The sequence below is a fragment of the Corvus brachyrhynchos genome, unplaced genomic scaffold, assembly GCF_000691975.1.
Source record: "Corvus brachyrhynchos isolate BGI_N302 unplaced genomic scaffold, ASM69197v1 scaffold99, whole genome shotgun sequence".
Lineage (NCBI taxonomy): Eukaryota > Metazoa > Chordata > Aves > Passeriformes > Corvidae > Corvus > Corvus brachyrhynchos.
The window spans coordinates 2,271,011-2,342,831 of NW_008239778.1; the positions used below are offsets into that span (position 1 = coordinate 2,271,011).

A 71,821-nucleotide genomic window follows, 5' to 3' on the forward strand; every position below is an offset into this window, starting at 1 on the left:
TGTACCTTATCAGCTGTGGTTTGATTTTCAAAATGAACAATCATTTCCAAAAGCAGCTTTCTTCGACTTGCAGCAGTTAATCAGGACTTCTCAGCTCTGTCATCCAGATAGTATGGATATCTATGTTCAGTGTTAAACCTTTGTGTTTAAAAGCTTTCACCACCATCTCTAATATGGCAATAGAACTGTGGTTCTCAGTGTACAATCTTTGCTTGCAAAATTCAGGAATAAGAATGAGCAGGAGGTGAATCAAACCAAACCAAACCAAACCAAACCTTTGATTTTGATTGGAATTTTCTAGGTTTGGTGTTCTGAAACTTAAGCAGTGACAGAAAAAGTTTCTCGTTTTCATTAGAAAACTGGACTCAAGTGGGACTAGCACATGATTCATTGTATTTTCACTAATAGGTGAGAAATGAGGTATACAGGAATTTCTTAATTCAGTAAAGCTCTGCTTTCTAGTTCAGGCACTGACTCCCAGTGGTGAACGTACTTCTTTTGTTCTGGAGAAGTCATTTTTCACACCTGGCTATTTTGTGGTCTTCACTGTATTTCTGATGCAACACAGATTCCAGGAAGTCTGGGAGCTCCCACAGCAAAGTCTGCTCTGCAGAGTTTTGTAGCTCAGCAGCAACAGCAAGGAGTTGGAAGCTAACCTGTGCTGAGCTTGTTCATTGAATCTTTTGGGGTTCACTCAGAGCTTGTCAGGAAACAAACTCCAATCCTGAAATGCAAAGCACTAAGACTCTTCAAGGAACTTTTTTGATCATATGTATCAAGCAATTCACAAAGAACTGACCAAACTCTGGCTTTAGTGTGTTTGTGTGTCCCTGTGAGGAGTTTTCTGTGTACAGCTTCACAGAGCAGCAAAATTGTCCTTCCAGGTATGACACTGCTCTATTAATAGTCTGTGAAGTACTAGGAGCAAATGAAAGACACTTCAGATGACTCTTGAAAAATGAATCAGTAACTGCTCTGAAATTGGACCCCAAGTATGGAGTAAGATGTGTCTGTGAGAGATTATTTTGGGGCCATGTGGTTTCTTGCTCTGCTCCACCCTCGTTTTCAGGAAATAAACATGTCCCAGTGCCCTAGACTCATTGGGGAGGGATATGGGCATCTTTTGGGAGCAGGCTTTGTTGGGCTATTAGGAATTTTGTTCTTTCCTAACAGACTGCTAGTGCCTCCTGACCCATCTTTGTGGAAAACACTTAAGCAGGGAGAAGCCCTTATGCACCAATTCTTGTCTTCATCCTACAAATAAGTTGCTGGCTTTTCTCTTTACCACTTTGCTTTTATCTCCTGTCTGTCCTGTTTGACACATCTCTCCTGCTGACTGCTGGTGGGACAGGCCTGTGATTTGTTCCAAGCAAACACATGTGCACAGTTTCCACCATTGTGTGGTCTCATGTTCTGAACTTACCTGTGGGTGTTTACTTTGGTGGCACGACCTGGTATTTTGTAGCTCTGTATCTTTTTTCTCCTTCCTTGATATTTTGTTCCCCTCAGCCGCGGTAACTTTTCGTCAGAAGCTGCTGCATTTCTGCTTTGATCATATAGAACGTACTGTATAGCCTCAGGTAACACAGTGCTGCTTAATACAGATGAAACAGCTACAAACCCTCTTAGAAGTGGGGTTTGAAAAGGGATACCAGTGAAATCAGATCCCTCTAGCTGGACAGTAGTCTGATAGCAGAACAAGGGCTGTTGTGGTATTTGGCAGCCAGACAGTCTTTATTGTTATTAGATGAAACAAAGCTTGTGATCTTTAGTCCTTGACCTTCACTGCAGCAGCACACTCTTAATCAGACCTTAATTTAACACCTAACATGGGCACAGAAAGGCCCAGCCATGGGCTGCTGGTTTAATTACATATAGCTGATATCATCCAAACCAATTTAACCTCATTGCTGTGTGCTGGGCATGGGATGGGAATCGCCCTTCAGACACAGCACAACCCAGTTCCCAACAGAAACCAACAGCAATAGGCTGCTCAAAGTTTTGTGTGTTCACTTAAAAAAGAAATAACTACTCCTTTGGATACTTTGCAGGTGGCATTACAACCTTTTCAGGAAGAGCTGAAATCAGCATGATTTACTAAATCTGTTTGCCCTTTATGCTTTCACTCTGGTATTTTAGGTATTTCTAATATTCTCCCATGCACATTCCTGGGGTCTGTTGCTGTGTAGTAGCATCTGTGTAGCTGGGTAAGAAGTAATATTTATGTGTTTCATGATAAGATTTTCACATTTCGCTGCTGCTTTGTGTTCAGTTCTTCACAAACTGACACAATATTTATTTTTGACATTTAAATCTGAACAGTCATATTTTTACATGTTTTGACACAAAATTTGGTCTCTTTCTGAGTTAGTCTAAAAATCTGAAAACATCCAAAGTCTTCTTTCAGAAACAGGATTGTTTTGATTAATCAGGTTTCACTCAAATTTTTTTTCACCAAAACCACCATCAGCAAATCAAATGCACAACAAACACTGTAAACAGTCTGCAGTTTTTTAGTGAAATCCCAAATTTTCCATGAAATCCCAGTTAAATACACAGAGATTGTTGTGAGCATCACAGGGGTTGCTTGAAAGAGATTGCCTCGAGTTTGCAAGGAGTGGATGGCTACCTATGGCAGAGCACTCTAACAAAAATACTAACGAATAAAAATAATGTAAGATATGAATGAGCAGTGAGATCTGAGTCTCTGGGATGTAGAAGGCAGAGGTTCTACTGTCAGTGCTTGTCACTGGCTTGCTGAGACCTGGCTTGAATCATGTTGCTTCATTCTACAGCTGAACTCTGATGGCCCTTAATGAAGTTGGGCAAGAAATTAACATTCTGTGTGGTCTGTCCTACCTGTCTGCAAGAGGTCACCTGTCCCATGGCAGGGCTGGCAGAACAGGACAGGTGCCAGCACACTGGTCACTCGTGTCCCCATGGTGCCTGCATTGCTGCTGGAGGTGGATCTGCACTGGGCAGGATCAGGCAGGCACTGGGAGATGCACATTGTGACCATGGAAAAGTGAGCGTGGATTGCCTGACACTCTGTGTAGGAAGCTTCTTACTTCCACCCTGCACAGACATGAACGATTTGTCAAGATGTAAGAATCAAGCCCCAAGATTTCAGGCTGAAATGAATTTAAAATCAAAACAAACCCAAAACCTCTAAGGGAAGTTTTGAATAAAATTTCTTCTGAAAGCAGGACCGTGCCCATGGAAATGCTTTTGTGCTTTAAAGGCCAGATCACTGAACATCTCTGGTGTTTTCAGCACAGGGGCCATTTGGATGTGAAATCCAGCTGGCCTGGTGAGTACATGTTGATCCCCACCACCCCAGCTTTGGAAGGGGAGAAGGCTGTTGTGTGTTTAGTTCTCAGTTTGGTTTCTACATGGGGACTGCTGTGCAGTCGTGTTCTGGTTCACTTTGCACAAACTTTCCATTGTAGCCCCTCACACTGACTGAGCTTTGACTGAGACAAAAGAAGGACTCATAGTGTCAGAGCCATGGTGGGGCAAGATTTAATCTCCAGCTGATGCTGTACTTATACAAAATCAATATGAACAGCAGGTTGTCACTGGAACTGGAAAGAGAATCTCTATGACAGACTTAGCTTTTTAAAAAACGATTTCTGTTTATCTTGTGCAGTTCTTTTGTATAGGTAATTCTTTCTGTTGCAGGGTCTGCTGAAACGTTCCCAGGCCTGGCTGGAGGATCAGTGTTGCTTTAAAACCTGAATAAACAGTTATATGCCCTGGTAGCTTCAGACCCAGTAGCCAGAACAAATGACATTTTGCATGAATTCTTCCAAGTGAATTGCTCTGTGACCACTGTAGGCTTTTGAGTTTTTGACTCATGGTATAGAACACCGTTAAAGCTTTTCTTGAAGAGCTCTGAAATGCCTTTCTTTCACTAGCCTGATTATTTCCCCAGTCAGTGCAGTTAGCTGGGAGTCCAGCGTGGTTTCACTACTCCTGTGAGTTATGTTTTGACTTGGGGTTTGGACTTTTTTGTGATTAAATGTTTTTACAGGGCTCCCTGTGATCTCATGCGAGGGCAATCGCTGTGTTGATTTGCAGGAATGTAGATGGGTCTGCAGAAATGTCAGGGTCTCCCATTAAGATGTTTCTTTCACCTCGGCAGGGGGACTGGGTTACTGGAGTGTTGTTACTGAGATGCCCTGCAGTCAGTAACACAGCACGAGAGCACAATTGCCCTGATGTATTCCAGCAACACGGTGTTAATGTGCCACTGCTTCTCGGGATTTCAGCACCAAGGCATCACTTCTTTGGATTGCAATGACATGGGCAAGTGGGCTTCTGCTTTAAGAAAACAGCGTCAGTCCCTGCAGAGGTGCTGTGCACTGGGATAGTGGGATACCATCAGCACTTTTCCCATTGTGCCTGGATGCAGCACATGCTCTCAAAGTCCTGCAGAGCCCTTCTCACCTTTTCACTCCCAGGACTGGATCCCAGGACTGGATCCCAGGTCAGTGGAAGTCTGTGGCACACTTCCATTGCTCCGAGATACCTCTGGAGGAAGCTGGGTCAGTGCTGCATTTCCCTCTTTCACAGTGCCTAAACATAAGCATTTACATTGGCAGAGTGCAGTGAATGTTCTGTCAGTGCACTCATATATGTGCAGTGCAATGTGGGTGTACTCACAGAACATGTTTTGACTCCAGTTCTCCATTTGTTGGCATTTGTCTGTACCATCTGATGAGTATTTGCTCGACAAAGGCACCTAAAAGAGCGATTCTATTTTTCAGAAAGTCTTAGAAGTTCTCTTTATGGGCAGGTATTTGTTATGCTGGGGAATGAACTCTTGCAAAGAAAGCAGGTTTTCAGCTTTCTTGATAAAGAAAAGCAACAGACCTTGTTCATGTTTTTCCTGATATTTTTGTGATTCTTATCATGCTTAGTGTTCTTCTTAGGTGTGGAGTTCCCAAAGCTGGATGATTACAGAATCTTAGCTTGTGTGAAACTCAAAACAGGAATTTTTGAGCTTTCATTATTGTAGAGGAAACGCTTGGGAAAAAAAATGCATATGGAAAACAAATACCAGAATGCTAAAAAGAGGGACTCAAAGTCATGAGCCAAATTGATGCAAAATTGTGACATAGAGCCTAATTTAGTCCCGGGTTCTCACTGAAAACTGCTGCTTATTAAGCAAAATAAAAATATTTTTTATTTTATTGCCTTAAGTATACTTAATCCAACATCAAAATGTCTTTGCTTGTAAGATTTTTTCAATGTCACAAATATCACATTATATATGGAAACATAATAAATTTTCATCAGGAGTGAATTTGATACAAAATTAAATATTAGCCTTATTCAGAGGTACTTGTACATCCATGTGGGGGTGTGGGTGTCAGTTTGTGTCTATGTCTTCTAATTTTGAGTTAATACTGGTATTTTCATGCCTGTTTCATTATTTTTGAATGCTTGAGCTTGGCAGCACTGAACATCTGCCTTAATTGTGGGTACTAAGCTTCTTCGAAATTCTCACCTAAATTTAAAATTTCAGCCATTAAAAAAAAATAATCCTGGACCAGACAAGCCACCTGCCAAATGCTGGGCTATAAATTACAGCCATTTCTTTTTATTACAGAGTTATACAGTAGAAAAATAAACTCCAAACACCTAAACCCACAAATCTAATTACACCAAATGTGCTCCCCGTCCAAAGCTGAGCTCTGAGCTCAGCCTCAGCCCCAGATAGGCCGAATGGTTTAGCTGCAAACTAAACTTCTGTAAAAACAGAAGCTGAAATAGTAACACAACAGCTGTGCTGTATTAGCCCTTTAAGGAAATACCTAAATAAGCAGTAAAAGTAATGAAATAGCATTTATAGCCTTTGTGTCATAAATGTATTATTTGTAAATAAAAGCAAAACAGGTTTGCTGTGGTAAACTGGCACAGCTCTGCTCCCAGCTCTGCTCCCAGCTCTGCTCCCAGCTGTGCAGGGCAACCCCCGGGATCAATCCGGGCTGGGAATGAAGGGATCAAGAGCAGCCCTGAGTCCTGGGCTCATCCCCCGGCATGGGCAGCAGGTGAGGGGGGGATTCTGCCCCTCTCCTGTGCTCTGGTGGGATTCCCACCTGGGGCACTGCATCCAGCTCCAGGGTCCCAGCACAGGAAAGGACCTGCTGGAGGAGGCCGGCCACAACAATGCTCTGAGGGCTGAAAAACTTCAGCTATGAAGAAAGGTTGAGGGAGTTGGAGTTTTTCAACCTGGAGAAGGCTCCAAGGAGCCCTAATTGTGGCCTTTTGGTACTTAAAGGAGACTTAGAAGAATGTTGGGGTAAAACCCTTTAGTAGGTCCTGTTGTGACCATGTAACACAAGGACTGCTTTGCCTTCAGCAGTGCTTGAGGGCAGGGAGAAGGGATTTGACTTTCCTAGCACAGGAGGATGAAGCTGTGCACATTTGCATGTGTTTTGCATTTTCCTGTTAAATGTCCCTACATTTTGAAAAGTTTAGCCCAGGAAGTTACAAAAAAAAAAAAAATCAATTGTTATCGAATTTATACTCAGCATATGAATCCTGTTCCAGGAGGCCTTTTAGAGATGGTCATCTCCATGCATGTGCTTGTTTTGGTTCATAACATGAGGCGGGAGTTGTGTCTTGTTTACTGAGTATACCTGGCATAGCCACAGGCTTAGTTTGCAAGAGAGAGAAAAAAAAGGTGAAGCCTTTAATTGTTCATTACAAAGAGCAAAAAATTGTAACTAATCATGGCACAGCACTGCTGCTAATGCATTCGAAACCTCCCTCCACCCCCCCAAACCATATGGGGGTTTAAAATGTAAATACAATTTGTAATTGAGAGCAGCATTTTATTACTTGCTTTTAAGAGGCACAGGACGCCTGTAACCCTCAATATGAAATTTCCGCTGGCTAGAAATAAATTCAGCTCCGTGTTTTGTTTTTATTCCCGCTGCGGCGCCCGCCTGGGAAAGGTAAGGGCCGGTCTGCAAGTGCTCAGTCTCTCACTCAACACCGAGGGAGAAGTGGCTGGGAGCTGTGGTTTCCAGTCACACTGCTGCCTTCCTCACGCTGCACACTGGAGGCAAAAGCAAACACGCTGCAGAATAAATCCTCCGAGATGCTGAGAGCTGCCGAGCTACCACAGCCTGGGCTGGAGTCAATGGGAACTGCAGGCATGCAGCCCTTCCCTGGATTTGTTCCTTTCCAGGACTGTGCTGCCTAAGAGCAGCTTTTACTGCTGGTTGCAGTTATTTCTCTATCAGCCTGGCAATAGCACCCCAGAAATGAGGCTGTGGGCTTGGGGTCTGTTGTATTGGGTGCTGCACAACTGTGGAACAAGGACCAGCTCCTGACAGGGAAAGGCAGATGTGTGTGCAAGGCAAGTGACAAGGAAAACACACAGAAAAAGGATGTGGGGCATTTTTCCTCTGTGATATGGGAGACATCACAAGGATATATGATTTATAGTTAGATCCTTTAGGGAGCCAAACATGCAGGCTGTATTTGACTTAAATTAACCATAGCAGGATTCCACTTCAAACTTTCAGCATTTTAGCAGGTTTGGGAATGCAAAGTTCATATATGGACACGAAGGGGCAACCACCAAAGGGGTTACTCGTGTGTACCTCTGTCAGCCTGGAAATAATCCCCTCACACTTCCTGTCCACTTTCTCTTTTCTGACAGCTCTAGCTCTGGGAAGCGGAGTAAAAAGAGATCCTCATAAAGAGCATGATAATCCTGCTCTGCAGCTCTTGCAGGACATTGGCAGGAAAAGGAGAAAAGGAACTTACTCACATTTTGGCCGGAAGGAATGGTGACCTCCACCTGTGCAGAAGTCAGGAATGTCTACAAAATTAAAGCACAGTGAGGGTACAGGGATTTCAACAAAGATGAAGAAAAACCTCTGGATTTTAGGGTAAGCCATTACACCAGCTCATATGCTGGTTGCTCACTTGTAAAAAGGACAGCTCAGAGCAGATTGGACTTTTCCAGGAGAACTGGAAGGTTTAGAAACTGTCCAAGCATGGGTGTTCCTGGGCAGAAGAATTTACATCTCTGACAGGATTATTAGGGGTTATTTTTCAAGAAGATGAATCATGTCCCACAATTCTAGGAAAAATACAGAAAATAATCAAAATAAAACTGAAAGTGAAATATGTACTGCTGTGAATGGACTAGGCTGCCATACTGCAAGTTTTGAGACCTTGTGAGGTGCCTCGTGCCTCACAGGGTTTAACTCTCATATATTCTTCTCTGAGAAATCAGGGAAGTATTAATTGTAAGAGTAGAAAGGAAGGCAGCCATGCCAGTGCCTGCCACTTCAGTGAACACAAACTCATTCTGCTACTTCAAGACTTCTCGGCTGAATTAATGTGTAGGACATAATAACAGCCATGCTGGGAGTGAAATATTCCCTCTCTCATTAGAAACCACTTCTGTTCTTGTTGAGCTGTATCCTCCCACCTTCATCTCCTCTGGGTTCTATCCAACATTATTTACAATAATTGTATCCACCTTCACTGTTGGAATTCTCTAAGGAATTGTGGATAAGAGGAATAAAAGACGTCTACACACTCAGTGGCTTTTTCCTCAAACAAATCAGGAAGTCAAGCGTGGTTTACAATGAGAAAGAGCTACTTGAAGAGCTCTGGGGTGTATTTTTTCTAACCACTTAACGTTGCAGGACACCTCAACATCCTATCTTATACATGAGGAACTAAAATTGTACATTCTGTCAAGTAGATAAGTGAGTTGATTAAAAAATCCCTGAATATCCAAGAGCTCCTACTGAAATCTCAGGATACATAACACATTCTTTGACCTAAAGACCAGAGTAAGGAGTAATGCACCCAGAGTTTATCCTTTCTTCCATGATCTGTCACCTTGCTGGTAAGAAGCAGGCAACAAGTGTGGAGTGATGACTGGATTTGCTAAAGGTACTTCTTTGCATCTCTATTAGCCTTGAATATTTGACTGTTTCCTCACACAAACAAAACCCCCATAAATAGCAAAAGCAGGATGACTTGCCACTGATGCCTCCTTGCACAGAAACTCTTTGCATGTCACACTGACAAACACCAAAATGCAAATGACCTCTCTCTCATCACTAACCCACATTTTTCCACGTGGGTTCCTGCACAAGTGCACAGCTACAGTGGCTAAATGAGTGAAGAGGGCTTGGTCATGTATAAACACATGAAACGAGATAAAAATAGGGTCTAAACAGACTGTACATTTACCTGCCTCACTGAAGTGGGCACTCAGCAGGCAAAAGAGTGTCTGGCTTAATGAGGTTAATGAAAATTGGATTTCCTTCTGCCTGGCATATTTAAGAACCTTAAGTTAGGAGTTCACAGCAGACTTGCCTGTGGGACTTTGTTTTCTTCTCTGCTCTCAATAAGTGATGCATGCATGTGATCTGTGGGTTCTGAACCACGTCCTTATGTCTGGAAGTGAACACAGAGGATTTCCTGGGTTATTTTGCATTTGTCCTTTCAATACAGGATGAATTCAGTGCCTGTCATTGATGAGAGAGAACTACTCACTCACCATAAGAAAAGTAAAAACTAGAAAAAGGTGGCTATTCTTTAATTCTGTCTTCTGAGGAGCTTGTTAAGTTTTTGGCTCCCTGTGGGAAGTTGTGGTGGCCCTGCCTCTGCAGTCATTGCCATTACCTGTATTCCAGTTGGCGGAAGTTAGGCTGGGAGCCACAGTTATTCATGGTAAGCATCTTCCAGTTTAGATTCCAAATATTTTTGCTTTCCCAAAGAACATTTTCCTCAGTGCATTGCTCTGTACTTTTGCAGTGAGGAGGTGCACGATGTCCACCCACAGCTGTGCTGAGCAGTACCATGGAAGTGCCTTTCCCAAATTATTTTGAGGACAGAGTGTGTGCTCAGTGTCCCTCCTTTGCAGGGACCTGGCTCCAGCTGACCCTGCCTGGGCTCCAGTGAAAGAGAGGAGTCAACAGCACTTCCCTCCTGCACTTGTTCTCCTCAGCAAGGGGCAGCTTCCACCCCTGCAGAGGGGATGACAGATGGTTTGTGGAGCTCTTTCACCACAACCTGCAACCCACTAGTGAAGGATGTACCTTGAGCAGTTTGCTGCTCCTCTCTTCAGGGGAGATTTTGGCTTCTAGAAACCTTGGTCTTGACTTCTACTGAAAGGTAACAATGTGGGTCAAGTTTGTTTCTTAAAAAAGTTCAACCCTCTGTGCATCCAGATCATTTCAGTTTTGTCTGTTCTCATGTTTTGGGCTTTAGGCTTTGGGCTTTAGGGAGTCTCTGTATGGCCAAGATGCTGGATTCGTGGCTCAGATTGCTTTTAAACCAAAAAGCTCAAGTTAAAGGTATTTCCTTCATAGCCAAGGGAGGAAGACTAGTTCCTCAAGGAGTAATTTAGCCCACCTGAGAGGCATAATTACAATTTATTCTTATTTTTTAAACCTTATGTCTTCTAAAACATGACTTCTGAGGGGGTGGACTCCTGCTTTTGGGATACTTGTATGGATTAAATGGGAATATGCCAATGTGTCTGAGTGTGGCATTTGCATTTCCTCCTGTTTGAGTGACTGTAGTGTGTATTTTCAAACTACCAGGGGATTCTGTGTTGCATTTCTGAGTACATTGGGGTTGGCTTGCATGCATACATAACTAATGTCTGTGTTTTGAAGTGCCAGGAATGTAAAATGGGTTAGCAAGAGAACTGAGTCGAGCAGCAGGTCGAGACATGTCACAACAGGGTAATCCATCCAATAGAATGAAGATAGCTTGGGGGGTCCTAAGTTGAAAGAACCTGATTAGTCTCAGCTCAGAGTAAGGATTACCACAGGCTGCAAAGGCAGGAGCAAAGACACTCAGGCATGGCTTAGGGTGTCAGATCTGTAGGTTCTACCCGCAGTCACCAAAGTTCTCAGGCAGTAAGTCCCCAGTGAGTCAGTCTGAGGGCTGAAGTTGCTGGAGCATCATTGTGAATGTGTCTGTCTGTTTTCAGAAGACTTTTACAGGAGGTGCTCAGCTCGTCTCAGAGCTGGTCACTGGCTGGGTCCCACCTGGAGGTCCTTTACTGGTAGGATGTGCTGTCACCCACTGTGATGACTGAGCCTCCACTGCCAGGACAATCCTTCCTCCTGCACATTTCACCTACAGCTCCTGCACTGCTGAGGAACCTCAGCTTTCAGCACTATGGACAAGCTGATCTTCAAAGCTCCCTTCCAACCTAAACCATTCCATGACTCTGTGAATGCTGAGAAGCATCCAGATTCTGTCCTCATTCTCATGATGGTCAGTCCCAAATAATCCCACTTTTTCTAAGAGGTGACAATGGGTTCATGCTAATGTTTGTGAGGTCAGAATATGGCACCTTTCTTATGGGCTGTGCTCCTTTCCATAATTATAAGCCAAGCTTAGGAGTGTGGCTTGTTTCATTAGCACAAACAGCGGAGTTTGTTACTATGCCATGTGATGATTCCCCCATTACAGTTTTTTAGAAAAGTGCCAAAGGATTGAATTAGGAACTTGTGACATTTAAAAAGAGTTGTTAAATGCCTTTGTGGCTCCTGGATTTACAGCTACTGGGCTGGAGGGATATTACCATGTTCTACATTCAACCTCTGCAGAGCAATGCCAAGCTACTATACCCATAATTTCCAAAGTGACTATTTCAGCTGGCATTTTCTACTGCATTTAAATTCTTGAATTGTCCCTCATTTGGCAGCCCCTTTTCTAGTGCTCCTATGGATGGTGTAGCCTAAAATCTGTGCTGTATTCTGAGGTGGTACTGCTGCCTCTGTTCTCTTCCACTCTGTGTGTGTGTGTTGTAACCTGCAATGGAGCATCACTGGCTCCAAACCTCAGTGTGATGTGAACCAACACACTCCAAGACTCATCTGCAATTAAATCACAAACATCTGGCATGAATTTAGCTACTGGGTCAATATTCAGATATTATTTTCTGTAAACAAAGTTGGATTTTGCTATGCTGAATTTTTTTCAGAGGAGGTGGAACCTTACATTGTTAGATTTCAGGTGAAGAGTTCCAATTGCTCACCCCGAAATTTTAGGAAGCTCCATGCCCTATTCTAAACATTTTCAGAAATTAGGCGTATGTTTTTGGATCCAGACAGAAAGTACAAATGCAGCAGATTAACTTAGAAAATAAGATCTCATCCTAACAGAAAATGGCATAGTAAACCCCACCAAAATCGAAATAAAAGACAGAAACATTCAGGCAAAATTTCTGGCAGGGAGAACCATTTGACAAATGGTGGGCTTGCTCCTTCATTCTTTGAAAGTTTTAAGTGAATGTTCTGTGGGGATACCTGGCCAGAACGTTGGCAGATGTCTAAACCTCACCTGGCTTCCCAGAGCTCTTTAGCTTTCCTTTAACCTCCCTCCATTCCTGACTTCTGCTTTGCTAAACCCAAACTTCTCAGCAGAGTTCTTCTTGCCAGGAAGAGCAGGCTTTGCCAGCAGAAACTACATTCTCACCAAATCCTATCTTGCAGCAATAATGCTGTGATCTGTCCCACTGCTTCCAAAGTCTCCCAAATAGTTCATGTGGAGATGCCACCTCTGGAATGACCAGCAGCATGAGGTGGGAGTGGAGGACGTGCTGGAGTGTGGAACGTGAGGTTGAGTCCTCTGACCACCCTGGCTCAGAGTCACTGGGGGCTGAATTCTGTCACTGAGGAAGCCATGGCTTTAGGTGGCTTGGCCAAGCGCCATCAACATAAGATAATGTTAATAATAACCACAGCAGCAATGCTTAAAAATATGTTCTAGCTCAACCAGAAGACATGGGCTTGATACAGCAATTGATATGTAAAATGCTATGGCCTGTGTTAGAGGGGAGAAAAAGCTAGAGATGGTTTTTTTGATGGATTTGTCTGTAAAACTCTAGTGGAAAGTAAATTGTGTTCATTATAATCCACCAGCTCAATTATTTTGGCTACTGTTGGGTCTCCTGTTTTGGTTCTGCTGAATGGATTCATGACATGGCCAGAACAATCCATTTTCACCTATTGTTGCCCAAGGCTCTCACAAATAAGGCTCATGCCTGCTTTTTCCACTGAGGATCTGGGCAGGATAAAGTAGCCAGGGAATAAAAAATAAAGGATTAATGCAAAAGGCCAGGATTTTGCTGCCTTTTACTCTAGCCTTGTCTAGGACAGGCTTCCCATCAGGCCTATAGATGCAATTTTGTGCTTCTGCTCCCTGTCTGTGGAACGAGGAAGGAATCACAGTGTGTTTCAACCTTGTGGGTGCATTGGGAAGACAGATTCAGCCTTGGTTTTGAAATACACATCTACTGTGGTAATTAGAACAACACAATAGCAAATAAAAACAGGAAGAAGAAAAGTACCTAAGCCACAAAAGGATTTGTTTGATGCGCAGCAAATGAGATATGGGACCACAGACTACGTGAAAAAGTTAAGAGAAATATTGAACAGCTGCTTTGCTACACAGTTCTACAAAATGAAATGACATCCTGCAGGAAAAATAGTGCAGGCTCCTTTACTGCCCAGGAGGGCTGAGCTAAGGTTACAGGGCTGTAACACTATTGTCATTCCTTTACTCCCAGGAGCTGCATTTTCCAACTTGATGGCTTTCCTAATGTAATTGCTCTTTATGTGATGATTTTTTAGAGCTTGATTCTTGCTAGCGTAAATCAGAAGGAACCCCCAGCAAATCCAACCAAGTGATCTCAGTGCAAAAATTTGGGGAGCCACAGCAGAATTAGGCATGCTCAGTCCATAACCTTCTTCTCCAAATTCTGCAACAAATGCCCCACATGGGAATGGCAAGTAGGTATCAGATGAAAACACAAAACAATGACAACAGTGCATTTCTCAGTAGCCACATCATATTATGTCATTGATGTCAGGTTGAGTTATATCGGTCTGCTTTTCATTAGGTTGTGTTATGCCTTTTGACATAATGCAACACAGTGTAAGTAACATAAAGTGACCTCCAAGTATAAAATAGTACACAGTTTTTGTCAGATTAGATAGTGGCTATGAATTCTCTGAGAGGGAGGGGTAGCTCACAGAAGGGGGTTTGCATTCAGTGTCCTGAACAACAAATGCACAGAACTTAATTAACAGTTACAGCAGCCCTGGCTGTTTCCAAAACGGTGTTTGTGTCTCTGCTCAACAGAGAGAGGCGATTCGCAGTGGGATTTGCACTGTTTAATTTATTTAAAATTCTGCAGAGGTATCTGTAATAGCTCCTTTTCCATACCTGTACTGCAGGAGCTCTGTACACGGTGAACATAAGACTCACTTGCCTGAGATTCGCCTTGTTGCCAGGCTCCAAAATACGGCATTGAGACCAGACTTTGTGGGTAACCTGTCTTCTGTATGAAGAATTTAATCAGCTGCTGAGAGAACAACTGTACAGAGAAAAGAAAAAGGCATCATCATGGCTCTGAAAAGAACAGGAGCTCCTGATAAATTTAAGGTGATTAAGGGAAAGTGGGTGGTTCAAGGCAAGTTGCTAATTTTCTCTGGAGGGCTTGAAGTCCCCCTTATCTTGGTAGTTCTGTCTGGTGGCTTTGTGGGAATTAGCTGATGTTCTTCCTTTAGTGCCTTGGTTTATACTCCTGTCCCAGAGTTTGCTCAGCTCTGGGACTTGCACAGAAAGTGGAGTCCTTTAGTGAAAGGCTGAAATGCAGCTTTCCTAAAGATTAGGGGATCGTTCCCACCTCTGGGCAGGATGTTCCCAAACCTGATTAACTGCCACTTGTCTTCTTTTGAAGGCATTCACTCAAAGGCAGGTCAGAAAACTCTCTGTGGGCAGAGGCAGAGTCATGTTTTGGTATGGAGTTGGTCTCAAAACTTGGCCTGCAACAGCCCCAACACTTAGAGAGGTTCTTACTATACACTTCCTACGTAGCATATTCAGCATCACTGGATTTTTTTTCTGGCTGCAAGAAAAGGCCACATTTCATTTGGCACTGCATCTGGCATCCCATCTCCCCACAAGGATTGTCCCCGAGACCTGTCATCTGCCCTTTTAGGTTGTGAATATTGTACAGATCAGAAACATTTTCATGATCAGTCTCAAAGATGGAAATTGCAAAGGCACCTGAATACATTTGATGTGGGCTTCCTGAGCAGTAATAGATGTGGAATGTCACTTAAAAAGGTCTTTTAAGATTAAAATTTAACGTTACTAACAGGAATAAAGTGTAATATTTTGTGTGAAAACGGTGCACAGGTGAGCACTTAGCACAGGAAACCAGAATCCAACGTGTCATGTGCATTTTCTTTATAATTTCTCATCTATAAATGCAGCATAAATTATTATCTACCTAATTTCCAGGTACACTACATTCCTTTAAGGTGTGTATGGGATGCTGCCCTTGTTCATTAGGCCATTAAGTATTAGACAATGAGCAGTTACTCTCCTGAGCAGTGTGCAATAAACCAGCTCTGCTCTCCATCCTGCCAAGAGACCTGTGCAATCAGACCCCTGTGACACTGACACCCACAGTGCTCTGCAGGACTGCAGAGCTCTACCTTGAAGTATCATTTCGCAGCATCAGAGAGTCCAGAATTAAACATGAAACATTCTGCTAATCCTTGTTAAATTGACAAAGAAAGCTGTTACCTTGTACTTGATCAGCTCCTAAAGAAAACTGTTCCCCTTGGTAGGATATCAGACTGTGCTTGTGGCCAGACACAGAGACTCAACGCTGGAAAATCTCACTGAGATTTGCAGCCAGGCTGAATCTCAGGAGACTTCCTATTATTACTTTTTTTTTTACTAATAAATCATTATGTTGTCTCCTTCTCAGCACAGAGAGTTCAAATAAACCTGTCCCTGTGACAATCTGATTCTCTGAAGGAGTGTCCTGTTCTGTTGAGTCATGTGAGACGAAAATACAAAGAAGTAGAAAGACAGATCAAAAAGGGGTAGCAGAAAGGGCCCTGGAGGCAGACTTAAGTTTGGTATTTAATATTTCAGGTAAAATATTCACTTAGCATCAATTATCTTGTTGGGCTCTTTTTTTTTATTTTTTTCAAAATGAAATTGCTTTCTGAATCAGCCAGCTCTCTAATTACCAGATTGAATGATTGAAATTTTTAGGGCAATTAAATTCAAGCCTTTCTTTCTCAGTCCTTATGTTATTCCCCCCTTCTCTCCCTCCCCTCTCCAGTCTGGAGCCTTTCTATAATTTGGAGGCAGTTGCAGAAGCAAGCAGACCTTTAAAGCCAAGATGTATGTCTCCCTTAATTCCTCTGTGGATTTGTTTCACAGACTAAGCAGAGAAGGTTCTGGTCTCTCAGGACATGTGCATTACAAGCACACAGCATTGTGTGGGTTTTATCCTAACATGTCATGTCATTTAAAAACAGCTTGGAAGGATTCATTTAATCTAAAAATTCTGTGAAAAGATAAAGATCAATGCAGAAAATACAGGCACTATTGGAAAATGCCTGCAGATCAAGCTACAAGACTAAGGAGCAAATTGATAATAATAATGATGATTGATGGTATACTAGATAAGAGAAAACAAAATTCCCAACAAAACAATATAAAGGTCTGTTAACAGAGCTGCTGGGACAAAACCATGAAATGGCTGGGTGGAAGGATAAGGATTCTTCCAGGAAAGGACACAAAATTCACAGGATGGAATCCCAGGTCCAGTGGACTTGGTGACAAAGTGCTGCTCATTTGTCTGTATTGTTGGGATTAGGGCACTGATCCTGCAGAACGAGTGACATATTCTCACATGAAGGTTTGTGAGCTCTTCCATGGATTTCAGTGGGACTGTTCCTCCCTAAAAGTTAAGTGGGTGCTTAACAGGTTTGACGAATCAGGTTCTAACCCAGTGAACATGATACAACTTTATCACAATGAACCTTGGAAATTGCATAGGGTTTTCCTCAGAAACCTCACTCTGAGTTTTTCAGGTTTCCAGACCCAGCCTCGGACACAAACCTGGGGCTGCTCTCCAGCAGGCACTTGCAGGCAGAGGGACTGGGGGATTTTATCTTTATGCTCTGTTACACTGGGGATTGATATAATGTCAGTAAGTCAGAACGATGAACACCAGGCTAACTTCCAACGTGCATCCACAGCAATTCACTAAAGCCAGAGGAGCTTTAGTGAGCTGTTATGCCTATTTATTACTTAATTGTCCCTGTAGGTGTTTGAGGTGCCCACAACAGCTAAAGCCGTCCTTGCCCTGAAGAGAACGCAGTCAGATCTAAGATTAGAGATGACAGCACTGCAAGGGGCTGGACCTAGAGAAAGGACAAGGTCCTTGTTCAACCAGAAACTTAAATGCACATCTGTCTCAAAGTTCAGTTAATTGGTTAAGCACTACTGTGACTCAAGGTGGGGGTGACTGATGGAGAGAAGAATTTCAGATGCAGGTTCCTGAAAAACCTACTGTCTCTGCTGTATTTAATGCCCTGATGTTCCTGTGTAGATACTCTCAGAGACACAGACCAGACCTTTAGGAACCATGATTTCATGTCAGCGGAATTATGCAATCTTATACTGGTTAATGTTTTGGCCCATTGCAGTAATTCCAATCGGATGGAATGTGTATTAATGCCCGTGAGCATTCCCTGGGAGACACAGCCCTTGTGGCTCCTACGCTGCCTCTTGGTTCCTTCTGCTCCCACTACCACATTCATTACCACACAGCTCTTTTTTCATGCTTTGAAGTCCATCACTCTCCACCAGTTTGCTGTATCTTGGGATATGGCCCCGGACCTTGGGCTCGTTTATAGATTCAGGGAAAAGAGACCTGACCTGAGTCACTTGATTGCCATCTGCAGAGTGGTGCTTTTCCACCCCCCAGGTACAGATGCACCTCTGCAGAGCCTCAGACATTTTGCTGGAGCTCTGAATGCCTGCACCAGGCTCTGGAGCTACTGAAGTGGCCAGGATCTGTTGCTAGTTTCCCCAGCGTTTTCTCAAGGAGTGTGCTTCCCTTCCTGCTTTTTCAGGATGCCATGTCCACTTAAAATCTTCCAGTGCATGCCCTGTGTTCATTATTTAGCAGTACATGGGAAAACCCCTTCAGCTCGAGCTTGCTGTGAGTGCTGTACAGTTGTATCCCAACTGCCTCCTCTACTTATCTGCTGCATTATTTCTGTGAAAGCAAAAGCTGCGCATGGAACAGATGCTTGGAATGGTATTGGGATCCAATTACTGCACTTTTCCAACCTTACATCTATTGTCTAAACTTGGAGCAGGCATATTTTTATTCCTTGGTTACGCTATATAAAGAGACAATTGGCATTGTGTTTGCTGGCTGACTGGTTGGCAGAGAAGGGGTGGAAGGAGCAGCAGCACCATGGTAGGTTTTATCCTTCCCCATGTCTGTTTATCTCTGTATTTCTTTCTAATGATTCAAACAGATCAGGAATGATCACACTGCATCCCATGAAATCTCATCTTAGTATCACATCCAGAATGCAGATACACCCCACAGAGTTAGCTGGGAACTCCCAAGGATTCGTCTGCATGTGTCTAACAGAGGAGGAAGGCAGAAAACGTAGATGAATGTGCTGAAAGGAAGGGCTTGTGCAGCTCTGTCCCAGACCCACACACCAGGGCAGCAAAGGCTGGCATGGCTGGTGTGAGATAGAATTAAGGTCTGCTGTGCTGTGGTAGGGACTGAGGGAAAGGGATCGTTCTGGAACTGTGAATGTGTTGCTCTTGTGCCTGTGGGGAGAAGTAGGAAGCACTGCAGAAATTTCTGTGTCTTGTCTTTGCCCTGCTCACCTTTGGCTTTTAGCTCTGGGACTCCAACAGCCACCTCACTTGATGTGATTCTACGGAGCAAAGAGCTCCTGCCTAAGGAACTGTGGGCAGATTGGGCAGATCTCTTTCTCCTGCAAATTCAGAGGAATGACTACAACAATATCAGAAAAAAAAATTAGTAGGTGATTTTCTCTGTGTTCATTTTGCTCCTTTTTGCAGGTCCTTTTCAGGCGTTCTGAGAGCAGTGCTGCCCAGTGGCTCCCTGAGGCTATGGAATATTTGATTGCGGAGAACACCCGAGAGGGAGTTGTATACGAAAAGCTTTCTCAAAGCTTAGTTCAAACTTGATCCCATTTAAGCAGGTGATGAATGTGATCCACGTGCTGTTCTGAGCAGGGCAAAACCACATTCAATGCCTTTTCTTTTTTGTGCCATGCACAAAACAGGTTCCAGTTTCAGCCGGTGCAAGCCCAGTGTCAGTGGTTTCACACTAATCGTGTTCCTCAGCAGTGTTTCAGAAGGGAGCAGTGCCTTGTGCTGATTATGCCTCTTCAGTTGTGGATTTACAGGTTTCCCTTTAATCAGCCTCACTAAAGTCTAAGCCAGCCCTTTTGTGGGGTGGGGAGCAAGTGCTGGGTCTTAGCTTTTCTTTTTCCCCTCTTTTTATTTCTCCAAAATTTCATTTATCAATTTTTTTTCGTGCCTGTTTAGTTCAATGACACACCAACACTCATTGATGTTTGAAGATATTCCAGGACATTCTGTGATGAAATGCTTAAGTTAGGAGACGTGAAAATATAGTGAGAGACTCGTCTGTCTCCTCGCTCCCAGCTCAACTGACGATCCTCTGTGGTGGTTCTTTTCATTGTGCCTTTTGTTTTGGGAAAATTTCTTCTGAGGTACCTTACTGTACAGGGACACATGAAACAGATTTAAAATGGAAAGAAAAAAATAGCCTTAATGAAAGAAAGCTGAAGAATATCTTTACATAAGGAAGTGATCATTTTTTATTAATCAGAGGGAAATGTATATGTAATTATGCTAGATGAACTCTGTGGGGAGGTTTTTTTCTCTCTTTATGATGTCTTAAGGGATTTATAAATATTACAGAGGTTTTATAGCATCATAATATTTCAGATGTGCAGTAAAGCTACTTTCAAAGGATTAGTGCAGACAAAGCAGCATAGTAAAAAATAATTACAAGTCAGCCAGTGCTACTAGGCTCTGACATCCAGGGCTGATGAGAGTGAGAGAGGCAGGGTTCAGGGAGATAATTTTTCTAACAAGAGCAGACCACACAAGTGCTGTGGAATGGAGTTCTGAGAACTGTCTACAGCTCTCCGTTCATTCCAGGGAATTTCAGACAAGTTGGGTCTGCGATGTCTCCCCGCGTGCTCTGTGCTGATGGGGAGAAGGAAGGGCAGAGGCACAGGCAAGGAGAGGGAAGCCTTTTTCTTATTCCCCAAACACTCCCGTGTTTGTTCAGCTCGAGTGACACCTCGTAGCACATTCTGTATGCTGAGGGGAACTGCGTGCCCAAAAATAGCCTGCATTCTGATCCAATGTGCTCTGCAAGTTGGAATGTGCCACCTGGGCTGAGACAGGCACTGACCACAGAGCAGCCATGCTGACTGACCCCACCAGCTGAAATGGGGCTGCCTGTGGGACTGCTGATGTGTCTGTGTCCCTATGTGTGTCCATGTGTGTCCATGTGTGTCCCTGTGTGTGTCCCTGTGTATCCATGTGTGTCCCTGTGTGTGTCCCTGTGTGTCCCTGTGTGTGACAGCCCTGTGTCTGCAGACAGGGACTGCTCACCTGTTGACATGAAGGAGAAGAAAATTTGTCAGGTGGGAGAAGCTGCTGTTGAATTTTGGGTCATCGAGGTGGAGGAGTCTGCGGTTGGAGAAGCTGGAGAGGTTATCTGCTGCTCTGGGATAGGTTTGGGGAGATAATGCCTTCCCTCTGCATGTCTGCAGGAGAAAAAGGAGGCTGTGATTGGGAAGGGGGTTTCTGCGGGGCGGAGGAGAATGCTTTAGCATCCAGAAGTGTGAAGCAGGGAGGCTGCAGTCCAACAGATTTTTGTATCTAGCAGGGATCAAAGGTGTGTCTGTGTAGGTGTGTGCAGGCTGGGACTACACACAAAATGGAGTGAGGATGAGAAGGGAGGGATCTGTTTGTGACTTCGGAGCAGGTAATATAAAGATCTTCTGTTTCTCAGTTCTGATAACGTGGGGTTTATTTGAATGATCTGAGGCTGCTGCCTGTTTGAAATGCAAATTGTGCCCTTAGAGCAGTTCGTGTTGCTTACTCCTCTAGACTGTTCCCTCAAAGGCAGCACTTCGGTTGGCCTTGTGCTGCTCACCTGCCATGGAAAGGACCTAAACCACACTAAAAAACGGTGGCTGGTCCATAGCTGGCATGTTTGGTGCAGATGCAGTGTAAATAATCTCAGCAGAGCAAACTTGCGAGACAAAAATCAACAAATATCCTGTCCCATGCTGCAGCAATCCCTCGTCCAGGCCTGAGATGTAACTTCTCATTCAGAAGCTGTATTTGATGATAACAAAAATCTGAAGACAGGAAATGTCAGCACCGAGATCCCAGAGTGGATGAAAAACAAGGAGAGAGTGTGATGGATGAAAAAGTAATAGTAACTGAGAGTTACCATCATACAGTGGATCACAGCAGGGGACAGAGTCTGAGCAAAATGATGGATGATTCTGTCTTTTCTGTAGTTGTAGATGTAGTTGCAGAGGAAGGAAGTACAAAATGTGAAACAGTAAAAAACTGGTGGTATCTTATGTCTACTTTGTCCTGGACTGAATAAACACTAAAATAAATAAACAAGACAACAGAATCAGGGTCTTAACCGTGTCTGCTGTTGATTCTCTCTGCACGGCTCTCTCCCTGTTTGTCCACTGAGGTTGTCTCTGGTAGGAAAATTAGAAGAAGACACAATAAGCAGCTGAGTAGGGAGGTGCTTCTGCTTGTGTTCTTGACTCTGCTGTCAGGAACACCACACTGTGTCATCTTTAATTATTAAGAGTATTTTCTAAGGGACTTAGAGCATGGTGGACCAAACAAGGAAGTGACTTCCCCAAACCAAACCAAACCAAACCAAAGCTGTGGCTTGTGGCAGAGTGCTGCTCATCTCTCCTGACTGCCTGTGGAGATATCCCTATGCTGCAGGAAATGCCAAGTGGAGGTTGGTTACTTCCTACTTACTGAAGGGTACAAGTGTGCTCCTGAGCAGGCACTGAGGGACCTCGCTCCCCCTGCAGCAGCTTGCCTGGTTTTCCATATTTTTCTGGGTTTTCTGCAAAACACACTGAGGGGTGGAGATGATAAAGCTCTGCAATAATCCACTGTCATGGATCTGCTCTAGCACCAGCCTTTTATGAATTTATCAGGGCAAACAATGCCTCATGTTCTGAAGTAAGAACAAGGTATTTTCATTTCCTTCCTCCTTTGTATGTAGAGACAGAAACTGATTCCCCACCCCCGTTTCTTCTAGGTCACCCTGAAATCAGATTTCTTCCCTCTGATTCACTTGAACATCCCCCCTCTGCCCCCCTCATCTTTGCAGCATATGAAAAATGGATCCCTATTCTCACATCCAGAGAGGCAAAGGCCATGCACACTCTGTCTCTGCCTGCCTGTGTCCCTGCACACCCTTGTTCTTTTGGGCTCCCTGACACTGCCAGGGAGGAGAAATATAAAGAACCTCAGTGAGGGAAACTCAGCTCAAAGCAAATGCCTGGTACAACAGAGTTTTCTTGGGACCAGATTTTGGTATGGCTCCATTTCTTCATTTAAAGCTTCTAAAACAAACCAAAACCAACCAACCAAAACAACAGAAAGAAGACCCTTTAAAATCCAGGCTAATTGAAGAGTGCTAACACCGGTAAGACAAATGAGTGATATGCGACAAGCCTGTGGTTTCTCCTCTAAAGTGAAGTGTTGTTTTCTTCACAATGGGATGATTAATACACTCAGGCAGGAGTATTAATAGGCTTGTTCAGTTGTTGCAACATTCTTCCCACTGCTGTGTTATTGAGGCCTTGGAATCCGAGCCCAGGGGACCCTCAGCTCTTCAGTTTCTCATCTGGCACGTTTTGTATGTCAGCCTCACAGCACATGTTGCAATGAGAGCTGCTCTATCTTTGCAAAGTGCAGCCTGGCACACTTTGGTTTCAAGAGTGGGGAAATCAAGTCAGGCAGAAGTGATGTGTCAGTCACCCACTTTCTCCTCTGTGGGTCACCTACTAAATCCTTGATAGGTTAGAAGCCATATGTTAGCTCAGTTCTGTGATGTTCCTTTTAATATGCCACTCTTTCAGAGAGATACTCTGGAGTCAGAATCCTGATTGTGTTTGTTAAAAAATTCTGGAGTGTTTGGAATTGTCAGACAGCAGCACAGAATGATTCTATTCTCAGAATTATTCTTTTCTGTAACACAGACCTATTTCTGTTCTCTTAGAGCTGCCTTTTAATTCAAGTTACCCACCAGAAAGGCAATGTACTCTGTTCTGTTCCTGCTCCACCTACTTCTCTCTCAGCCTTCCTCCTCACAGCACCTGCCTGCCCACAACTTGTGCAAAGTGGGGGTGCAGTTCTTTCTGTGATTATGAATTTCCTGGCCTTTTAGGGCAGGTAAGCTGCATTCCCAGTACTGGGAACTGGTAATCCAAGATGCTCTGTATGTTGGATGCTAGAAGACATAGCCTGAACCTGGTGATGGAAGGCCAACCCCACCTGGCAGCTGTTCATGGGGCCCTGTGAAATGTGTTGGTGGTCTCAGCCTCCTCCAAAAGTGAGCAGGTCATAAATAGGATCCACACCCACACCTTTGGCACAAAAACTAAAGATTGATTGAGCAACATGGGCACTGATCTCTTCTGTCATCCCTGGAGACCACAAACCCCAGAGCATAACAGTGAGCAAATATGTTAGGATGAATTTTTCTAGTATTTCTTCTAGGCTGGAAGTAGATGATCTTTAAGGTCCCTTCCAACCCAACCCATTCTATGATTCTGTGATATTACAGTAATTGTTCCCTGTATAATCAATTTTCAATCTTCTCTGCATTCACTAATGTAAAGAAGCTTTTTGGGTGGGTTTTTGACTTGCTGGTTTGTTTCTAATAGATATTGAGCAGCAGCATTTGCATTTGTCTGATCCTTCCTTACAGCTACAGCCCTTGCTTGAAACCTAACAGCCCAGAGAACCCAACAAACAGAGGAATAATGGAGGAATTGCCAGTGTCTGGCATCTGAAGGAGCTGGACCCCACTGTCCATGGTTGTGGTGATAGCTTAAAAAATGCAGATGGTTTGCTAGCACAGGGAATATTTATCAGGCTGAACATGGATGCTGTGTTTGGCCACAGAAGAACAGACCATGAGGAGGGCAAAGCCTGCTTTGTCTCCAGAAGGAGCAGCTCCAGGAGCCCAGCAGGACCAGTCCTGCCGAGGCCTCAAACCCTGTGGTCAGTCCCCCCCCAGCTGGCAGTGCTCTCCCTGGGTAACATCTGCTTTCCCTTTACCTCAGGGAACAAATACATGTAAATACGTAGGATTGTTCTGAATATTTCCATTTGATCTGGATGTGTTGAAAGCCTCCACCAGGCACCTCACGTTATGTGGAAGATTGCCCATTACTGCTCAAAATAACACTTATTTCATGTGTAGGAGGAGGAGGGAATCTGTTTATTCCAAAATCAATATTTCTACATTCATTAAACATTCCACTTATTAAGTTCTTTTTTCCATGCCTGTGGTGGCATTCTATCCTTGTTTTTATCCTCACTACAAGAATATTTTTCACTCAATTTCCATTCCTATTTCCAAAGTTTAGTTCTTTGAATTAGCTGATAGGAGCTTGACAGGTCTGGAGTGTGAGTATGTGGGAGAGCATCTAACATTGCCCTAATTCCCCCCCTTCCATATCCTGGGATCTAAACCAGGGTGTCTGAGTGCAGAAATCTGCCTGGCAAATTAAATTGATCAGACAATGTATGCTTCAAACAGAGTCAAGTGGGAATATTTCCTTGAGCTGCTCTGCTCCTCAGGATATTTGAAATCAGTATTGAATTTGAACTTTCACAGGCTTTTTTATTTTGATGAAAGGAGACAGTAGAAGTTGCCTTCTGTTTCATGCAGAATAGCCCAAACTAAGTAAGACTAATTTTCTGTGACATGAGAACCAGGTGGGACTATGATAATGAAGTTTAAAAGTAAAAATGATAAAGAAAAAAGTAATCTGTCTGGAAGGGAACTCAAAAGGCAATGCAGCTCATTATCCTGCCCCAAGTAAGGATAACACTGTGGTTAAAACACTTCTGTAATCCTTTGGAATCACAGATTTTATTCTTTACTGCAGAACAAGAACTGTATTGTCTTAGGCAAGCTGGTTGGGCCCTTATTCAAAGATATTTAATGAAGTCTAGTTCTGACTGATTTTTAGTGAGCATTAGATTCTTAGATATCATTGTAGCTCTTTCCCCAATCTTTCTCTGTCTCAGCCTCCAAACTTGAGAAAGGTGATAAAAGCAGTCCTGCCCTTCCATTTAAGATGACTATCTTGAATATTAAAATAACATGGTCTGGTAAGGTACTGTACTGTAGTGCCATAAGTTGGTGCAGGAATAGAGATTCCAGGAGTAGAAAGTGTTCCTGCTTGGGAAGGATTAATCAGTTCTGTCAGTGCTGGTCCAGACCAAGCAGATTTCTAAACACTTCTGTGTGAGTAGGAAATGATATAACTTCCCTTTATAGTTCCTGAGCTGAGTCTTCATGCAGGGCCTTGTTTGGAGTTTGGCTGCCAGTCCCAGCATGGGAACTGGGAAGAAGAAATCCTTGTAGGCACTTACCTGAATTCTGGCAGTTCTTGAGAACAGCAGGCTGGGAATTCCAGCTCATATCTCCAAGTGACACCACTCCACACCAAGTGATATCACTCTTGAGCTCTGCAGAGCCAGTGTGGAAGGGGAGTAGTCCCTGTGTGAAATGGTCTGTGACCCACTGAGGTGGAGGTGACCCTGCCCAAGGAACAGGCAGCTCCTGGGGGGAACAAGCAGTGCAGCAGGCAGGATGCTGAGCCACACTTTGGGTCCCTCACCTTTTTAAAGGCACCACAGTGACAAAGTGTCCTTGTTTGTCTGAGCTGTCAGGTTCCAGGACACAGCAGGGAGTGGCAAAAAGCCTCAATCTGTTAATAAGGAAGAATTTTTATCCCATATTAAAAATATATATATGTATATTCAATCCTATATATACATCTAAATCTATCTGTCTATAAGATTGAATTTAAAACCTCTTAATAACAAAGAACAATCCTCTTGTGTTACTTGACTGTGTATTTTTTAACTTCTGTTGAAGATGTAATTTGTTTTCATGGGTGCTTAACAGACAAAGGAATATGTATTTGATCTTCTTATTTGTATTACAGGCTCCCAAAAAGGCAAAGAAGAAGGTAGAAGGTGGTTCCAATGTTTTCTCTATGTTTGAACAAACCCAGATCCAGGAGTTCAAAGAGGTTGGGAGCTACTCTGCTGTTCTCTATAGTCTCCTGTTACTGCTAATGAATAACATAGGTTTTGTTTGTAATCCTTATTCAATTCTCCATCTGCTTTAATAGAACACACAGTTGTTTTCTGAATCATCCCTGTGGTTTTGGCTGGTAGATCATTTTCCTTGTGTGTTTGTTTGTTCTTTCTTTCATTCTTTCTTTCCTTACTTCCCTCACTCACTCCCTTGTTTCAAGCTCTAGACTTACTTGAAAAGCACCCAAGCCCCCCACCCCAAAATAAAGGAAAAGTATAATCTCATCCAGTCCAGCCCTTACTCAGGAAAACACTTGAGCACACGTTTAAAGTTAAGTGGTATTTTAAATAAGAATGGTCTTATGTGCTCAATCATTGTCCTAAATAGAGATGCCAGATTGAACCAGGGCTTTCATTTGAGCTCTGTTCCACAACAGCAACAGAAAATATTTGTCTGTGCCCTTCTAATGCTGCCCACAAACTGGGAATGAAAATGCCAAGAAGCCCTTAGCCAACTTTCTCCACAAATGCCAATAAGAAAAGAAAACATGTGGAGATGAACTAAGCATCTTTCACTCCCAAGGGATTTGGTGTTCCATGCATTGTAGGTTCTTTGACCAGTTACCTGTGAGGAGCTAAAACTGATGGGGTGGCAAAATCTGCCAGATATCTGACAGATAATCTGTCTGATGAGTTTATGTTCTTTTTCTGTGTGAACATTCTAGAATGACCATGAGACCATCACATTCTGCACTGGTTTGTCATTTTAAATTACTGATTTTTCCCCCATTTTTTCTAACTCGTATCTCCAAAGCAATTTCCAGTGTGATAAATGTCTACTGTTTCATTTTGTGCTTTCACGTGGATTTCAAGTTTGCTTTCCTCGAGGATTCCCACCAGGGAAGTTCAGTGATGGACGAGACTAAACCCCAAGGCAAGGACTGGGAATACGACCCAGCTAAATGAATTGGAACCACTAATCATTTCTCCACAGTCAATGGGAATATGTCTGACTCTCTTCTCCCACCTCTTCTTCATATGCTCGGAACTTCCATTGTATTTTCTCCAAGGATTAATGTTTGAAGATGCACCAACACAAAGGAGAACTGGACAGAATGCCATTATTTGATCTTCTCTAAATCAGATAATACTGGGAGCATTTCTAGGAGGATGGTGGCAGAATAATGGCAAAAGCATGAGGCAGTGGAGCGGCTGAGTGAAACCCAAAACCGTGTTGTGTCTAAAAACTGCATATTTGGGATGAGTATTTCTGAAAAGCTGGTTTCAATTCTGAAAACAATTTCATCTAGAGAGTTCAACTAGCTCACCAACAAATATTTCAGCATTGCTGTTACGTTATCTGAAGTTCACCCATTACAATGCCTGATGCTCTTCCTGTCTTCTGTCAGCTGCCTGGGTTCAGTTTTGCACTTCATATTTTCTTTCTCTTTTGCTTCTGAATTGTGAGGAATCAGCATTTAAAGCAAGGAGAAAACATCTCCAAAGAGTTGGGCTTAATTTTTTCTAAGGGGATGGTTTGGAAGGTAAATGTAGGATTATGAACATGAGTCTGAAAGGAGCCTCATGGGCAAACTGGGCTGTGAGCAGCGAGGCTTTGCAAGAAACTGGAGCTGAAAAAACCTGAAGATATGTGGACATAACTTGTTCATGGGAAGAAGTGCACCCTGTAGGGCAGCAGACTTTAAAACTCTGCAAGTTACTGTATTCTCAGGAGAACACTGTCTGAAGAAAGAACAATTCCTGGCCATTGCGAAGATGCATTACCATATTGATGTGCCTGTCAGACAGATAACCAGCTTCAGAGTCAGGCCAGGATCAACTAATAGTCCCCATAGCATGACCAGGGGAATTTCAGGTCATTAAAATCTTTCCAAATCAATGAAACATTGTAAGTGTGATGGCAGCCAAGAAATGGACACACAAATGGGTAAACAGGTAGATGAGCAGTTAGCTGGCTTGGTAAACAATGGTTAGAGCACATGAAGTCTGTGTTGGCTGAAAATAAAATAACAGCTGTTTTTTTCTATCAAAAGTTAAATTTTGACTGACGAGTATTTAAGGTCAGCAGAGCAGTGTCAGTCAGAGCACACGGTACAGTCTCAAAGATGCAGTGTATTGGAAAGGGGAAAAAATCTTTGAATAAATAATCTTATGGAACCTACATTTCTCTGTACTTTTGAAAGTTCAGCTATCTCTGTATGAGGGATCATTCTAAGGCCCAGGAGGAATCAACTTCAGTTGATAGCAGAGAGATATCCACAGAAATGAAATGTTTTACAGAAACATTTCAGCCTAATTCAAAGAATGGAGTATGGGGACGGTACAAACACAGAGCAACCTCTGGCTAAATCTGCCCTGACTAAAGCCTCCCTAATTCAAACTTTTATGGGTTAAGGGATGAATGGCTGGAGCTGCCAGCACTGGCTTCAGCCCAATGCACGCTGCACTGAGCATTAATTTACTAAGAAGAAGTTCGGGTGGGTTTAATTAAGTCCCTTGCCAAGGTACAGTAATGTGTTGAAAGTGAGGAAAGTGCAATGATGTGGAGGAATCAAAGGAAGTTAAATATTCGTTTTTCCAGCACGAATATCATCCCCTCATGGACTGATGTGTGTGATTGGAGCACTGTCCTGTGCAATGGAAATGGCAATACATGTTCCTTTTCCTTCCCACAGGCTTTTACCATCATGGATCAGAACAGGGATGGCTTTATTGACAAAGCAGACCTGAGAGACACATTTGCTGCACTAGGTAAACTGATAATTCAATACTTACAAGATATGCTGTCTCAGTTTCAAGCACAGAAGGAAGGTTGGTATCAGAATGACAGTGGGGAAAGAAATGAGATCCACAGGAGGCAAAAGGAAACCTGTTCAGTTTGACCCTCCTCCCTGTGGTAGCTGGGATCTCACTACAGAGCTCCAGCTGGAAAGTCTCCTGAGCAGGGAGTGGAATGAAGGTCTGATCCCTCCCCTGCAACTATTTCAGAAGAAGCCCACCCAAGCAGGGGTCCATGCCAGGCATTGCTGATTTGCCTCTGAATCCAGGCTTCCCAGGCTGCACCTTTTTCATCTGGGAGCCATGGAATATCCCCTGATTAGCACTGCTGTCATGGACTAGCTGCCCCTCTGCCCACACAAATGTAGGAGGGCTTCATGTGAGGTTCTGTGCTGCTGTGAGTTTATGTGGGGTGAAATGTGCATGTCATGAGATTAGGTATTGTCCATTCCATGGCTATCACAATCTTGATAATATCAAGCAGATTAGAGCAAATCTTCCCAAGGAAAGAAAAAATTTGAGCACTCATGATCCCAAACCTGGACTTGTATCCTTGTTGCAGCATTTGAGGCTTGAACAGTGATGTAGGCATTTGGGCTTTTGCCATCTGGAGCTTATTAAAAAGAGCTTGATAAGAATCTTTAGTGCTCCCCAGGGTGGAATCAGACGCCAGCAGAGTCAGTGCAAGGAGCAGAAGCTCCTGAACTCTTTATTGTGACAATGAGGTTTGCAAACTTTGGCCTGTAGCTACTGTTACCCTGAAATATTTATTTCTTAAGGCCAAGTTCTGCTATCTTTCCTGTTCAGTGAAGCCTTTCAATATCTATAAAGTACATTCACAGCAAATTACCACTCAATTTGAGGAAGGTTGCCAGGGTCTAAATTCTCATCAATAGGGCTGCACAAGGATGGGGAAGGGATACCACTACTCAGCTCATCCATCTGCCCTCTACTCAGAGAGGTGTCTCAATATACAGGAGGGCAAAGACTGAGACCTTCATTCACTTCAGTCACTTTGATCTCTGCTGTATTAATATCAGTGGGGCCCATATTTCACCTGAGGTAAAAAAAAAGCCCCAAACCAAAAAGCAGTTTATTTGGAAGTGCCCCTTCTCTCGTCCACTGCTGGCCGTGTCTTATTTATCCTTCTTGCTCCTTCAGTCACCCTTTGATCTCAGAGCCAGCTCTGCCAATTTCTTTTTCACTGGGGTATTCAGGAGTTGTGTTCTACCATGTTATTAGCAAAGTTGCACAGAGCCCTGAGCTCCCCAGTGGAAGGAGATGAATGGGAATCGTTTTTTGGAAACACAATTTGTGATTTATTATGAAAAATGATCTCTGCTGCAGGTCGTCTGAATGTCAAGAATGAAGAGCTTGAAGACATGGTGAAGGAGGCGCCAGGTCCTATTAACTTCACTGTCTTCCTTACTATGTTTGGGGAAAAGCTGAAAGGTAAGCACCTCTGGGGGATTGGAGAGGTATCTGTCAAAGATCCTCAGCACTGAAATATCTCAGCACCTTGCAAATTGTAATAATGTCTCCACAGAACAATGCTTAGAGGCAAGGAGGGATCTCCAGTTTTGCAGACAGAGGGGAAGAATGAAAGGCTAAGGGACGGTGCAGAGGACAATTCAAAGGGGTGATTTAGCTTACACAAGCTAACATGAAAGTGGTGAGTTGAGGTCCAGAAAGTAATGAAACCTCAGCAGCCTGGAGCATGGAGCAGGAGAGTTATTCACCATCAGAAGGCTCCTGGGCTGAACTCATGCTCATGCTCTAGTCATAGCACTCCCAGTGTTAGCTGGTTTTAAATATTTCTAAAAAGCCCACCCTTTTTGCACTCCTTTGGCACATTGAGCAAACATGGGCTTCCCTCATTTTCTGTATTCACTGTAACCCAATGGCCCAGCCTTGGCGTCACTTGAGGTCAATAGCGATTTTGGCATTAGGGGAAGATTTCACTGAATAACCCTTAATGGAGCGGATAAACTAAAATAATTGTATTTCAGTAGATTCACAATGATAAGGGAGAGGGATTTTACCCACTGCCACAGAATATATAGGGAACACTGGGGGAAGTTCAGGAAATGTGGGTAGTAAATTTGGTGTGTGAGCTGGCAATTTAGTCATCTCTCTTCTCCAGTTACTGGCTGGAAACTTCAAGAGAGGGGGTGTGAGGCCAGGATAGAACTCCAGTCATCTTCCTACAGGCATAAGAGAAAGGTGAAAGCCTTCAAAGCAGGGCTGGCCTTAGCCAAGCACGTTCCAAAAGTTTGTTAAAATAACTAATGAATAGAAAAATGGAAAAAATCTGATCCTATCTTCTTAAAAACATTTATTGTTTTGTTGCTGGACTCTGGCTTTATATTGCTGAACACAATTCCAGTGGAGGGTATTCTATGCTTGGAATAGAAAATAGAGAGGTCTGAAAGAAAGAATTCATGTAGCTGGTCCTGGAAGAAAGACACTCTTGCTGAAGAGGGCAGGAAGTCTGGGAAGCATGAGAGGTGATGGAGAAGGCTGACTGAGGAGGGGATTTTACTCCCCAGACATTGATCTGTCTGTGCTACCTCCACCAGGACATTCCAGTTGTCTTCTGGCAGAGTGGGCAGTGCCCTGGTCCATAATCTTCCTCCTGGAATATGTGATTGTTTGTGTGGGGTGCCCTGCTCCCTGTTCCATTTGTGAGCACGCAATCGAGCTCCTCCTCCTCTCCCCTCTTCCCCCTTGCCCTGAACGGTTGCTGGAGCTGGCAAAGCCTCTGGCCCTGCCAATCCTGTGGCCTAAAAGCAGAGCCAGCACAGGAAGGTGAATGGCAAAGCAGAACCCTCTTGTCTCCAGGTTTCCTGTTGGCTACTAGCAAAGGAGGAGGGTTTTTTTAATTTCCATTTGGTGAAGGAAAAATCACAGCTGTGCTTGTCATGCCCTTCTGGTTGGGTTTGTCATGCAAAGGAAGCAGAGCCAAAAGACTGCACATACCCAATCAAAACTAATTGGGATGAAGAGCCTTTGTAGTGCAATTAGAAAGGGAGAAAGGGCTAGAGGAAGTGGATATGGCAATTTTGCAACACTCTTTATTAGCTAAGTACCACTCAGAGAATTTGGTGAAAGGTGCTTTCTAAGTAGAATTTGTTTTGCTATAATTGATTTCTGTCATAAAGGGGAAGCTGGGATTTTCAGGATGAGCTTTAGCTTTGTGTGTTGAGATTATGATGCCAGATGAACGGCTAACAAAACTCGGTTTATGTTAATGCCAACCACATGGAGCTGCTTCTACAGGGAGTCAGAATAATACAATTTGTACAGAAAACAGAGATGCCGCACATCAAAGAAACCACTTTATTTACCAGCTAATCAATAAAGAATGCCTGCTGCATTGCTTCTCTTCAAAGCCAAAGTCCAAGGATATGACAGAGTAGAAAATATAAAACACAGTAAGGAAAAAAATCCCTCCCACAGCGGTGACTACTTAAAATGCAGCCCTCTCCTCAGAGCTGGGGGATGTTTCTCTTCATGGGACAATCAAAACACTCATTAAACACCAATGCTCTTTGCATTGATCACAGATTCATTGCACTTTGAATACATCGCCTACAGCTTGGCAAAAAAATATACATGGCCATTGTGTGGCAAGAAGGAGGCCATATAGCCCGAGGTTTGTTCACTATTATATCCACTAGGATCCTGCTAATCCTTGTGAAATCTTTTCAACAAAGCAAACTGTGAAGGCATCAGGAGTGTCTGTAGAGCAGGGAACCTTGGCTGGGTTCTGTTCTGGTTCTACCTCTGCCAAACTTTGAAACAAACTTTGAATCTGCAATCCCTTGGGTTATATCCTTTTTTAATCACTCTTTCAGCATACCAAATAGCTTCACTTTGTCTATGGAATCAGTTCATCTGCTTGTAAATTTGGTTTCCTACAGTTACAAAGATTTGTATTATGGATACTACGGTAGTATTTTGAAATATTGGGGAATAGTCAGAAACAGAGTACACAGTGTATCCTTTAGTGTGGGTTGAAAATGAGTGTACTCAGAATCTGCAGTATTGCAGAACAGTCACAAGCTCCAGCCAAGATTAAGGCACTGTGAAAACGACACAAATTTTTTCCAGTCTAAAGAGATGGAGTAGATAATGGAAGGAAGAAAAGGAAGACCATTGCAATCATTTTACTGCTGGGAAGAGAGGGACAGGGATATTAACGTCATACCAAAAATCTGTAGCCCAACTAAGAGCAGAAGCAAAATCCTGTGGCCACAGTTTAGTGCTTTAAACCACCCTGTTTCTGTAAGTAACACTTAATGAAGAGACACTTAAGGGGAAGGGCACAATGGGATATAAGTGCAGATCACCACCTCACATTGATCATCCTGTTTCCATTGCATTCCATTGGCATTGGGATTTTATGATGAACTCCATTTCCTTTAGTGAGGGAAATAACCTCTTCTCTATATCGCCAAGAACAAGTAACATCAAAAAGTGTTTTTACAAGGAACGTACAGTGCAAGATTAAAGGAAGCCAGTGAGGAAAACAGTTTGTTATATTTTCATTTCTGAAAGCCACTAATCCTCTGGGTACTGATATTGGAGACCGGTTCCTGGAAGTTTTCTCTCCTGCAGACATAGAATAGATATGAGTTATTATTTTTAAGCTTCTGAGCATTGAACTATTCACCTCTATTGTTTATCTGACATGACAAATGCTGCCGACTTAGGGAACCTTTGTCTCCAAACCCACAACTGTAGACTTCTCCATTTTGCACTGTTTTCAAGCGAATGCAATTACTTAGCAAGTATTCTGCAGCCAGAGAAATCTATCCAGCCTTCTAAATTATATTTCATTAATTTTAGGCACAGACCCAGAAGAAACCATTCTGAACGCTTTTAAGATTTTCGACCCAGAAGGAAAAGGCCGCATAAAGGCAGACTAGTAAGTTCATTTCAAATCCTTTAGAAGAATAACAACAATAATAATAATTGCACAGTTTTAAAGAAGTGCTTAAAAGCTGTATTTTTCACAGTATTTTAAGAGGCAGAGAAACATTTAGCTTTGTAAGCCAGAGTTAAAAGTGTGGACTGTTGTATGAATGTATTTGTATACCAAAAAGAGATGTTATTGTCTTCAGACATTGTAAGAGCCAATGGAAACATAATCACATGTAGGCCATTAGATAGCCTTTTTTTGAAGGTCTGGATATAAATCGACATATGACTCTTTGTAAATTAACTCCATATGTAAAATTAAAATGAATGTCTGCTGCCTAACTCTCAGTGCTTGACTAAAATGAGAAAGCTACTTCCCTTTTTAAAAAAGTGATCAATTTAATTAAATCTGCGACATGGATTTAGTGCAGGACGTTTTCCTTTTTATGTGTTTATTATTTGAGCCTTCTGCTTCTAGAAATAATTTGCTGTAAAATTCCACTAGATACGGTGAGAGCCAAACCAAACAATACTATTAATAATCCAGCAATTATTGTCAATATGGCTATTTTTAAATAAGGAGGCAGAACCTAATTTGTATTCATATCCTGTTGCACCAACAAAGCAATGTAAAAGGACTTCAAGAGGTAATTGCACAAATGTAAACCCCCCTTGCACTGCCAGAATGGTGCAAGCAGGACTTCAGGTGAGTGAGATAAATGATATCAAATCAGGGCAGTGGATGAGGAGGTCTGACCTATGGCTCCAGAGAAGTGTTTTATGTACGTAGATTTATGCATATGTTTAGATTTGTTCATATGCTGAAATTTCATGGTGAATTTGGGGCCTATGCTTTTACTGCGGCAGCCATTTCAGGCAGATTTTATAAAGCATGATATTTATAGGAAATCTATTAGGGAACCATGAGTTACAAAACTGTATTTGCATCAACTATTTCTGCTTATGTTGTGATAACCTCTGACCAGAACCCCATGGAGATTTCCATGACATTATCTGCAATTCTCAATGAAAGTTAGTTGAAAAAAAAATTCACGTACATTATTTCTTTCCTTTACCAAAGTGCTTTTCTATAGCAGTACCCCAGTGGGTGTGAGAATTTCTGCAAATATGCAAAATAAAAGAGACAGTCCTTTGAGTAAGAACTTCCAAATTAACTAAAACACAAACGGATGTAGCAATCAATCAGAAGGCACAGAGTTGTCCTGATTGTTTTGGGGTTAACGTCACCCAAACAGCTTGGGAAGAAGAGTCAGGGGATCATATCAGAAGTGACTCAAACAACAGAATAAATGTAGCCTGTTGCCAAATAGGGCAGATCACACAGTAGTGAAATCAGAGCCATGAAATACGAACTTCTGATACTCCAAACCCCATGAAATGTTGTATTTCCCACCACTCTCTGTAACAGTATCCTGCATACAAAATCTGCAGCTTGCCACCCTGTATCCAGTTCTGCATTCTTTGGATGTTGGAAGCCATTTGGAGTTTGGGGCAAATTAGGAATGCAGTATCACACTCCAAAATGAAGATGAGAGAGAAATATTTTATTTTTCCTTGATGGAAAAGGTCAACCTTGTCCCCACCCCCACTGCACTGCTAACATTAGACAATTGTTTTAGTTCATCACCACAACAGAGCATAATGTTTACTTATTAGACCCGAGGGTAATGTTGATCATTACAGAACAAACCATTAAATCAATTCCGTGGATGTCTTTGAGGTTTAACTTCTATTCATATGCTTCCAAAATGTAGACATTTGAAGTTTTGAAATTATTTTTCTGTTGACTCATGCAGCCATTTCAATGCGACAGTTAATGCTAATAAATAATATTTCTCCATATTAAAAAATCCTGGAATGTTTCTCTCCAAAACCAGCCATGCTGACCTTTTAATCAGAACTTCTTTTTATGTTCATGGAGTTAACATCCTTCTGGGGATTTTTATGTCTCTTCCCTCTGCATGTTTTCACCTCTAGTCTGGAAATGACTCACTTAGTCCATGTGATGGTAGCTGGGATGGAGCCTTCTAACCTTTCCAGAAGCTCCAGGAGTTTATAACTTACTTCCAAATTCAATGACAGACTTTGTTTGTCTGCATCATTATACCACACATAAAACCCTTCCTACAGCATGATGTCAAAAAGAGAAAATGCTCTCGGTCCCATTCTCAGCTGGTGTAAACTGGGGCAGTGTTTGGAAAGGTTGGATGATTCAGTCCCAAATGCCACTCATGGGGCAAAGTGAGTCAGGCCAACACCAACTGTGCCTGATGCTGAGGCCAATGAAACTTTTCAGATTTGGGTCAGATGAAAATGGATCTGGGGGGATGGAAGAGGTCCCAGGCATGTCGGACTTTGGAGGTGTTTGGCTGAGCTAGAGATGTGTCTTCTCATAGCCATAGAGCTCTGCTCCTTCCCACTCACCTGTTTTTCTCCAAGGCAGCACTGTAGGAAGGGCAAACTCAGTGGAAAACCAAATACGTCCCAGAGATTTCACAGATCATTTTAAAAAAGGTTTTTAAAATACCAGAATGCAACAAGGTATTTGTAACTGTAGAAGGAGTTGATGTGAGCCAGTTCAAGAGATAACATTTAGACTCCTAACTCAAGGCAATTTGCCCAGAAGATTTGAGGTTTGGTTTGGTTTTTTGGGTATTTTTTGAGAAGAAAATAAGCTTTCTAGAGAAAACACGATACACAAAGAAAAATGTGCATAATTTCTGGCTTTGGAAATTGTGTTTGTTTCTCTATAAAATAAATAATGGAAAATGTGCATAGATCCTGTAGTCAGTCCTTCTTCCTTATGAGTGTGCCAGAGCCTACTGGGCTGTGCATCAGAAGATTATAATTAGATATTTGATCTTTTCTTTTCCCCTAAATACTTTAAGCATGTGAATAGAAGACACACAGTGCCCAGATCTCTTTTCAATTCAGGCCTGTTTGTGATGAAGTTTATTTGTGACTTCTGACAAAATTGCTTCCTTCTATTCACCAAGCTGCTTCCTGGATCACACTTCCTATTTACCTTTGCTAATGCTGTTTGTCTGGGGCATATATATCCAATAATCAATTTATGCTGAGGGGAATGGTCTCTCTACTCTTGTGCCCACTGATCATTTGAGAATTCGACTTCAAAAATGCAGTCGCATACCAAATGTGCCAGAGGAACGGAACAGAAACAGGAATTTGAGACAAAGAGATGAAGAAACTTTGCTAACTGAGTGGTGAAGTAACACAGGAAAAATATATCCAATAACTTAAGCTCTGTCTGTGACTTCAGAGTATTTCCCAAAGCTTGCACTGATACTTTCACACTTGTCCTTGTGAGTAAGATCCTTATTCATTGCCCAGAAGATTATTTTTTCAATTTTCCCTTTCTGGGCTTCCAAATGTGCACTTGATATCAACAAGAGCTGCAGAAGTGTGAATGCCCCTGATGCAAACTGGGATGTGCAGCCTTTTCCTGGAAAAAATCCCATTTGTTAGAGCCATGAGTGCCATTGTAGCTTTGCCATCCGAAGTGCACTTCTGTCTGGGGGGCTTTTCTCACTGGACACGTGCAGTGCATGGCAGCAGACAGGGAGGATTTACTGCTTTGCCTGAACATCTGCACCCACAGTAGGTGAATTTTGCTCCCCTGGAAGTGTTCCTGTTCAGGCATGATTTCTATTATAAATAGTTAGTTTTAAATATTCCCTTTAAAAAGCAGAAAGGGCTTCTTCCAGAAGAGCTGCTGCTCTCACTCGCCCATAACAAATTCTTAAAAAAAGCAGCCTTTTTTTTAAATCTACAAACCAAACCAGACTTCTATATTCTCCTCAGCTTTTGTTTTTGTACAACAGACTGCTCACCTGTTATCACAGCTTTACAGTTTGTTTTACTGCTCCAGAATCGTGTCTGATAATGTATAAATACATTTGGTAGCGACAAAAGGAGACAACTCTGCCTCTTCAGCATGAATGAAAACTGTGAGATTAATATAGGAATTCTTCTACAGGAAGGGGAAATTATTTGAGTTATTGAAGGGATGTTTATGTGAATACAACTGAGCTTATACTGGTGGATGTCCCAGCACGTGGTGCATTTGCTGCCCTCAGCACATGAGTAACTGGGGGAGGTATAAAGACATTTTAGCTAAAGGGGTTAGACTAAAAACAGAAATAATTCTTCCTGGCTTTTCTATTCACCTCTAAACTTAGGTTAAAAAAAATTACAGGCTCGACTGCCTTCCCACAATGGGTTTAAAACAGAGGGTAAATCAGCTGAGAGTCTGCCCCCAAAATACTCTCTTTGATGTAATTGCATGGGATGCAGATTATGTGTGGGATAAGCTCCGTGTTACAGTGCTGTAACTCCAGATCAAGACAGCACAGCGTGAAATACAACAGGTCTCACACAGTTCCACAGCTCCCCTGGGAATGGCTGCATGCAAATCAAGGATTCTCGGATGATGATTTGGAGTAGTGGCTGGAGTTCTCTTTCAAGTCCTCTTTCTCATTTCATGCTTTGTTCCTTTCATCCTCAGATTTTACAGAAAATACTCTCTCTTTTGGTTTTGTTAAGTGATCCAAACTTTAAACAGCAAGTGAGGAAACCTACCATTTTAGGTTAAGATAAGCATACAAAATTGCTGTATTTCAATTACAGTAATAACCTTAAACAATTTTAAACCTCTATAAAATGTCACAGAAGCAAAAGAAGTTGGCAGAGCGAGGCATTGACACTGATGGGTGCCCACAGAAAATCTCTTACAATATCATGTAAGGATTAACAGCTCTAATTTATGCGGTCACACAGATTTTCTTTCATGCAACTTCAGGAGGGATCTTGCCATCTGAATTGTCATGTGCCATTATCACCCTTTAATCAGGTTATTTCTTTTTATTTGAACAGCATCAAAGAAATGCTCATGACACAGGCAGACCGTTTCAGTCAAGAAGAGGTAAGGAACTTTATTCAAAACAGAAATCCAGCTCCAGCTCCTGTTCAGCAGTAAGCCCTTGCCCCTCTTTAAATGCATGAATTCAGCTGAAATCCAGACTGAGAGGAGGTTGATGCCAGCTCTAGCAATTAGAAACAATTCAAAGCATCTCTTCTGAAGAGCTCCATGGCTAAATCAAAGTCAAATAGATTCTTTGGACTCCCATCCAAGTGCAAGTGTGGCCTATCTCGTGCTGTTCTTCCCCATGGGGAGCTGGGCAATGGATTTACTGGAGTCCAAGTGGATTTGGGTGGGGACCCTGTTCTGGTTTCCATTTCTGGGAGTTATTTGGTTTGAAATCTGAAGTGAGGTACTGACTTGGTGGCTTGTGTGAGACTGAGCATGGATTCTGCTGGCTGGGAGGAATTTAGAGGGACTTTATTTTCAGAAGAGGAGATGGAGTGGAGTTGGTTTGTGGACAGAACAGACTGGACAGCCTGTTCCAGTCAGAACAGACTGGACTGTACATTTATCAACCAGGGCTTATCTCCCTGGGTTTCAGGGAGAGCTCCTTTCAACAGGGAACTTGTGGGATTCTAGCAGGACTTTATTAACCAGTTGTGTTCCAACTCCTGTTTCAGTTTTACTGAGCCTAAGGAAGACTTTTCCATGGTGGTTAAAGGACCACGGCATCAGGGAGCTGAGCTGGGTTGAACATGAAAAGCTGTTCATGTTGCTGTTCCACAGTCTGTGACACTTATCTCTGTTTGCTTGGCAGATCAACCAGATGTTTGCTGCTTTCCCTCCAGATGTCTCTGGGAACCTCGACTATAAGAACCTCTGCTATGTTATCACCCACGGTGAGGAGAAAGACTGAGAGCAGAGAGAGGAGCTTCTCCTGTGATGATGCATTGAGTTATTTCATTATGCTCTTGTGTACAAGACAAAGTGCTAAACATCCAGGATGTGGAGCAATGTGGTCATCAGAAGAGAACCAATAAAACCATTGAAATAAGATTAAAGTTATTTAATGCTCCTGTTTTTATAAAATATCAAAATACCAATTTTGTGAGGTTTTTTCCCCATCATTTTTTTTCCTGTCAGTGGTTTGAAACGGAATTTTCTTGATGAACTGGTGCTTTTGTGATTTATTGACAAACCTAATGTTCACCAGATGGTCCATTGGGCAGTGCAGTCTTACTTAACCTCTTGTCTTTTATACATAAGCTCCATGTATTAATTGAGAATTCCTCTAACTTATTGCACCAGGAAGAGTATCTGGCAAATAGAATTATGTTCCATTCCACAGCCCCTAGCAATGGAAGTGTAAATAAAACAATCTTAAGCTCTTGTGAATATGCAATATGCCCTCTCCATCTCAGTGATGTGGCCAGATTCTGAAACCACTTGACTCATTTGCTTTGGTGCAAAAAAGCAGAACTAGTGGAATATTGGCTGTTTTTCTCATAGTAAATATAACTAGGTGCACTTAAAAGCCAGGAATAATGAATTTCCCCCTTCAGAGACATCTTTATTATGTGGAGGAGGTTGACCATGACATAACAGTAACACCTGGTGTGTCACTCCTGTCCATTTTCCTTGAGTTACAGGTGAGACATGCACTGCAAGGATGTGTTTTGCCAAAGATCACCAAGTTTAGGGACAAAGAGGAGAATTTGGGAACTGTAGCCCATGAAAGCAGATGACCTCTCACTTTTATAATCCAAGAGCAGCCTGGTTTTTAAATGGGCTACAGTTTCTTGTATTTAGACTTCTAGGAACTGGGCATATTCTGCCTATGTGGAATATTGCATGAACACTTCCTGCGTGGGAGTCAGAAGGATGCTGCAGCCAAAGGAAAACAAGCTTCTGCTGTTTTAACAGCTCGTGAAAATGCTTTCCTTGTGCATCAGTGCTGCTGGAGCCACAGTCCCACAGACACTGAGAGGAAGCAACAAGCCACTTATTTTCTGTTTCCATCTTCTTCGTCTTTGTAGGAAGAGAACTTGAGGGCAATGTGTTCAATTCTGCCCTAATCAAGAGGGGCAGAAATTCCATGAAAAAGTTCTAACATGTGCATGACTCAGGGATGTGACATTCAACCTTACCTGCATTTTCTGGCCTTCCAGCAAAATCCTCCACTCCATGCACTGCAATAATAGAGAACAACTGGAGTGAGAAGGCTCTTAGCACACAGAAAGTTCATAAAATAAATCTCCCCCTTGCCCCTGTGTGCAGAAGCTGTGTGAACATTGCTGCACCACCACTGTTTTTCCAATATAACAAGTTGATTCCCAGTTGTATGTAGTAGAAATTCTCTCTTTTAAAAATACCAGTGGACACAGCTAGGAACAAAATTCACTCCTTTCTTGCATGAATCTTGCAGAAGATGTGGACAAGGCTTTAGCAGTTCTTGCCCCTTGTTCCTGTAACACTTGAAGCAACACCCAGAGCTGTCCCCTCCCAACACAATGAGCAGCTTCACTGGGCTTTGGGGACTCAGAAAACTTCAATGCAAGAGTCCACATGACCTGTCCTTCCACCTCCTGGCTCACTCACCAGCTGAGCTTTTCTGGACAAGCCCACTTTTTATAGCTGTTTCCCTCAATGGGGTTTTCTCCCCAGATTGTTTTCCCTCACAGATCCATGACCACCCCCCATGGATTGGGGTTGTAGATTGGCACTGGGAGGTCATGGAGGTTGAGAAGTTTTGGTGGCACAGTCAAAAAGATGATTTATGTATGAACTTCTGCTTTAGGCTCTTCTGCAGACCCAAGCAAGTGACAGCTCTTCTCAGCAAAGAACGGAGCTGCTGAAGGGGGAGGGCTGTAAAATGGATGTTTCATTTGCAGACTTAATTTGGAAATTTCTTGAGATGTAAGTCTGTAAAATGCTTCTGTGAGGCACAAACACATGTACAAAGTGTAATGCTCCCTTGTATAAGCCCCACAAAATCACGTTCCCGACCAAATGAGTACTGAGCTGAAGTCACTCAGACATCAGATGTCAGACAGTGCTTATGATTCTTACACTGTGCAAAGACTTCAGAGTGAGACCGAAGACGAGATGACACAGCACACAGGCTTACCTTTGGCCTTCAATCTAGAGAGATTTACTTTTCCTCATGCAAGCTGGTAGGCAAAAACTTTGATGATAATGCTCCTGAAAGATGAGGTCACACTTTTCCATCAAAGCACAGTTTTTGATGGGTCCTTTCTCATCTGTAACTGTTGCATGACTTCTTCCAGTGCAGCTCTGTGACTTCTCAGGCTGATGGGAACCTGATCTGAATTTCCTGTCTGGACTCTTGGACCTGACTGCCCTCTTTAGTTCTACCTTGTTTGGATGTCCCTTTACCTTGCCCTGCTGCAGGCTCCCTGTTCCTTAGGGAGCAGCTGCTCCCTCACACCTGCAGGTGGGGCAGGAGCATGGAGCTGTGGGGAGGATGGAAAACAGGACCACCCGAGTGTGGATTAGGTTGAGCCGGGCTTTATCATGAGGAGAGGCTTGGTTTGGAGCACTGCGATTTTGAAGGAAATCACTTGAATGCCCTTACTTACCTTGAGCAACCTGGGTAACTCTTTTGGAGGAAGATAAACCAGATGCTCTGCTTGGAATTCAGTTCAAATTCCCTCCAGTTCCTGATGGGGCCAAACCAGGGTGCAGCTGTGATCCCTGCAGCAGCACCAAGCAGCGATGCACCACCAGGGTGCTCTCAACCACCAGAGCTCTCGTGCCCCTCTGAAGTGGTTCGTGGCTGTACAAAGCCTCAGGTTCCATCTGACCCTGTCTGCCTTCAGGCTTTTTGCAGTTCTGCTCCTTCCTTGTTGCTGCACTTTTATCTTGGTTCAAAATCCATTTCTTCCTTTTTTTCCCTGTCTGTTACCCCAGAATTATGGCACTTCAAGGGCAGTGCAGCTGAGGTGCCTGTTACAGACTGCTTGAGGAGATCTTTGGATTGGGCTATGCCACCAGTCTGGTTGCTCATTCGGACTTCTGCACCTTGGGCCCTTGGATCATCCTGCAAGACAAGTGGGGGTTGTAATGCTCCCCTTCTATAAGGGGGAAGGACAAATGTTCAGATAAACATCACAAAAATATTCAAGATTCAAAACAAGCCTGTATTAACCCCAATTTCATTTCAATCTCCATTTTCATAGGGGGATATAGGGCTGTGCTCATGGAGTTTGGATGCAGATTCAAATAACCAAAGGGAACAAAGGGCTCAGATTAATTCCACAAAACAGATTTTCACCAAGCATCATTAAAATGATCAGATGGGAACTGAACTTGCATGAACCCTGGCAGTTGCTCTTCAATGTCAGCCCGTTCACAAACAATTACTATTTGGATGGGAAAAAACAAAGAAGCAGGGTAGAATTGATAATGTATTTTATTAACTCTTAAAAGTTTAATCCCATAAACCTTTCCGAAACCTTGTGAAAGGATAGAGCAGCCTTTGAAATAGACTGTCATAAAAGGCAGAAAAAGGTTCTCATGAGTTCCCCCAGTTTGTTGTTCTGCTTAGAGGCAGGATTGTTGTTACAAACATTTGTCTGACCTGTCTCAACCTTGTAGGTAGCCTCAAGTCCAAAGCTAGCCTTAGATTTATGCATTTTTCCCCCCTAACCTAAATCTTTCTGTCTGCAAATTAAGCCAATTTCATCCCTTGCATCCTCTCTGTAACGATGTTAGCACAGTGGAAGCCTATTCAGTTTTCTTTTTTCAATATTCTTTTTCCAACTTTTCCTCCCAGTAATCTTTTCTCCACTCCTAATTTTTCTTGCTCTCTTAAGGATTACCTTAAATTTGTGCATATTTTGTTTTTAAACATCGTATGCCAGCTTGGACACAAAATTCCAGCACCAGCAAGATTGGAACAATTATTTCAGAGGTTGGTTGTCTGTAAAAAGCCAAACAAACCAATCCCCCCCGTGATTCAGCAGCACTGAAGGTTATGAATGTTTCTAGGCAATGTGGGTAGAAGATTATTCCAGACCTCTCTTCCTTAATAACTGCTTCTTTCTGATCCCCCTGTAGCTTCTTCTGTCTATCCCAGAAAGTTCCTCAGATCTGATTCCCTCTGCCTCTGTTACCTTGGTAATGTGCCAGCAGGGGTTATCTGAGGACATACCTTGAATTTTCACGGGTGTTAATGAGGTGCAGATTGTCTGGAGCCTTCTTTTTCTACTTGAAAACAATGCCAAAGCTGTTTAACATTTTCATCAATGACCTGTGTGATGGGACTGAGCACAACAAATCCATGCCCTTCCCAGCAGTGTCCACGGACAGGATGAGAGGCAATGGACACGTTGGAATACAGCAAAGCCCCTTTAAACTTTTTGACAGTGAAGGTGATCAAATCTCAGAACAGATAGGTTGTGGAGCTCCCAAATATTGCTGGAGATATCCCAAACCCGGCTGGATTTGGTCCTGGGAATCCTGCTGTAGCTGATGCTGCTCTGAGCAGGAGGTTTGGCCTGGACAATCCCCTGTGGTGCCTTCCCACTGCAGAGCCCGTGATGCTGATGTCACACGTGTCAGCACTGTTAGCCCAGCCCAGGTGACACTGCCCTTGCACTGGGGTGACACCTGCTCAGTCCGTGCTGCACTTTGAACCTCAGATCCTTTCCCGAGCAGCTGCAGCCTGACCAATTACTCCTTGAATTTTACTTTCTTCTAACATGTAACAACCTGCACTGATCTTTAATTCCTCCTTGTTGGATTTCTATCTCCCCTTCAATTTACAGCTGTTCTGAATTCTATCCCTGTCCTCCAAACTCCACATAAGCTGCCTTAGCTTATTGTCCATCATCCACAAATTTTCTATGTTCCCTGTTTCACCCTCCAAATAGTTAAAATTGAACAGTACCTGACCCTGGGACAGTCTCATCCTTTTCCTTCTCCCTTGCCATCCTTGAAATGACTCCTGGTTTTATCAGTGATAATTCACGTTGGACATGTTTTTAACTGAACTCTGGGGCACTGGTCTTTAACCTGCCTGCAGGTACTGAGAAAGTTCTCCACCTTTGGGCCTCACCTCATCTCCTCCTCAGTCTGAATTCAGGTGGTCACCAGCAGGATGTCCGTGAGCCGCATGTCTCTGAGCCATCCTGACAACGCTCATGCCCAAGGAGAAGGGATTTCCCACTGTGAATGGGGAGAAAACAATTTCAACCCAGCTGGTTTATTTGAAAGAGTAAATCCACTTGGATTCCTAAAGGGGAGCCTATGGCTTGCACCAGGAAAGTCTGCAAACCCCACGGCCATGGCTGACCCCAGGACACAAGTTCCCAGCTCATAAAGGAACACTCCTGGGATGTTGATGCTGTGCAGAGCTGTCGGTCCAGCTGCAGCATCTGGAGTCCCCTCCCCGCTCTTGAGCCCTTTTCCAAACTCAAGACTCTGGGAACCATAGGAAGAAGCCAGAATTTGGATGCTTGAAGCACATGTGGGCACAGTATTCGAAACAACAGTTTCCTGACATACAAGTCTGGGAAGTTTTATCTGAGTTATGGAACTTGGGGGATTCTCACATGTATTGACTTCACTTTGGCTACTTGGATGTGGTGTATATTCAAGGAGGCTCCTCTCTGCAGGACTTCTCTTCAGAGACTGAAGGGAGAGAGGTCCTTGACAGGAATTTTGTGGCACTCAAGCTCCTCTCTCCTCTGATTCAGCCCCTGCAAGCATCTGTCCAACCCCACTGGTTGTAAAGCAGAGGTCTAGGAATGCTGACCCAGGTATTTAAGGTCAAGCATGACAATACCTCCTTGAGTCCTTATCTGGTGAAATGTTGCCATTTGTTGTCCCTTTCACTTTAAACGATTGCTAAATGTGCCTGTTGACCTGAGAAACATAAATTTTTCTGCAAAATATACAAGCAAGCTCATGTTTGGTCAGCTGCTGCAGCAGGAAAAAGCAGGAATACAGAGCTCAGATGCCAGGCCAGGCAGGAATTTCGTTTTTCCGTAATGATTAAAAGACAGCAGCTCCCCTTTCCTGGGGTAAGAGGACTTATGTACAAGTGAGGGGAGATCCAAACAGTCTTGTCCCTTTAAGCTTTGGAAGCTGCAGGTAGCAAAGCAGCTATGATGAGTAGAAAGTTCATTACCAGAGAGTGGGGTGGGATGGGGAGGAGCTTCCTTTAACAGGCCAGAAAGGGATTAATCTCCATTAATTTCCTGGTAAGCCGGTGCCTTTAAGCTATCAATGTAAAAATGATGCAGTTTAAATAGCAGCCAGAAAGGGGTTTGTTTTGGTTTTTTTTTGTAGAACAGGAATTAGCCAGTTTCAGCAAGGATCGTGCCCCTCCCCAACCAGGCTGAGAGTGCAAAGGCTGTGACAGAACTTAATGCTTGGAAAAATAGTGCTGGTGTGAATCAAGTGCTGAAGCAGTACAAGTATCCTTATTTTGTCTGGAATTGCGAAAAGCCTTGTGGAAATACCAGTGATTTCTTTTTAAATTGGTGTTACAGTTCACCCAGGTTTCTACAAACAGGTAATGCTGAAATTCTGTGTGTTACTGCCCTGGAAAAGGTGAAAAGGTCCAGTTTTGTTCCAAAGTGAAACACATTTGTGGCAGTGTGGGCAGACCCCCGAGGCTGTCACAGCCTGGCTGCTGGCAGTGACCCCCCAGTGTCCTCTCTGCTGTGGCTGTGCCAGCCCTGGGCACCAAATGCCACCAGATTTTCCCTTCCCACGCTGAGCTACAGCCACCAGCTGAGGGCTCTGGTCAGGGTCCCCCTCTCTGTGGCGAATGTGATCTTTTCACCTGCATTTTTACATTAAACTGCAGGCTCATGAGTCCATGTGAAATATTTTCAGGTTTGCTAAATTAAATCCTGATTTTTTTAAATGCTGCAATGCCTTTGAGCTGCTGCTGAAGACAACTGGCGAATATTTAATGCAATGTGTTTGAAACCTCTCTCTTAGCTCCAGCGTTTCTGTACCTTTGGAGAAAAAACACTGGAGCACGGATGGCAGCTGGAGCTGTCCCACAGCTGGTGGGGGCTGTTAATGCCAAGGGTCTCCCCTGCCCCAAGGGAGATGCCTGAGAGGATGAGGAAGGCTCAGCCTGGGGCTGCTCCTGTCCACGCACAGCCCTGGCTCTGCTGTCCCTGCTCCTGCACAGCCAAGGTGGAGCTGAGGCCCCGGCATGCCAAGGTAAGTGGTGTTTTTTTCCAAGCAGAATGTTAATTAGGGGGTTGGAGGCCTCGGAACAACCCTAGGATTGTGCCTGGGGAGCGGGTTCTTTGGGGAGGTGGGACGGGAAGGTTGTGGGGGTTTTGTTGTTTTGTCTTCCCTTGGCTGTGAGTGACTTTCAGTGCCCTGTTTAGTCAGCTGTGGCTGATTATATAAAGTAACCCCCTGGCTTTTCATATAACATAGAAAGCTTATCACCTTTTCCAGCCACTACAACACTCATTAAAGTCCCTGGAAAAACAACCACCTGCTTTTACTGTTAAAGATCTCCTGTGTTTTGTGCCTGCTGCAATGGGTGAAGTCCTGGGGCCTGGGGTGCTGGGCAGTGTGTCCTCATGGCATTCCGTGCGTCTGAACCTGCATGATGGAAAAAAAAAAACCCTTTTTTTTTTTTTTTTTTTTTTTTTTTCCCCAGATGGCTCCCTCCAGTTATGTTTAAGTCTTGGGGTAAAAACAGTGAGAAAAATGGAGCCGAGTTCCTCAAAGCCCTGCTGTCATTGGTTTTCCATGTTAGGACTGGGAGGAAGGTTAAGAAGCCTGGGCCAGTTTAACTGCTGTGGGTATTGGTGGCATTTTGTGGAAGGGTTGGAAGTGAGAGGTAGGATTTTTGGTGCTTTTGTTAAATTCAGTGTAGCGAGGGACAGACCAGAGGCCACTTCAGACCTCTGAAGTGATGTGTTGGGTCTGAACGGCTTCCTTGAAAAGGACACCCTTCCTCTCATGGCCACTATGGTGGCGGCCAAATTCACCAAATAATTCGGGTAAGTTGAATGTGTCCACTCAGTCAAAACTCCTCTGGTCTCACTCAGTGTTCCTTGCAAATACCAAGGCATATTTCTTGAGCTTTGGGTTAAAAATAAAGCCCCAGTGCTGTGTGTGGCAGCATGGGGGCTCCGAGGAATTGCCCCTCAGCCTTCCCTGTGACCTCCCACCAGCCCTGCTGGCTCCCTGTGGGGACAAAGGTGCAGGGATGGACTTGGGAACAGCTAATGCAGAAGCAACTGAGGCTGAGGCAGAGCTTCAGCTGCTCTCACCAAGACAAGAGCAGATGTTCCCAATAAAACATCGACTCCTCAGATGTGGCTGCCTGGCTGATAACAAACAGCAGCAGGGCCCTGTGCTATTAGACCACAATGAAGCTGGGGTGGATTCTCTTGTGTCTATTAAACACTTGAGTTTGGTGGAGCCCTCAAGTGCATCTTCATCCTTTACCCAGCTGCCTGTACTGTGAAACCCACAGGAACTTCATATCTTTGAAACCTCTCCCACTCTGTCAGGCTTGGCTGAAGTTTGCATGTGGTTGTTAGAGCAGAGGACAGGCAAGTGCATGTTTTATTATTCTCCATCCCCCCCAGTGTGCTTTTTTCGTGTGTGCATATATCCTGCCACTCCTGAATCAATTTGCTGTTGAATCCTTGGTTTAGTGTCATTTAACTGGCAGGGATGGGAACTTGGAGGCTTTCTTTTCTTTTCTTTTTCTTCTCAGTTGTTTCCATCTAACGTTTTATGAATATTCCATTGCTCAATAACGGGAGGTGGAAAATGAAATCCCAAGATCATCTTTTAAAGGATGTTAATGACTGTGAATGTAACCAATATAGTTAATAACAGTCCAGGCAGAGATGGGAGACCATTCCCTTCTTTTGAGTAAGGGCCAACATAGCTTTCTGATTATCCCTACTAGAGAGGGATCTGGATATTAAAGGATAAGTCATGCTAAGTATTTCCTTCTTAGACTCCTTATTCATTTATGCCTACTGGTTTTTGTCATCTTTAAAGGTGTTGTTTAGCCTGGTTTGAATTACTTTAAACCAAAAAGTTTTAAAAGATGGCTCTTGAATCCATGGAGATGTTTGCTAAATCCTTTGATTAAAGGGATGAGGTTTTTCTTCTTTAAGCAACATTTGGTAACAAAAGTAAGAATTATTCTTAATTTGAAGTGTGAAAGGGAGTGATGAGGACTTCAGATTTCAGAAAGCTCTGCTTGGTGGAAGGGGTAGAGTGTGCTTGGTTTTCTTGTGCTTCTCCGAGTTAAACATTGGGTGGCTCAACAATGATGTACCATGTCACGGATCCCAGCATGGAATTCTAAAGGGGGAAAAAAAAGAAGAATTGTTCCCTTTCTATAAAGCAAAATCCAGTAGAACCCCCCCATATTTTACCCCTGGAGCAACAAGAAGATAAGGAAGTACTGGGCAGAGGGAGAAACAAAGCCCTTTGGCTAAAGAGGCTGTTGCCTCCAGGTTTCTCTCAGCTCCACCTCTTTCCTTTGTCCCTGTATTCTTCAGTCTCCTCCTCCAGTCTAGCTGCCTCTTAACCTCATTAATACTTTGCTTTGATGGTCTTAAGTTCTTGACAATTTATTCCAGATGTTTGCTACTTTGAGTGAAATAGATTTCCCAAATTTCCTGTTTACTCTTAATGTCTTTTGTCTTTTTCTTCTTTGAAAGTGTGACATTTTTTTTTAACCTCTTAGCAATCCAGACATGTTAGTTCATTGTTCCACCCCCTCTTCCTCCTGGCATCTCTGAAAAGTTTGTGGTGCTTTCCACAGAATGCACGCTCCTTTTTTGTTGTCTTCTTGTGGGGCAATCTTGATCTTTTTCACCTTCCTTAATTCTGCACACATGAAAGTCTGACTCAAAAGTTTTTTAGGTGTGTTTGGTGTTGCTTTTTTTTTCTTACGGGTGCACACCCAGAGGAGAGCAAGAAAATTATGGAGAGAGAAAATTTAAAAATCATACTTTTTGACAGGCTCCAGACCAAATGTCCTTCAAACATGGGTCTTGCTTGCTCCTTCAGGCGCTCTCCATGAATTACTTGGAGAGCTTTGAGTAGACAGAGCGGGCTGGCATCTGCTCCTTGAGCTGCTCAAGGTTGAAGTTGTGGCTGTTGTTAACAGGGTTGGCACAATTCCTACACCAGGAGTGCAGTTGGAGCAGCACAACTGACCTGGGAATGGCTGTGCTGTTGGAAGTTCCCATTATAGCAATAAAAATGTGTCCATTTTAAAGTGGTTGTATGGCTTTAATTATTCTCATGTTTTCTTTAAAAATAAAACCAAAAACAAAACAAACCTTTATGTGAACCAGGTTTTCAAGTACAAAAGCTGTGCCTAGACCAGGCCTTAGGCCTCAGTCTTGCAGACACTTTCACAGGTGTTTAACTTTACCATTATGAGTAATCCTATTGATTTTCAACGGCACTGCTCAGGCAATAAAGAGTGGATTTGTATGATCTAGGGCTTACCATGGGGTATATCAAAAGTCACTCTCTGAAATTAATGATTACATGGGTGTAAGAGGAGTGTCCAGCCTAGGATTTAGTAAAAATTAATAGGACTTCTGCTTGTAGGCTTCTTTTGAAGTATTTAGCTGTCTTGTCTGCTAAGTGTATCTCAAGTGCTGTATCTCGTAGGCCAGTCATTTTTTTTGACTTTTGTTATGATGACCTTCAGAATAAATATTCAGGTAGTACTTGGTGTACTGTGACTTTCTGTCTCTTGGCCAATTGTAACTTTCCATGGAGGCTATTCCAAGTGTCAGTGCCTTTACAATGTCATTTTTGTGGTGTCTGACACTGGCTGAGCTCACTCTGCACGTTTTCAGCCTCTGGATCTCTCTTTTCCATCCAGTTGCCTGTTTTCATGAAACTTGTGGCAACGTGACAGCTCTGAAACTCCCGTCTCGCTCTCAAATTGGGCTGAAAGCAACCAACTCATTCAAAAGTTATTAGAGATGCATGCTCATGGACACCATGATCATATATATGCAGTATTTTTGAAGGAAGTCAGGCAGAAAAAATAAAAAGTGATTTGATTAGGGATAGATGCATTCTAATGTTTCATGAGCTTGAAAAAAATGACTTTTCTGTATGGCTGGTCTTACAAATATGCTTTACCCCAACCTATCTCTTACCCCTCCTAACAAAAACAGGCATAAAGCTACTATTTATGCAAAATATTAGGGAAAAGTTCTTCCCCCAGAGGGTGCTGGGGCACTGAACAGGCTCCCAGGGAATGGGCACGGCCCCAAGGCTGCCAGAGCTCCAGGAGCGTTTGGACAGCGCTGCCAGGGATGCCCAGGGTGGGATTGTTGGGGGGTCTTTGCAGGGCCATGAGTTGGACTTGATGATCCTTGTGGGTCCCTTCCAGCTCAGGACATTCTATGTTTCCATGAAATAGATATGGACAAGCCTTTTTGGAAGCCACAGAAGGAAAATTCCCCTTTTCAGTGTTTCAACAATATAAATGTAGGCTTGGCACCAGGGCTGAGAGGTCTGTGCCAGTTGCCGACATTGTGGGTGAGTCATTTCTGCTCAGGTGTTTGCTGGAGAAGGAAATCTTTGAGTTCTTAGAGAAATACTTGGGGGGAAACAGCCCTGTTGTGTTAAAGCACCAGGAATCTGACATCCCAGCCAGCTTTGTCCCAGCTGCCTGTGCAGCAAATCACTGAAGGGAATGGGGATTTGACTCAATTCAGCCTGTTTTCCCCTCTAAAAGGGCAATTTTAATTTAAGGAATTTCAAAATAGGAAAAGAAAAACAAGAAAAAAATCCCCCAGGTACTGAGCTCAGGAAGAGAACATCCAGCTTCAGCTGGAGCATGCAGAGAAGGAATGTTCAGCATGAGAGGGCTTATTCTGCGCCTTGTGCTGCACAGAAGCAAACCTCCAGCTCCCAAACTGTGAGCATTGCTCATGCAGCAGTTGTGCAGGGAATGCCACAGCTCTGCAAGATCCTAAACTGCAAATTCCACAGAAATTGTGGCAAATTTCTGTTGAGCTCAGCAGGAGCAGGTCAGCACAGAGTTGGTTGGATGGGGCTGTTTGGCACTGTGGGATGCACTGAGGAACCAGGGGTGGGGATGGAGGACACCAGGTGCAGATTAAGAGTCCCAAATTCTGTCACTGACTCAATAAACTCTTGAACAAGTTGCTTTTGCACTTGCCCATCTGTCTTTGGAGCAGTCATGGCACTTTGTCAGGATTCTTGGCACTGTGCAAGTGGGTGTTTTGCAGGAGCCTTCAAGACCCCCAGGAATTGCCAGGTAGATGATGATAACTTGCATATCCATTATTGTTTCCTGGCCTGTGTGGAATTGCCTCATCCAAATCCAATCTGCATTTAAGTTCACAGGACAAACATCAAAAATTCAAGCTCTGAAAATGGTGCTTCTTTCCTGCTGTTCAAAAGCGTTTGCTGCCAGGGTCATTGCTCTGCCTCTGTTTTGGGGAGATCTGTGGGGCTTTGGAAGGGGATAAAAGTTACACCTGGTTTTTCTCCCTCCTTTAGGTTGTAAGAGCAGACTCCTGGGTGCTACCAGGAATCTTGCACCTTCCCCAGGGAGAAGGATGGGATTTCTAGGTCTTGAACAGCCCCAGGGTCTGCTGCCACTGCCCTTACTCCTTCTAAGTATTGTTCTTGGGGCACTGCTACTCCAGGACTTGAGGCTCCAGCTCGGCCGCTGCTGGTGCTGTTGCTGGCTCAGACGCCTTTTTTTGCAGCTCTCTCATCAGATGGTTATTAGCTGCAAACCTGAGGCATGGAAGATGGGTCACTTCTTGTCTTAATTTCTTTTCTTCTCTTCATTTGCTCTTCACCACTTTGGAGGTGAGTGTAAAGGGAGACACACTGTGTAGAAATAATGTTTGTTTTGGGAATGGTCCATGAGATATTCTTTCAGTCATAGCCTTTGGTTAGATTAGGACTGAATAGTGTGTCCATGTGAGGCCAAAGCAATGAATTTGGGTTTGAAGGCACCAACATCCTGTGAGAAGATCTGGTGAAATTGGAGGCTGGGGTAGAAAAATGTCTTTATTGGGTTGTTGGAGCTATGCATCTGTTCTAGGATTTTGCTCTTAGCCTAAAAAAATAACTAATTCCTTTTCCATCTCCAAGATGCCCCTTGGGTCCTGCCTGCAAGGAATAGGATCAGCAGATATTCTCCACGCAGGACCTTCCTCTGTCCTGTGTCATTTGGCAAAACAACACAGTAGAATCTTCAGTGTTGGTTACAAAACACTCGCAATGGGCATTGAAACACACTGAATTTGCTAATGTGTCTCTTCATATCTTTTATGTCCAGAAGCCCCAGCTGAGATCAGGGCCTTGCTGTGTGAGATGTTATGCAAATACATATTTTGTACAAACAGGATTATGAAATCACATGGAAAACTTTATAATCAAAGCAGAAAAAGAGCAACAGGGGAAAGAAAGAACCCACATGGAGTTGCTTCTTCAGGGTCATGTGGTGGGCCACGGGCAAAGGCAGAACAGCAGTGAGTCTCCTGGGTTCCAGGCTGGTCCTTATCTGCCATGGCATCCTGCCTCTTCCAAACCATCCCTGTGCCTTCCCAGTGCTCCTTTAAACTCTGTTGCAGAGCTGCAACGCTGAGGGGGTTCAGCTAATTCAATTTACCCTTTGTTTGTCAATCTGCTCCCCTCCCCAGAGCCCTGTGGCTGCTCTGTGCTGCTGGGAACTGAGCTGGGCTTGTTTGGTTTCCAGAGAGGAAACGGAGCAGAGCTGGGATGCTCCAGTGAACCATGGAGATGCCATCCCAAGAACAACTTGTGATCACAAGCCAGGCTACCTGGTTTTAAATTGTGTCCAACTTCTTGAGCCAGGCAACTAAATACTTCTGAAACTTATTAAATTAACCAGTTAGACCAAGGCAATATACAAGGTACACAGGCCAAAGAAAGCATTGTGGGTGCAACCTTTTGAAGGAGAATTATAGTTGCTGCTGATCACGCTGTTACAGTAAATGTGGTGTCAGTGTTTCCATCTCGGTATTTTTTTTCCTTTTTTTTTTTCCTTCCTTTTTTTCCCTGTGTGAAAAGGTTTGCACCTCATGAAAAGGTTTTCATGTGCTGTGAAATGCAACGTGAAACCACTGGCTCTTTGTTACCCAAAGAATCTGCCCAGTTTATACAGGGAAGGGGAGCAGCCTTTAAAACTGGCGTTTGAACCTGATGCCAACCCCTCAAAAGTTTGGGGGAGTTCAGCTCGCACTGGATTCTCCCTATTGTGAAAAGTATTCCCTTTGGTTGTTGTTTAGCACTGGAGAGGTGACAAATCCATGGGTCAGGCACTCCTGTGTGGTTCAGCTCTGGGGACACCGACAGCTTTGCTGTGTTTGTGATTTGTCTCGGTGTGGGGTGGCTGAGGTGAGGGCAGGATGCTGCTGCATCCCCACAAAGGGCTCTGTTACTGGGCAGGCTCTGTGTCAGCCCACACAAACGAGCTGCACTTGATTAATCACCTTCATTATGGTCATAGTCTCACCCAGCCAGGAGCAGGGCACTGTGCAGAACCAGCCTCCCTTTGTTTCCCTGGAACTGCCAACCTGTTTCCCCAGGCCACACCTCCTTTCTAATTTCGGTGACAAAATTAGGGAAAAACTGGTTTACATCTTGCTCTTCCATCTGCCTGGGCATGTTTGGGAATCCCTAAGAATGACTGAATTCAGTGGTTTAAGCTATTTTCTTTTTTTTTATTACGCACCTCCCACAATAACTCTGAAGTAGCTTCATAATGGAAATGCTGACACGACTCGGTCGCCTCAGCCCCGGGAGTGTGTTCCACCTTCTATTGTTTGCCTTGGCCTCTGTAAACTGTATATTGCCTCAGTTTAATTGGTTAATTTAATAAACTTCTGCAGTGCTGTATCAGTTGCCTGGCTTAGCTTTTATCTACCAGCCTGATGAAGAAAGTATAAGTTTCAAAAGCTCTCCTGTATGAAGTTAATCAAATAAAAGGTATCTCCTACTGTACTTTGCATGTATGTCTTGGAAAGATGGCTTGAATTGTCACATTTTTATAATTAAAACATTTAACAAAACCTTCTAAAAATCTTTGTAGAGCTGAAAAAAAGGGGAATTTTACACTTGAGGCTGTGCAATGCTTCAGCAGCCACATCTGAATGATACCTTAGGCCAAATGGTATTTTAGATGGACTCTTGGGACTGCAGAGAGGGGAGAAAAGTGGGAAAAACATAACAAAAATGATCTAAAGGTATTACGGAATGAAAGTCTTGCAATCCAGCCATGTGTGAGGCTTGCATGACCTGCGCTGATTTTCTGATTCTGGCTGAAGCCCCTCACAACCAGATCCTTTAACACCTCTCTGCTTTGTTCCCTGTTTTTCCCATTTTGAGTGTCTCATTAATTCCAGTTTTGAGATTTGGGGCTCACATGCTGCAATGGGGCTTTTTCTTGCCAGAGCTGGAGTACTGAGGAGTCAGAAAGCTCAGTACCTTCACTGTGGATGCAGCAAAACCTCTTCCAGGCCAGTGCAGAGAGCCCTGGAGAGGCCCCGTGTGAGGGGGGTGTGTATCTGTGCTCAGCAGAGCCACGGAGCCCAATGCACGTGTAACACGAGCCCATCTTTATCTATTTTAATCCACAGCTCGAGCATCCCAAGATTTAGGGGTATTCATCTATCAAGAGTGATTTAGATATACTTGATCATGCCTCAGGGCAGGGGGACAGCCTAGGTTACTTCTTGATATCCCTTGCAGCCCTGTTTTTTTATGACTCTATTAGATCTGACAACAACAGAATCATATACTTTGTTCCAAAGGCTTCGTCCATTAATTAGTACTTTGTGGTGCACAGCTCCTCTTCCCTTGAGGAACTCTAAGAGGTTGACAAGTGCTAATTAAGTCCTACAAGAACTGGTGTGTTGGGTAATTATTATTTTACAGGTAGAGAAACTGAGGTGCAAATGTAACCCACAGGAAGTTTTGGGACAGAATCTCACTTCGATGCTCAGCATTTAGCTGCTTAAAATTCTGGCTGGGCTGTGCCTCTGGGCTGTTTTCAATGGAGAATGAGGTGGTGTTTCCCTCCTCCTGCCCTCATCTGAGCCAGTCAAGGCTGTAATGGGCTCACCAGCCACATTTGGGCAGCATCAGCATCAGAGGGGCACAGCTGGTAAATGAATCTGGCCTGTGTGCCAAAAATAAGTTTATTTTTTCTCTATTTCATGCTTCCTGAACTTGCAGAATTACACTGATTTTAAAGGGGAGCTGCCCCAGAGTCCTGAATCAGGCCTCTTGTGTAGAGAGGGAGGTAACCTCTTGCAGTCCATGCCATTTGAGTGTAATTTTTGATCAAACATTTGCCAGTGTAATTAGTCTGCTTCAGAGTTCTCTGGTGTGGAGTGACACGGCCAAGTGGCATTTGAGAACACTTGAAGAGGAAATGGGCTAATTAGTTTAGCTCTGGGTCAACATCACCTCAGGAGCCAGACTGGGTCTCTATCTGGGTTGTTGGTGTTTAAAGTTCTCTGTTTAGTCAGCAGTGCCTGGCTAAAGGAGGGTCTCTGGTGTGGATGGGGAGGTGTGGCTGGAAGAGTTTCTTTTGTCCTGTAGCAGGGTCATCACCCATTTCTGTATTTCCATCTGTGATATTCCATCCCTAAGAGAGACATCACGTGCTGGTGTTTCCATGCTGCTGTTCCTGTGTCTTCTGCATCCCACAGCACCTGTTTGCTAGGTTAGGCTTTGTGTAGAATTCCAGGAAAACTCACTGATTCCAGAAATAATATTTAGTGTCCTTAATCAAATTCTGTCCCAAAGACTTATTGATTCCACTGACTTCCTTGGGTCTGTGAAGTCTGTGCATAGGGATCTGAGTTTGATCAGCTGTGGATTCTGATGAAGCAAATTTCATTCCACCACACCAATCCTCAAACCTCCCATTTGTAAATTATCCAGCTGAATTCCCACCTTAGGTCTGCACTCACAATTAAAGATCAATTTTACGAGAGCCCTTCCTGGCTCCACCTGAAACACACATTAAATGTTGGCAAACCAGGAATGCAGACCTGAGAGTACAAATTCCAGGGTGGTAGCAAATTTGTCCTTGATGTGCTGTAGAGGGGCTGGTCAGACAAGTTAAACTCCAATTAGCAGCTTTCATGTGATGGAAATTGTTGTCTTGTTGCCTCTGTCCGGCCCTGTCACGCTGCTGCGCATCAATTCCCTCCCCTCCTCCAGGGTGTGGTCTCCATTAACGTTTGCACGCTGTAATTTGTGGTGCTGCTCAGTTTAACAGGACCACATTTGCCAGTCCAAACCGTGTCTTGGTGAGAGGGTGAGGTGCCTATTGCAACCAGGAGGGTTTTTCCCATTCATACAAGGTCTCTAGTAATCCCAGAAGCCAGGGTGTGATGCAGCTCGGCACGGCAGCACAGCCTGGGTGGGAATGGGCTGGTTTATCTGGAGGGCAGAAGGAAGTGGTGCGAATAAGCCCCAGAGATGTTTCTGCCTCGTTTGTTCTCCCCGATGAAGGGGTTTTCTTGACCAGGGTTACACAGTTGGGCTTTGTAAGTAATCTCATCCCAAACTGTGCTGGATGTGCAGGTGTTCCCTGTGCTGTGTTAGGCTCCTGCCAGAGCAATTCCCCACCATGGCTGGACGGACCATACCCACAGTGCTGCACAGTCCCTGTGCAGTGCCCATTTCTGGGAATTCTGCCACAGGCTTGCAAACCTTAAAGAAATCGTTCATGTGGTTCAGAACATCTCTCCCTCTATTGGGTGTTTAAGAAATGGGGCTCCTTTCCTTTCAGAGGTGGCACTGGAGAATGCAGAAAAGAGACAGGCATCTCCCAGCTCTTTCCAAGGAAGCAATCCCAACCCGTTCTGCTGGAGAGGGATCGAGAAGCATTGGGAGCAAGTAACACCCCATGTTTTTCCCATGATTAAAAGCCAAAAAGGCTTGTGAATGGACATTAGCAATGAATCTTCCCCCTCCTCCACTCACTGTGGGCCAAACCTCCTCAAACCTGTCCCACTCTGTTGTGTGTCCAGATCTGGAGCCTATTCCCACCAGGAGCAGCTGCATTTTATGGCTGTGCAGGAGGATGGGAGCACTAAGGGAAGGTTCAATATTTAAGCGCTGCAGTTGAGAGCCCAGCTGAGCAGACTGGCCAGTCCCCAGCTGCTAAGAGAGCAAATCAGTGAGCAGAAATGTCCCTGAGCATTGCCAAAATGGCCAATGGACATCAGAGCTGGGCATTTCAGCCTGAGCATTCATGTGAAATCAGAGGTGAAGGACTGGCAGGGGACAGCAGCAAACCAGTCCAGGGGATGTTAAACACCCCCTCTCACTGAGCCAACCCCTCTGAGCACGTCTGTGTCCATCTGGCAGGTAATTAGCTGCATCTCTGGTGGAGGAATCAGTGAAGGGATCCCTCTTGCCACATCTCCTTGTAAAGTGACTACTCTAATTTTTGTGACACCCAGCTAGAGGGGCTCTGTATCTGTCATTACAGACCATTAAACTCCTTCAGATCCATCTATATATTTAAAGTAGTTTCTGACCCCTGGGTGACAGTGGCTGAGGGGGTTCTGGGTTTATTAAATTTTTTTTTTAAGGAACGTTTTCTTGGATGGAATGAGTCAAAAAGTTTTTGGCTAAGGAGGCTTCATGTTCACAAGCTCCTGTCCCAGCAGGCTGGGCATGGGCAAAATCTGCCTTCTGCAGCAGCTTTGTATTTCCCAGAATACAACAAACCTGTTGGATTGTCCCTGATCTTACCAGCAAATGGGACAGTTTTGTCTCCAGCAAGAATTCCTCTGGTTTCTTAATTATAGTAATCCTGATACTGGTAGGCACAAATTTTCCTGGAAGAGGCAGTAAGGAGTTGAAATGTTGCAGGGAATAAACAGGCAGAGCAGTCTGCTCCAAAAAGCTGCAAGGAAAATGTTTCTTAAAAAGATTCTGGAGAAATGGTGATAGTAGTGAAGGGACCAAAAAGGGGAATTGGTTCAGGTTGAATAAAATGCCGTTTGACTCAATACATAATGCTTCCTTTCATTAAAGTGCCTGTAGTATTTTCGTGTTAATTGAAGTTAATTTATTAATTTCAGTTTGAAAATGTGTAAGCACTTTCAGGCTGATGACTTTTATTTTTTCAGCTGAAGTGACAAATCCAACATAAATTTGCAATGTTTTTATTGACCCAAATATGCCTGTTTTCTTTGGGCTGGGATAAAAGTTTGAGCTGAGAAACTGCCTGCTTCTGATCTGGACAACACTTTCTGCCTAAGGATGCCTTCATTAATGAATAAAGGGATAAATAAGGGGAATCAAAGCTCAGGGAGGCAGTAGGTGCTCTGTGAGGGCTGAGGATTTCGCACAAACAAAGAAAAATTGAAAGAAACGGGCAGTGCTGATATGTTAAACAGAGTTTTCTGTCCCTGTGTAAGATGTTGTTATGATTTCTGTGATGGTCCTGCATCCTGAAGGCTCTGTAACAGTGGTGAGCTTCTGTAAGTTACCTGAGCTAGAGATTTGCATAAATAAGAGTGTCCATTTAAAAATGTGTGGGACAGCAGAGGAGTAGGAGACCTGATCACTCCATACTATAATTTCCAGGCCATCTTCATCCCTCACCTTCTAACCAGTGGTGGGAATAATGTCCCAGTTGCCCATTAACCAGCCTTCAACCCCAAAAATAGTTCCCACCTTTTCCTTTTTTTTTTTTTTTTTTTGGCTAAAATAAAGGGTCCTTTTTGCCTTTGTATAACCAGGGATGACAGGATGAAGTTTTCTTTAGTTGTTGTCAGTAACAACGTTTTCTTCTTGCAAAAGGACAATAGGAAAAGTTTACAACATTAATTTTCAGTGGAAGCAATTTTCTAAAAGGAGGGTCTGGGCTCAGCTGTTTAAATGTTTACTTGCTGGTGCTTGATTAAAAGCTAATTAGAGAAGTATGATTTTATGTAGTTTCTAAATCTGTGAAATCTGGTGTCACTCAAGGATTGAGCTTGTAATTATATACCATGTGTGGGAAAAGTCCTATTGACAGTCCTCACTGATGTCCAAAGAAACAGCTGGAGTCAGTGTAAACATGGGACTCAGTGGAAAGGATAACTCACTGGGGGCCTCTAGAATTTTCCTCTAATACATATTAAAATTTTATATAACAAGTATGGTGTATTAATATATCATATTTGTAAGTTGCTATATAAACAAGTCTATAAATATATATTACCTATTTATTGATTTGATTTAATAAATGAAACTAATGAGCTGAAACTTGAATTCCTGCTTCCTGAACTACTTTTTCTCTGTTAGGAATCTGGAGGCTTTGGGGTTTCTTCTGAGAGAGGCAGAAAATTTTTCTGGAAGGTGTTCAGAACTCCGATTTAGATAACCAAATAAAAGCTGGATTATCAAAAGCATGTGTCGTGTTAGTATTTAATAACGCTGAGACTTTTCTGGAAGCTGCTGTTGTGGAGTGTCCCACTGCAAACCTAGCTCCAGAGATCCAGCTCTGGTGCCATCCTGAGTACGTGCAGGGAAGTGCCCTTCCCAAAGGCTCTCTATGGAAACCGTGGTTTGGAGCCTCTCTCCACAAAGAAATCGTGTCGTAAAGTTTTGGTAATGACTGAAGATGCATTTCTGCTGTGCTTTAAGACACTTCCTCTTGTTTGGAAATCTTCCATTAAGCCCCTAAAGGCATAGAATAAAAAAAAAGGTAAAAATCAGTTCATGCAGGATGGGAAGGGAAGGGCAGAGGAAACATTATTCTGTAGGAAATCAAAATGCACCGACCTTCTACAAATCCAGAGCAGAAGAACAGTTTGCCAGTGACTACCTAGTTTGGGAGAGTGATGGTATAATCACCAAACCCATTTTGAAATACATTTCTAAATAAAAAAGCATTTTGTGCAGTTGCAGTAATTACTGGTTGCTCTCTTGCAATAGCCTGCAGAAAAGTAACTCATGCGTTTGACAGCAAACATGAATATGCTTGTAAAAGTGAGGGGAATCGTTAGGCTTGTGTGAGCTTGAGCTCTTAAGAACAGCCCAGGAAGCTGAACACAGCAGCAAGTCACGACTTAGAGCCTCAACTGAAGTTGAGGGGAGTTTGTTGGGATTAAATCCTACTGATGCCTTAGGTTTTAACTTTTGTATTGTTCAAGTCCTGTACTGCCTGGTGTGTAACTCTGAAGTTTCGTGTGGCCCCGTTAGTTACTGCTCTCTCAGGCTGGTCAGACATAAGAAACCCTCTCTAGGTTTGCTCTCCAAGGATACCTCGATTGTCTCAGGCCCCAAAATGTGTAAACTAAAGCCTTGAGAGGAGGGGCAACCTCGGGGTAATTACATCATTAACTGAAGTTATAACTGGAGAATTAACCCTGATATGCAAATGGACCAAACCTATAAAAGTGTGAAGAACCCATGACCCAGGGTCCATCTTGGGTGGAGGCTTTGGACTGCCCAGGGTGTGCCTTTGAAGGCCCTTCAAATAAATACCTACTTTTATTCTCTTATTCTTGTCTAGTCTCTGTTTTCAGGTAGCTGCTTTGAGGCATCACTACAGACAGAGGGAAGGCCCAGATAATTTCCAGCCTCCCCAGTGCATGTGCACGTTACAGGGGCACACCTGAGACCCCAAAATGCACGAGCACATGAATGTTTTGAAAGACAAGGACAATTGTCCCAGCAGTGCAGCTGTGGTTCTTGGAAAAACTGCGCCTCGCTGTAGAAGGTGGTGATTTGAGGTTGTTGTCCACACCTCTGGTTTGGGTTTGCATCTGACTTGCATGAGGGCAACTTCTGTCCCATCCCTGGAGTTTCTGTAGGAGGAAATAGTATTTATTCATGAGGGTAAAAAAGAGGGAGGATTGTGACAAATCGTGCAAATACTAAAAGTTTCAAAAAAGCAGACAAAAAGGTGATTCAGTTTGCTTCTCTCTTTGCATGCACTTACCCTGATTATTCCATCCAGTGAATTTGCAGGCATGAATTTTCAGGAGTATTTATTGGAAAGGCTTATAAGGAAATATGGCAAAGCTTGCATGGGGAGTGAATTAATTTCAAGACGGTCTGTGTGTTGCTGCTTCTCTTTCATACACCTCAGCAAGGGACAGAGACACATCACATGACCACCTAAAGTTTCTACTTTGGCAATTTGAATATTTTAGATTTTGTTTGGACATTGGGAAGTTACAAACAGCAAACATCAGTTTACAAATTCTTCCTGAACTGTGGAAAAAGTCCTCAAAGGAAACATGGGGAAAAAAGCCCCACTGATTTGCTGGAAGTCTGTCGACCCAAGGGGAAGATAAGGTGCTGACTTGTTGAAGATGAGGTGCATTAAGTCTACTGACAATTATAGTTCATGCTATAGATATTAAACACCTGATCTCTATCCATTTTTCATTTGCATCACGAAGTGCAAAACACAGGATTTTACAGCTCAAATATCTAAAACTTCCTAATTAATGGTCAATTTCAAATTATCTATTTACAGGATGAGTGTTCTACCCCGGTTCTGGAGGAACAAGCAAATTTTACTTGTGTTTACAGAGACCCAAGCTCTGCTGCCTGTTGGATCTACCCATGTGGATAGAGAAGGACAGTGGGAGTGGTAAATGAACACTTTTCTCCCTAGCAAGGTTGAACAAAATCCTTTAGGAGCAGGATTTTCATCTCCTTTGTGTTTGTGCTCTCTAATGTTATTTCTAGCTGCCTCCTGCACTGTGTAGGATTGCTCAGTCCCTGGCATTACCTCAGTTATGAATATGACAATTTCCTGATAGATTGTTTATCAAAGAAAATATTATGTCAATAATGTCTAAAAGCTGAAGCAACCCTGCTCCCAGCCCCGAGATGTAAATACTCTGTTATCTCATGGCACAGCCTTAAATGACGCCACACATCTTGAAATAACATGTTCCAATGTGTCAGAGGAAGAGATTGTTAAAGCCTTTGCCTTACATTACCTGCCTGCTAGCAAATGGGTGGTGAGAGACCCAGAGTTTAATTTTTCTTTTCTTTTCTTTTTTTTTTTTTTTTTTTTTTTTTTGATGTCTATTAGGCAGATCATGCAACTATCTAAACACAGTTCTGGAAAACCTGTTTGCTGGCTTACTCACAGCCCCAAATGGCTTTGAGTTGCAAGAGTGTGGTGCCTAACCCTTCAGGGGAAAAGAAAAACAGAGCAAACCCAACCCAGTGTACCTTCTAGAACAACATCTTCCGAATTTGTGAAGACTGGGGGGGAGGAGGGAAGGGAAAAATGGCCTGTGTGTGAAACCACGAATTATATTATGTCTGCCAAACCCCTTTGAGAATTGGACCAACTGTCGGTTCAAATGATTTGTGCTTATCCAAACTTTACTCATCAAAGGTTTTTATGAGTTCACTTTGGCAATGGCTGTGTTTTTCCATGTGGTGAAATCATACACCTGGAAAACATGCAGCCAAAATGGTGTGGAGCCTGAATAACTCTCCTTGTTCTCCAAATGCTCTTGAGTTTTAAGCATCATGGTAGTTAAAGTGTTTGTGGTCCTATAAAATTTGTACAACTTTACAGTAAACCTGACTCTTGCATAACCCCCTTGGCCAGATGATTGGCAGCTTGGTTGTGATCTTGTAACACAAAAGGGAACAAATATTGGGCTTTAGTTTTTAGTGTACAGAGGGAAGAAAGCTGAAAATCTGTACCTTGGTACAAGCTGTGCGTGGTGGCATGGAAAACATCCTGCGAAGAGGCAGCCTAGGAATAATCCTGTTTTGTGGTGTGCTCCACTAACAGTGTACAGAGCCCTATCCAGCCCTCCATCCCAGACCTGGGGTGGACAACAGCCACCAAAATGATGGCATTTCCCAGAAATGATGGGGAGAGGCTGATGGAAGATACCAGCAAAAAAGCCAAGAGAAAGGGAATGCCAACAGCAACTTGATGTTGACCTTGAAATCACCTTAACCAGCCTGTCTGTTGTTTCTCACAGCCTGCAGCAAAGCCAGTTATGTTGCTCTCCTCATTTGCAAGTTGGGCCCTCCTGGGACTTGTTTTGAGGCCAGCCTGCCTTTCCCGTGGGCAGGAGGGAGCAGCAGAGCTGGGGAGGAGTGGTGAGAAGTAGGAGTGGTGGGATTGTTGTGGGTTGGCTTCTGTGCCTCGTGCCTGTGCTGGCTCCAGATGTGGTTCAGGAGAACACCAGGCTGTAGGACTGGCAGCAGAGGGAAGGTCTCTGACCTGTGATTGATCAAAGGTTCTAGGATCGTGGTGGCAATTTGTGGCTTTGGCAACCTCAGGTTTAATCCCATTGGCATTCTGGGCATTGAGGAGGGTCTCTGAGCATGGATGAAGATGTGCAACATTTTCTATTTAACTGGAGGGCGTCCTTCCCCTGCAGTGTCATGGGTTTTTTTTCCAGCTGTAGTTAAGCTGGAGTTGTCTAGGAAAAAGGGCGCAGCATAATTCTCAAATGGCATCATGAAACAAAAGATGTATTAAAGTAGTATAAAAAACCTGGTGAAATTGCAAAGAATTCAGGCTACAGTGAGCATCGGTTTCTCGCCTGCAATGCCCAGTCACTTGTCTTTCTGTTTACACAACAAAATAGCCTGAAGAGAGTTAATATGTTTAGAAAACGGCAGTTGCGTGTTTTTCTAAAGGGAGAGGAAACTCAGTAAATTGATGTGACTCAACAAATTGAGGATACAGAGCCAACCACAGCTCTGATTAGGCCATGTGCAGATTGGTTTGAAGGGCACTGGCCTTTGGCCAGGGAGCTCCTTCTCCCTTGCAGGCAGCACAGGACACTGAGCTGATGCCTCTGTGCTGTGGCTGAGGAATGGTGATCCTGGGCGTGGAGCCTCCACCACACCAGTACTGCAGAGCTCTGCCACAGGGGCCTTGAAATGGCAGGGATTAAAAATAATAGGGGCAGCCTAAAATGGAATTTAAAAGAATGTGAATGGCTTAATGCAAAAGCCATGAATAATGGTGCCTAAAACACTGAGCTATTAGTTCACTTCCCAGCAGTGAACCTGGGCACAAACCTGGGCTGCTCCTGCCTGCTGCAATATAAAGGTCTTTGTTCTTGCCTTTATATAACAAGACCCCACCTAATATCTAGGCAGCCATGTGTGTGTTTTACGCACACATCTAATTTAGTTGTTAAATATTGCTCCAAAACTCACACGTACACCAAAAGAACCGTGCATTGTCAAACTGGTTTGAAATCCATAAAGAAGCAGTGCTTGGGAAGGGTTGAAAGCTGAAGAATTAAAGAGCACTCCTTTTAATTTAGTGGCCTTGTAACATGTGAGGAGGAGAAAAGGATGAGCCTGGTGGCTTGCTGGGGTCTTGTCTCCTCTGTTGACAAGGGGTGGGTGGAGCAGGATGGTGAGGCTGTCCCCAAGCCCTGGAAAGAAGACCCTTAGGGTTTAACTCTGGGGCAGAGTTGTTAGATTCACTGGCCAAGCTCTTTTCTCATTTCAAATCCATATTAGTGCTTTGTCCCCTTAAGCTTTAACCTCACAGGCCTGAGGAAACCCTTCCTTGAAGGGTCTCAGTGCTGTGAGGTGTGGGACCCCTCCTGTGGTGTCCTGAGGCTGTGGTGCATTTGGGAGGGTCTGGAGTCCCAGGGGTGATCCAGGGAAAGGATAGGAACAGCTGTGAATTAATTACCAAGGAATCTCAGCAAGGCCAAAACACACAAGGGATGTTCATGAATATTGGTGTTGGACTCATGATTTTTTATTCTTTTTTCTTGGTGTCTTCCATTGTATTAGGGCAGGAATCCACAAGGAAAACCCCAAAGGCCCAGCCCTGAGGAGCCAGTAGACAAAGCTAAACAGTTCTCACATGAGCTGCCCTGAAAGCAGAGGGGAGGGGAAGATGGTTTTTCTTTTGTGATGAGTTGTCAACTGGGAGTCACTTTGCCATGTGCTTGTGGGAAAGCCCAAGGAGGAGGCTTTGAGTACAGCCCGTGGAGTTCCCACTGCTCCCCCTCCAAACCAATCTTGGGCATGGAAAGCTGATCCTGCTGTGAAAGCAGCACATGTTGGGAGTCTGCCACACTTCGTGGGGAATTCTGAGGAAAAATGCTTAGTCTGTGCTCTCATGTCCCTCTGCACTGCGGGGACAGCCAGTGCTTCCCTACCACATGGGGGGTTTGTAGGGATTATTATCATTATTATCTTTATCATTATTACTATTATTTCCTAGGTGTTTGGGATGCTGGAGTGGTGGGAGAACCTGACCCAGCCTTGGATGATGGGTACAGTGGTTGTGGGGCGTTCTTACCCAGTGAGCAGAGGTTTCTCTGCCTGCTGTGGGGATGTTCTGCCTGGCTGCAGCTGTGCCCTGTTCCTCTCCTCCACATCCCCTCGCTGCCCAGCCAATTCCCCACAGAGGTTTTCCCAGAGGCTGCAGAAAAGTTACTCCGCAGCTTCTCAGGTGCCCATTAGAGATATGTTAAATACATAAATTAAAAACATCCTCCCTGCTCCTGTCCTCCCCCACGTCCTCTGGAGCACCCATCACATGACCTCCTGCTCGCTGGGGTGATGATGCAAGGAGAGGGATTACTCCTGCTTGCAGGAATTGCATGGCAGCTCCAGCAGAGGCTGCAGAAAAGTTACTCCGCAGCTTCTCAGGTGCCCATTAGAGATATGTTAAATACATAAATTAAAAACATCCTCCCTGCTCCTGTCCTCCCCCACGTCCTCTGGAGCACCCATCACATGACCTCCTGCTCGCTGGGGTGATGATGCAAGGAGAGGGATTACTCCTGCTTGCAGGAATTGCATGGCAGCTCCAGCCATGTATTATAATTTGTGCCGGTCGGCGCCAACACAGTAATCTCTGTGATAGCCTTAGGAGCAGCTTTGCCATGAGATCTTAGGAATGATATGTTGTCTCCCTGTGAAAGTGCTGAATTAAACAAGTATTTGCAAATTTTCATGACCATGAAATTCCATTCCCCCCAAACAAAACTGGGGAACTTTTTTGAATCTGTGGAACTGAGAGATGTAGAGGATTCCTGGGGTTAAAGAGTGACTCTTTTAAAATACCCTGCCCTCTGTTACTTTTTTTTCTTTGGGAGTGATAATAGTTCTAAAAATTCTAGGATTACGGTTCAATATGTTCTGAGGGGAAAGAATCTGTAAATTTTTGTTATGAACCCAGGAATTTTGCTCTGTAGCTTTCCAAAGGTGAGCACCTGGCCCATGTTTCATTGAGTGAAGGAGGTGAAGTTTATTAAGCCTGTCTTGTTGTTGATTTTGTGACTTTGATGCCACCCAAATTATCAAGTTCCTTTTATTAACATATGATAATTTCTACCTGTATTGATAGACAATTATAAATGCAACTGCACTGTATCACATGATCCTAAATATGTGATTCATCCTTTGTTTCTTGTGAATCTAAAACCTGGATCTCCTGCCTTTCCAGGCTGCCTGTAATTTAGGGACTACAAGCTTAAGGCGTCAAAATCTGCTCTGCTCTATCTGTGGTTGTCACAAGGAAGTGGATTCTTCACCCAGTCAGGCCACTGAGGGGAAGAGCATCCCTCCAACCTGCAGCTCCACTGGGGAGGTGCCACAGCTGAGTCCTCCTGAGCCTTTGGCTCTTGTGAGGACAGAGGGTACATTCTTCCGTTTAATGTGTATTTAGAGCAGTGCTGCCTGAAGATCAAAAGAATTACTCTGGATTTGTACCAGGGTAGCTAAACATGGAATCATACATAATTCCCAAGCACATTTGTCTTGTAAGAGCCACACCTGATCTGCCTCCCAGCTCTTATTTACATAAGACATCCTTGCTGTGTTGGGAACATCTGGGGTGGGGCTGCTCTCTGCCAGGGTGGGCAGAGCCTGGACCCCACCTCTCTGTGCCCATGGATCCTGACTGCTCCTAGCCCTTCCTCAGACATCAGGAACATCTCTCTGCTGGGCTGGTGCATTTCTGTGGTCTTAGCACTAACCTATTTTATCCCTGAACACAATGGGATAAAATCCTACACAAGAAAGACGTATCTCGGATGTTTCCAGGATGTGTACATCAGTGATGCATGTGTAGTTTCTAGCACAGAGAGGATTAGAATAAATGCATTCTTAGTAGATACTGTTTTAATCTTCCAAGCTAAACTTAGATCTCGGACACCTGTCTCTGCAGCAGTCTGTCTCTTGAGCTCATGAATTTTGTGCACAGCTGTCAGTGCTGTATGTGGGGTTCTCTCTTTTCAGCTGGCTCTATTCCCAGTTGGCTGAAAAGTAGGAGCCTGTCTTAGAAAGAGAATTTCCACTCCTGCATACTTTGATGGAAACAAGAAGATATAAAACAAGATTTAATGACCCAGGGTTTTTTTTGAACCATTTATTAGCTGTTCTGTACACACTCAGTCTCTGGGGAACTAAGTTACATATTATGATAAGTATAGAGTGCCTGTTCCCTATGGACTTTGTTTCATGATTTATGTGGATAAAATAAAGCGTATAAACTTAAGCATAATTTACCTTGGATAGCTTACTTTGAAATAGGACTCTGGGAAGTGCCATGAGGTGGCCAGATGAAATGCTGACCTGAATCAGTGATGCTAAAATGGGTCCAGCATCTCCTGGCCTTGCCAAGCCCTTTCTGTTACTCTGAGATTGAAGGTTGCAAAAGGAGGAAAAACATCCACCTGCATCATCTTCACTCCTTGGGGACTGATGAGATGGGATATGTCACAAACTGAATGGCTTCACCAGGAGCTTAGTGCCAAGTGGTGTCTGCAGAGTTTTGTGGGTTACTGGAGCCGGACTTCAGTGGTCCTTGTGGGTCCCTTCCAACTCAGGACATTCTATGATTCTGTGACTGCCTCCTTTTGTTCTCTGGGAAAGGGCCACCTAAGACCTTAAACCCCACCTTGCTCTACTCACCCTTTGGGATGGGAACAAAAGCAAAGCTGCCCAAAATGAAGAGTTGCCTGGTAGGAGCTGCAGTTGTGTGGGCCTTGCTCTTATCTACCTTTGGGTACCTTCAGCCCTCCAGGCTGGGTCACTTTAGGTGTAGCTCCAGACACCTTCTCAAAAGTGGGAGTAATTGTGTGTTCCTGCTCAGAGCGAAATCTTGTTCCCAGATTGTTTGCAGAGTTTAAGAAACCTGGTGCTTTATGAGGGAGTTGTAAAAGCAAGGCCTTGTCCTTTGTGGGCAGTAATGGGGATGCATTTCCAGGGGAAGGCATTTCCAGAGAGAGGCTCATGTGGAGATCAGGTTTGCAGAGGTGCAAATAGCTGAGATTTTTACCAACGAGTCATCCTGTGAGTAGTAACAGGGAGGTGGAAACGGGGCCAAAAGCTCCAGTGCCACTTTCTGCACAACATGAGCCAAGCCTGGAGGATGTGGCAAAGCTGGAAGGGTCAGCAGGGTTAGCTGTGCTGGGATGTCTCTGGCAGAGGAGATTTCAGTGCTGAGAAGAGAGAACTGTTTTTCACTCTTCTTCTTGCAGGTTTTCTGTGATAACACTGTGGCACAGCAACTCTTTGGGAAGCAGAAAGCAGGGCCTGCCCTGGGTGAGCACGAGCCGGCACCGCGGGGAAGGCGCCGGCCCCAGCCCCAGCCCTGTCTCCTCCCTGGAAGAGAGAAGCAGCAACTGGAAGAATTTGGCTCGTGTGAGATGATACACCTACACCAGCAGATAATGATTTGATCAATCGGTAGGCTTGTCAGATCGGACCCCAGATAGGGTGGCTTCGTGCCAGGAGCTGGATCAGAGAGACTTTGTTTGATGTTATCAGAGCACAATTAGGTTACATGCTTTGCTCCACGGCACAGGCCAAGTGCTGGCAACGAGGAGGTGAATTTACCTGCCCTCGGAGGCCTGGGCACACCTGGCACCTCTGGTCACCCTCTGCCATGGCTGGAGGGGTCCAGAGGGGGTGGCAGGAGGGCACCCCACCGTCCCTGCCCGGGTTTTGGTTCCTGTCAGCCAGCAGATGAGAGAACAAGTAGATTCAGTTTCAGGAGACCTCGGGGCTTAGTAAAAAAGAAAGCTCAAAGGAATTACTCTGTAGAAGAGTAAAATACCAGGTGTAACATGCAGCTAATTATGCCACTGGTTTACAGGATGGATTTTAAATGTTTCTTTCTGAAAAGCCTGAAAGGAAAAAAAAATCAAAGGGGAAAGACTGAAAAACAAGTATGAGAAGATATAAAACAAGATTTATATCTAAATAATTTCCTCTAATTGCTGTTAGAAGACATTAATTTTCCTTTTGATGCTCCACTTTACCTTAGGCTTTGCTGTACCTGCCAGGATGGCAGGGAGTCAAAGAGGATTAGCTCAGCAGCTCTCTGCCTTAGTAGCCTCTGTAAAAGATTTAGCAATGGGAAGAATATACAGGTTTAAAAAAAATCCTAATTTAAACAGGCCAATGTCAACCTTCGTTTATCCTGTGCAATCATGATGACTTCACCAGCATCCTATGGGTACAAATGAGGTAGAACCTGGGTTCAGAGTGCCAGGGGTGTGGGTATTGCTTTTTTAAAATACAGAAGTACCTGGTGTACCTGTGGCTGCAGAGGTGTCAGTGGTGGTTTCGAAATAATTTCAAGCGGGAAATGTTTTATCCATACAGCCAGCCAGCCTAAAGCCCAGCACCAATTAAGGTCTGCCTAAATCTTCGTCTGGAAAAGATTTAAATAATGTAATTCTCAGGGATGAGCTATCCCTTTGCCAAGGGGGGACTCTGCCTGGGGAGAATCCAGAGAGAAGCAATATGATAATGTTTAATTTGCCCAGATTTTTATAAGCTTTTGTTCTGGTTTGCACATGTGTGGGCCACCTCTCTGTGTCTGGGGTGGTATTTGGGCTGTGATTCCCCTGTTGTCCCTTTTTCTGTCTCCTCCATCTGAAGATTGCACAATTTTCTTGGCAGACACTGGGAGTGCAGAGGTTGCGACTCCCCTCAGAGTTCGCTTGCTGAGCCTGAGCCTGGCAGCAGTGCCAGCTGGATGGGTCAGATGCTTCTTCTTTCACCTCTTGCCTTGTCAGAAATTTTCAGTTTAAGGGCACTTCTTGATCTCTGACTGCACCTGAAATGCAGGATTGCTTTTGGTGGTTGTGGCCACTTCCCAGCTTGACTCAGAGGCACCGACACCCGCTCGGTTTGATGGGAGTGGGAAAGTCCACATTCCTCAGGCTGTGCTGAATATCTCAGCCTGGAAGTGTTGTTTATCAAACCTTCTCTTAGATGAACCTTGCGGTAATTCTCCATTAATTTATTTCCTCCAGTTATTACAATGAGTTCTGCTCAGGGGTATCCTAGAAAACCACTTGGAAGCACCGGTGGAGAGAAATGAAGTGCGGTTGGCTGGAAGGAGCGCCCTATGCCACATCACAAGACTTGATCTCTTATTTTCCCACTGCTTTAATCTATTCTGTTCTCTGTGTAGGGCTTAAACAAAAGTAACCTAAGAAGATCCTGTCTCTTTGTTTTTGTCCTGCATATCATTTTGTAGGAGGCAGCAATTCCTGAGCACAGCTCACAGCTCAGCAGTGGTGCAGATGGGCCTTCTGGGTGAACAATAAAACCAGTGCAGAAATAATGAGACTCAAAAGCTGCTTTTAAATTGCAGGTTGAAGTTATGAATAAACCCCTTCCTTGAGATGGAAATATAGAAATATACAGTGTGTATTAACTGTCCGGTTCACTAAGGTCATGGTTTTCATGAGAGTCATTCTCATTTCAGCACTAATAAATACCCAGGCTGTCCAAAGGAGTTTTAAGTGTGTTGAAGACAGACACTGGTTACTGAGCTCTTCTAAAAATCTGGTCCCACTAAATCAACAGCAGACAGTCTCTCTTATTCATCTCCTTGTCTGGTGGTGGTTAAACAAATGCTTTTGAGTCTGAGGAACATTAAAATTCTGCAGCTTCCATAAATGA

General features: G+C 43.7%; 1 protein-coding gene across 1 annotated transcript; it reads left to right on the forward strand.

Moving 5' to 3' along the window:
* The first annotated feature begins 18,126 nt into the window (after positions 1 to 18,126).
* MYL10 (myosin light chain 10) lies at positions 18,127 to 39,952 on the forward strand. The gene is made up of 7 exons (XM_008640377.2): positions 18,127 to 18,313; positions 26,169 to 26,255; positions 28,959 to 29,034; positions 30,409 to 30,513; positions 33,913 to 33,991; positions 38,899 to 38,947; positions 39,705 to 39,952. The coding sequence occupies exons 1-7, from the start codon at positions 18,311 to 18,313 to the stop codon at positions 39,801 to 39,803; spliced, it is 498 nt and encodes a 165-aa protein (XP_008638599.1). The 5' UTR covers positions 18,127 to 18,310; the 3' UTR covers positions 39,804 to 39,952.
* The last annotated feature ends 31,869 nt before the right edge of the window (positions 39,953 to 71,821 follow it).

Bases quoted from the DNA above. Each gene is read 5' to 3' on its own strand.
- MYL10 (XM_008640377.2), top strand. The intron at 30,514-33,912 runs GTAAGCACCTCT...CATTAATTTTAG, and splicing joins GTTTGGGGAAAAGCTGAAAG to GCACAGACCCAGAAGAAACC. The intron at 33,992-38,898 runs GTAAGTTCATTT...TTATTTGAACAG, and splicing joins GGCCGCATAAAGGCAGACTA to CATCAAAGAAATGCTCATGA.